This window comes from Papaver somniferum, chromosome 4 (assembly GCF_003573695.1).
Source record: "Papaver somniferum cultivar HN1 chromosome 4, ASM357369v1, whole genome shotgun sequence".
Classification (NCBI taxonomy): Eukaryota; Viridiplantae; Streptophyta; class Magnoliopsida; order Ranunculales; family Papaveraceae; genus Papaver; species Papaver somniferum.
Genome location: NC_039361.1, coordinates 38,185,729 through 38,257,817, shown reverse-complemented (window position 1 = coordinate 38,257,817; position 72,089 = coordinate 38,185,729). Strand labels below are relative to the sequence as shown.

At 36.7% G+C, this 72,089-nt stretch overlaps 3 protein-coding genes and 2 long non-coding RNA genes across 5 annotated transcripts; 2 read left to right on the top strand and 3 right to left on the bottom strand.

Annotated features, from left to right (window-relative positions):
* Positions 1 to 15,033: 15,033 nt before the first annotated feature.
* LOC113272368 lies at positions 15,034 to 15,927 on the bottom strand. The gene has a single exon (XM_026522213.1). It carries the CDS (start codon positions 15,925 to 15,927, stop codon positions 15,034 to 15,036), a length of 894 nt encoding a protein of 297 aa, XP_026377998.1.
* Positions 15,928 to 33,107: 17,180 nt separating this feature from the next.
* Positions 33,108 to 33,813, top strand: LOC113273752. The gene is made up of 2 exons (XR_003322587.1): positions 33,108 to 33,346; positions 33,433 to 33,813. It is a non-coding gene; the product is annotated as an uncharacterized LOC113273752 (long non-coding RNA).
* A 9,155-nt stretch (positions 33,814 to 42,968) lies between these two features.
* Positions 42,969 to 43,669, top strand: LOC113273751. Its single transcript, XR_003322586.1, has 2 exons — positions 42,969 to 43,196; positions 43,283 to 43,669. It is a non-coding gene; the product is annotated as an uncharacterized LOC113273751 (long non-coding RNA).
* Positions 43,670 to 44,731: 1,062 nt separating this feature from the next.
* LOC113273750 lies at positions 44,732 to 46,038 on the bottom strand. Its single transcript, XM_026523373.1, has 2 exons — positions 45,661 to 46,038; positions 44,732 to 45,550 (listed from the first exon to the last, which is right to left on the bottom strand). The coding sequence occupies exons 1-2, from the start codon at positions 45,718 to 45,720 to the stop codon at positions 44,933 to 44,935; spliced, it is 678 nt and encodes a 225-aa protein (XP_026379158.1). The 5' UTR covers positions 45,721 to 46,038; the 3' UTR covers positions 44,732 to 44,932.
* A 4,187-nt stretch (positions 46,039 to 50,225) lies between these two features.
* LOC113275174 (keratin, type I cytoskeletal 10-like) lies at positions 50,226 to 53,828 on the bottom strand. The gene is made up of 7 exons (XM_026524617.1): positions 53,582 to 53,828; positions 52,648 to 53,201; positions 52,384 to 52,547; positions 52,208 to 52,288; positions 51,035 to 51,110; positions 50,836 to 50,931; positions 50,226 to 50,630 (listed from the first exon to the last, which is right to left on the bottom strand). The coding sequence occupies exons 2-7, from the start codon at positions 53,189 to 53,191 to the stop codon at positions 50,497 to 50,499; spliced, it is 1,095 nt and encodes a 364-aa protein (XP_026380402.1). The 5' UTR covers positions 53,192 to 53,201; positions 53,582 to 53,828; the 3' UTR covers positions 50,226 to 50,496.
* Positions 53,829 to 72,089: the final 18,261 nt, after the last annotated feature.

The window sequence follows — 72,089 nt, the reverse complement described above, 5'->3', positions numbered from 1 at the left end:
AATTGGAGTGTAATATGATAACAAAAAGCTTGGTTAATGAATTCCATGAAAACATCAAAGGAAGAATACATAAACGAAATTTTGAAGGAAAGAAAATTATGGCGGTAGAAAAAACTTCACCCTTGAAAGATTGGGAAAAGCAAAGAATTGCATTCATGGCGGAAGAAATACCAAAAGAAAATTTGAACCATACATCTTGTTGGTCATCACAGTGCCTATTACACGAAAAGAGAAGGAGACAGCAATAAAATCCACAGGAGAATGGATGTTGAACAGAACTTTAATCGATACAGGAAGTTCAGTTGATATAATATTTTCATGCATTCCGGGGAATGGGATTTAAAGAGAAGAAATGTCCAGTTCAACATATTTTGTTCACGGCTTTGGAAAATCCACAACAAAACCTAAAGGAGAAATAGTGGTACGAATTCCACTTGGAGAAATCGAAACACATGTGACATTGTGCGTGGTGGATATGGAATCGCCATATAATATGTTATTAGGAAGATCATGGATACATGCGATAAAAGTGTGGTATCAACGTTGCATCAATGTATTAAATTCCCCACTCCAAGTGGAATAGGTGAAATCAGAGGAGATGTTGACAATGCGAAATTATGTCATCAAATTGAAGTAAGATTATGAAGAACAAGCAAAAAAGAAACAATTTCGCAGAAAATTGGTAAAGGAAGCAAAGAAGGAAGAAGAATTTAGAGTATATATGATAAGGGCAAAAGAAGGCAAAGGAATACCCAGCGAAATTTCGGAAGAAGGGGAAGGACCCAAAAAGCAATTAAAGAACCACACCAATGGGAGAACCTAAACCCAGTTACACTGCCGCAGAACCAACAAAAGAAATAAATGTTGGGACTGTAGAGGAGCCTCTAATGTTGAGAATTGGAACCAAAATGGATATGAAGAAGAAGAAAGAACTGTCAACTTACTGTTGAGAATATAAAGATATTTTCGCAGGAAACATGGATGAGATACCAGGAATAGATCCATCAATTGCTTGCCACAAATTGGAGATTAACAAAAATGTGAGACCATTTAAACAGAGAATAAGAAAAATCGCAACAACTTACCATTCCCAAATAGAAGAAGAATTACAGAAAATGCTGAGGCAGGAATTATAAGAGAAGCTAAATACCCAGAATGGATAGCGAATATGGTCATTGTCCCAAAGAAAAACAAGGAATCAGGATTTGCATAGATTTCACTGATTTGAAAAAGCTTGCCCCAAAGATAGTTTTCCGTTACCAGATTTCCTCAAATGGTGGAATCCGCAGCGGGAAATGATAGGGTATCATCTTTAGATGGGTACAAAGGGTATAACCAAATCCTCTCGCTGAAGAAGATCAAGAACATACTGCTTTCTTTGCCCCTAGAGGTTTATATTGTTACACGAAAATGCCATTTGGTTTGCGAAATGCGGGAGCACATATCAAAGAATGGTAGAGAAGGTGTTCGCAAAATGGATACACAAAACATTAGAAGTATACGTGGACGACATGTTAGTAAAGAGTAAAGAGCTAAAGACCATGTACAAGACTTGAGGGAGATTTTTGAACAAATGCGGCAGTATAACATTAAATTGAATCCGAGAAGTGTACTATTGGAGTTGCATCGGGAAAATTTTTAGGCTACATTGTATCAAAGGAAGGAATACAGGTTGATCCAGAAAAAGTGCAAGCAGTTCGTGACATGCCAACACCAGCAACAATAAAAGATGTACAGAAGTTGAATGGGCTTCTAGCTTCGCTGGGGAGATTCATTTCGCGATCATCAGACAAATGCAAATATTTTTTCGATATACTCAAGAAGGGTGCAAAATTTAAATGGAGTGATGAATGTGAAAAGGCTTTTCAAGGAATCAAAGAACATCTTATGAATACAACTATTTTACAAAAGGCAGAACCAGGAGAAGAATTATTGATTTACCTTGCGACAACGTCGCATGCATTAAGTGTTGTTATTGCGAGTAGACGCAGGAGTGGAGAAACCCATTTATTACATTAGCAAAACTTTTAATACCGCAGAGAAGAATTACTCAAAGATTGAAAAGTTAATCTTAGCATTAGTTTATGCATCATTTAAGCTCCGCATATACTTTCAAGCACACAAGATAAAGGTATTAACAAAAGTACCAATTGAATCAGTGATGAAGAATTCTAAAAGATCAGGAAGGGTGAGAGATGGAATGCACAAGTAGGCCATTTTGATATTAAATATGAAGTTTTGTCTTCACCAAAATCACAAGTTGTTGCGGATTTCTTGGCAGAATTTCCTTTAGAAGAAGATGAAGCAGTAGAAGAAATGATGTAGAAGAAGAACATGGAGATCCAAAAGATTTATTAACAGAACCAAATAGATGGGAAATATTGGTAGATGGATCATCAAATGGAGAAGGAAATGGAGTTGGAATTGTTTTAATTTCGCCAGAAGGAATAAAGATGGCTTTTTCATTCAGATTGGAATTTGCATCCACTAATAATGAAACAGAATATGAAGCTGTGATACATGCATTAAAATTCGCAATAGAAATGAAACTAGAAAACGCCAGGATCACTAGTGATTCGCAGCTAGTTATTCGCCAAATAAAAGGAGAGTATACTACAAATGAACCATCCTGAAGAAATACAAGAAGCTGGTTGAAGAATTGTCAGCGAAAATCCCAAAAATAAAATGGAGGCACATTTCAAGAAAGGATAATAGACTCGCAGACGCTTTTGCTTTCATCTCAAGCATGATGACAGATCCAACTGCGAGATGCATAAAAATACAAACACTTCTGTCACCATCAATCAATAAAGAAGAGGAAGATGTGGATGTGATGGTCATAGATAATGAAAAAGAAGAACAAATATAATGTCGCAGACTGGAGAATGGAACTTCATGCATATTTGGCGAAAGGAGAAACACCAAGAAATAGATTGGAAACACACAAGTTAAAAAGCCGAGCAACGAATTATGAATTAAGAGATGGGTTGCTATACCGAAAATCCTTTAGTGGACCATCACTCAGATGTTTGACACGAGAGGAAGGAGAAAAGGTGCTGAAAATGTTACATAGTGGAGATGCTGGCAATCATAGTGAAGGGAAAGATCTTTGGCACATAGGGCAACAATGCAAGGTTATTACTGGCCGTACATGCATGAAGATGCAAAACAAATATCAAGACGTTGCGAAGATTGTCAGCGGCATGGAAAGAAGATACATGCACCAGGAGCACCATTGTCATCTTCAACCAGTGTGGCCCTTTGGAAAATGGGGCTTAGATATTGTGGGGCCATTTTTACCAGGAACTGGACAAAGAAGATACTTAATAGTCGCAACAGATTATTTCACAAAATGGACAGAAGTGAAGGCAGTACAACATATTCGCGACAAAGATATCTTTACATTCATATTCGAAAATATCATTTGCAGATTGGAATTCCTGCACAGTTGGTATCTGATAATGGGAAACAGTTTGAGGGGCAGAACATAGAAATGTTACTTAATGCATTCAAGATAAATGTGAAAGAAAGTCCACTCCTTTGTATCCACAAGCTAATGGGCAAGTAGAAGCAACAAATAAAACTTGCAGATATATTAAAGAAGAAATTGGAAGGACATCACAGATCATGGTGCGAACAAGTACATAATGCAGTATGGGCTTATAATACAACTAGAAGAGAAGCTACTGGAATGTCACCTTTTTGTTTAACATACGGAGTTGAAGCGGTGTTACCAACAGAAGTTGTTATTCCGACAAAAAAAGAGAAGCTTGGGAGAAAATCTTAGTGCGGGTTTAATTTTAAACAAACTTGATGAATTAGAAGAAAAAAGAGAAAAAGCTTTACAACATATGGAGAATTATCAGCGAAGATTAGCTCGAGAATATAATAAACGTGTCAAAATACGTGAATTTCAACCAGGAGATTTAGTTCTGCGAGAAACACCAATATATCAGCGAGAAAATGGTGGAAAATTAGCGAAAAAATGGGATGGACCTTACATCATTAAGGAGATAGTTGGAACAGGAGCTTATAGATTAATGGATCCAGAAGGAAGAGATGTTGGTCATAGATTAGACGACCATGGAACAGATTGTACTTGAAAAGATATTATCGTAAGAAGCTTTGAGAAGTTATGAATTCTGAAAGAATAATTGCAGATTATTCATACAAAAAAGATCATGATGTGCGAAATTTAGAACAGTGACATAAAAGAAAGGGGCGAACCTTTATGGCGTACACCCTAGTTCGCGAATAAAATTTCGCAAGAGGCAAATGTAAGACCTAAAGTACGTCATATTAGGGGGGTACCTGTTACATGCTCAGGGAAGGCTATACCGCCACCGGAACCTAGTCATGGAGATTTTGGGGTCAATAAACCCATCCGGAGAGGCACCTTGGATTCTCAACTTGAGCATATGACTTGGGTTAGGCGACTAAGGTAATAAGGACTCTCCCAAGGAGTGCAGATCTGATCAAGGCGCCGAGGTACACGGTTGAGTCAAGAGTGCCGAGGGAGTTTGAAGCGTCCTTGCCATTCTTGACAAGTCTTGGCTTATACTGCACTCGGCCTGAAGAAAACCCCACTTAGGGTGCAGTCTCGTAACCATAATCCCTATAGGTAAAAGGGATAAGAGGCTGCGAAAACAACTGGTTGTTGTTAAGACTGGATGGGAGTAGCTAACCTTGTATGGTAGAAGTACGCATCCTTGAAGGGGCAACTAGGGGGAAGATAAGGGCGGCACCCTCCATTAGGGAGCTGATAAGTGTCTTAAGACGCAAATTTCATGAGGCTTATTATTCGCAAGGATAATTAAGGCTTGTCATATTTGTGCAACAATCCTGAAGAGGCAATAATACAAAAGAAAAAGATAAGATGAGATCAATGGGTTTTCGCATGAAAGTGCGAAGACATCCTGCGATTTCATCGCAAGACGGCAATGTCATGGGGATTTATTTTCGCAAGAATATTTAGGCCTGTCATATTGTCGCAACATTCCTGAAGAGGCCATAATACAAAAGAAAAAGTTAAGACAAGATCAATGGGTTTTTGTATGAAAGTGCAAGGACGTCCTGCGATTTTGTCGCAATGACAAGAGATGGCATAATAAGACCTTTAATTAGGAAGGCAAAATAAGACCATATGATAAAACAAATTGATGATAAACATTTACAACAGATTATTTTGTGCAAGAAAGATAATGAAAGGCAAATATGGGAATCGATATATAAGAAGCATTATCTTTCTTATCAACAAAATATTAAAAGGAAAAGTTGACTTCAAAGTTGTTGAAAAGTGTAGCTCTCAAAAGTGATAAAAATAAGACAGCTCAAGAAAACAAAGCTAGAAAATAAACTCAAGCTTCAATATTAATATCAGTAGCAGGAGATGAAAAAAATTCTTCGCCAACATTCTCGCAAGCTTCTCCTTCATTTCGGCTTTGATCTTCGCCATGACTAGCATCTTGATTATCGCCAGCAACCACTTCTCCAGGAGAAATTTCTTTCTTATTCTGATTAACACCAGCAGATACTTCTTTAGAAGGAACTTCTTCTTCATCTTCCGGGAAATTATCCTCTGCACCGCTTTCATAATCATAATCACTATCAGCAGGACGAGGAACTTCATCATCATCTACTTCTAAAGGATCAATTGATGTAGGAGGAAGGGAGTTGGACAATAAAATGTCATTTACAAGGACTTCAGCTCGGAGATGAACTTGGCGAAGAAGTGCTCTTTGATGATTCCTATCTTGAATATCCTTAAAATAAGCAAGATAATCAAGTCTTCTTTCTGCCCGGTCGCGAGAACCAGTAAGGGTAGATACGAGTAATGCATTCTCTTTGCGAATTTTAGCATATTTAGCCTCCAGATCATAAATAGAAGAATGAAGATTCTTCTCAGACTCTGCGAAAAATAGAATACAAAATTTTATTAAGATAAGGAATTCAGACAAAGGAAAGATAATTAAGGCAGTCAAATTATTATGACTACCTTCCTTTTGCGAAATAAGGTGTTGAATTAAGGATAGACAACTATTCTCCCAATGATCCATTGCGTCATCAAATTTATCTCCAACTAAACCTTTAAGTCGAGACTGAAGATTTTTCTCTTTAGAAACAAGGAAGGCATTTTTCTTCGCAAGAGAAGAATAAGATTCTTCTAATTTGGAATATTGTTCTTTAAGCTGATTTGCCTTCACACTTAAAGCTATTCTACCTTGAATGAGTGTATCTCTTTCAGCGATAGATAATTCTATTACTTCTTTAAGTTCATTTCTTAAAGAGCGAAGAGATTTCTCTTGGTCAGCACATACTTTTTGAAGAATATTAAGTTGTTGCGAAGATATCGCCATCTTGTTTAAATAAACTCGCTTCTCTTGAGATAAGGTTTTATTCTCATCTGATAAAGTTTTCATCCCTAAATTAGCTTTGGTTAAAGAATAAGAAAGACGAGATACTTCATTACTTAATAGATCTTGTCTTTGAACTAATTGGGTATTTTCATTGGTAAGATTATTTATTTGATCAAGAAAATATGAATATAGGTTATCTAATTGGTTATATTGATCCATTAAGACTTTTTTATCAACACGGCCTTCTTCAACAGCAGATTCAAATTGATATCTCTCCATTACTCGTTTCTGATTTAAAGCTTAACATGCGAAAGAGGGATTCAAAGGATAATTAAACATGGGAAGGATAAAACCATTGAAAAGGAAAATTAAAGACATAGATGGGGAAATCATACCTCTTAATTCATCATTCTTCTTGCGAAGATTGTCACGATCCACCAAAACATTCTGAAGTTTCTGATTTTCAAGACGAAGAGCATTACATTCTTTTTCTAAAGCTGTCTGCGAAGCAGCTTTGTCAGAACCCAAATGTTTGCTCAGAATTTCGCAAACATTAGACTTGATGGGATCAGTAGAAGACTTTTTTTCCATCATCCAGAATCTCAGATAAAACCTTGAAAGCAATATCTATCCCTTCCACGGTCTCTTTCGATAAATGAAGAGACTTAGGTAGAGAACTAGTAGAGATAGAAGGTTGAGAAACATTCTCAATGGGAAGAGAAGAGGTTTCATTCACAGAAGGAACCACAAAGGGAATTTCAATCATAGAAATATCAACTGGAGAAATGAAATCAGAGGCAGCGTTTTCGCGAGTTGGAGATAAAGGTTTATCTTGCGAATATGTCGCAGGAGATTTGGAAGAAATGAAGTCAGAGGCAGCGTCTTCACGAATTGGAGATAAAGGTTTATCTTGCGAAGATGTCGCAGGAGATTTGGAAGAAATGAGTAGGTGGAAGGGAACAGAAGTTGGAACAGCCTTGAGATGGCGAGATTTCTTGTGATGTTTATGAAGATCTTTATCACCCTGCGAATTACAATCTAGATAAGAAACAGAGGCAACAATATTGTTATTAGAAAAAGATAGTGTTTCTTACTACCTTCTCATTCGCAGACTTTCTTTTGTGTGCGATAACTTTGTGCTGTGATTTGGGATTGTTAGGGTTTTGAACTGTAAATTTAGTGTTGGAGCCGCTTTTGCTGAAATAACAAGAGTATGGGAATCACATAAACAACATCACATAAGGCAATAAACAAGATTAATTTCAAACATATCAATTTCAGCAAAACTCATAAGGAAGAAAAGAGAAGACTAACCTTGATGAATCCATGAAAAATGATAGCAGGAAAATTATCTCGAAGAAGATCACGAACTATGAAGATCTAGTTTGAAGATGAAGAAGAATTTAAAAAGATTGAAGAGGAAAGAATAAAAGTTGCAACAATGGAATTTGCAGAAGAACGATGAAGTTGTAGAGAGAATAAAAAGAAAGAAGAAGAGGGTGAAAAGAAATATATATAGAGGGAATTTTTCCTCGAGAAAATGAATATGGTTAATAAGGAAAGCTTTAAGTGGTTAAAAAGTAACGGTTACAAAAGACGTGTCGAGAAATAAATGGAAGAAAGAATACGTGTGATAAATGCAGAATATGATAAGGTAAGCGGTTGCGGCATTTCTCACATCATTATCTACTTTGCAGAGAAGATATGAGAAGAGGAAAGATGTAGGATCAGAATCTCGCAACAATTATGTCTCAGCGAAGTTATCAATGGTATTGCACAATAGCGTCGCAGAACAATTTCAGAAACGACGTCAGCAAGGATCATGAGAAAGATGTGATAGTCTTGCGAAAATTAGAGAGCTCGCGAAGTTAATATTTGTAAGGTTGCGAGAATGTCGCAAACCATATTCGAAAATAAAGGACAGATTAGCTGTCATCCACTATGTATTTCCTTATAAATAGTCATTCGAGTTGTAAAGGAAAGAGAGATCTTTTTTGGAGTAAGAGACAAGTAAATAGGAGAGAGAAAATTCAGAACAGAGATCATTCTTGATTTATTTATTTTCCTTATAAGAATATTCAGAATTTAATCAATAAAATTAAGAGTGTAAACCTAAGAATGAGTTGATCAACAATGAAATTATACGAAGGGTGTATTGTAGGATTTCCTGCAACTACAAACTCATCAATTGAGCAACTACTCTCAATTGAGCAATTTCAATCACTCAGAGCTTATCGTATTCGGAATTCACACACCGACAATCTTTGATTACCATTGATTCCACAGATTTCTTAGCTTCCCTCCTACAGATCAACCCATCCTCTCTTGTGACCGAATTTACTCTAGAACGGTCATTGTCTTGATTTAGGCCAGAGTACTACAGATTGATCTCTCGAATCTAAAGCACCCCCTTGCAGCGGTATATCTGTGTGAGGTTTAACATTTTGCTCGGTTCGAGGAGTCTCCTCCGTACGGTCGTCTCCTCAATTCCTTAAAAACCACCAAATCGTTTTTCCCCATCTACAAAAAAAATAGTCAATCCAATTCTCTTCCTAGAAATCTTGAAGAGAGTAATGGGAAGAAGGTTCCGGTTGTTCCTAAACGCACTTAGAAGTGGGTACCAAAGAAAGTCAATGATGTTTTGAGTGTGAAAAGGAATGATCTCCCAGAAAGTTCCATGACTATGGAGAAACCAGTATCAATGATTCTGGAACTTAAAGAGTTCTTTGGGAAAATGGATTTGGATGTGAAAGGTTCTAAAAGCGATCTCTTTCATGATAATACAAAAGTCACTTGTGGTGAGCAAGACATTGTTCACCTCAACACAACTTGAGTGTGTTGAAAGTGTATCCTCACCAAGGAATGCCCTGTTATGTATACGGTGAGGGAAGCACAAAAATTGGGGCACACAGATTATGTTTGGTAAGGCTGTAGAATTCAACTGGATTCATCTAAAAAGGTATATATGTAAACTTGAGCAAGATTTGTGCTTTTATTTGCTTAGAGAACTTATAATGATTCACATACCTTTCTTATCGTTCTTTTCTACCTAACTTGATCTGTGTTTAAGGTTCTTAAATGTTTAGGTTTGAAAATAATAGCTCGGGATGTTTGGACTCCATGGTACACTTACCAAGTATGCATAACATCATTTAAAACCAAAATCCAGGGGTTTAAGTTCGCAAACCCCGTCTGCATACTGCGAAAATTCGTTTGCAAACCCGTATGCATACTTGACGTCGATATTCGGTGAACTTGTTTTGGACGTAATTTCTTCATCCGAACTCGGAATGAACTCATTCTTTTTGCATTATCTTCCTCTTTGATTTCTATTCAAAATGGAGATGAGAATTTCTGAATTTGGATGAGTTAAGATTGGTATTTGTCCTGACTCTTGTTTTTGAGTATTTTGCTCTGTTTCGTTGCACTTGTTCCACTTCTCTTGAACTTGGGAATTTGGATTCTTGGAGTACTACTTTTTTAAGATAATTTATAGCTTTTATAAGAATGTTGTTGGTGAATCACAAAGAAGGAATTTCAAGAATGGAAAGTAGTACGCAGTGCTATGAAATTCTTGAATGTTCACAATCATCCTATGTGAACTATGGTGCATGGTCGTTATTGACTTTGTATGTTCTTCTTTGTTAAGAAAATATTTTTATACGCCTTTGGTAGCTATTCTTGATATAAATCCGGCGAAAAAGATTGATTCAACCTCTAAGGACAAATCATCTTATATGTGCATTACGAGTTTGTCTTGATGCCTAGGAAACTTCTTATGAGAATTTATTCTTGTTTTTGAGAAGGATTACTAGAGTTTGGAATAGCAATTATTGTGATTACACATAGCTATGTCCAACGTTTTCATCTTCATGTTTTTAGTTTTTTTTTTGGTTTTAAATTCTAAAAATATTTGGAGGATGATGTTATTGCAGTATTAATCTTTATGATTTTGTGATATTACAATATTTTTATGGGATATGTATTGTTTGCGTCCGTGAACTTGAAGGTCCCATATGTTGTCAAAAGTAAAGTCGTTCATGAATTGGTTTTCGTATTGATGAAAGGACGAATGGACTTTAGAAAAATACAAAAGTTATGCCTATGTAGTCATTTATTTGATGGAAAATAGGATAATATCTTTTGTGTGAAAAGGATAAAGTCTATTATGTCACTATGCATATAGTGATGGAAAGATAAAATAGATCCTTGTATGTATTCCACGCTATTGATTTTCATTGATCCATTCTTTTTGTATTACCGTGAAGGCTTCATTGTGTGTCTTATGTTGAGAAAGATACAACTAAGTCGATTATTCTTATTGGATTTGTTGGTTGTTCCATAAGATGCTATATGTTGAGCATTATGAACTAAATTAATCATCTTGGTTGGTTATTTAGTTATTTTCTCCGAAAGTCTTCTTTTGTCGAGCAAAACTTTTGACAATTAAATTGATTACCTTCGTGATTAGTTTGGTTGTTTATATTCCAATTAGATTAATTATGGGTTCTCTTGTAATTAGTCTAGTTGAGTTTTCATATATTCCACAAGTTCTTGTGTTGAGTATATGAACGGCTATACTAACTATGTTCAATTGGTTGATGTAGTCGTATATTCTGTAAGGTTTTCCTTATGTTGAGTATGTGAACGATTAAGTCAGTCATCTCCGTATGATTAACTTAGTCGTTGCTCCGTAAGTTTACTTATGTTGAGCACAATCAATTAAATTGATCACTTTTGTGGTTTGATTTAGTTGCATATTCCAATTAAATTAATCATGGGTTTACTTGTGATTAATTTGATTGAGTTTTGGATATAGAAAATCATTTTCCTATGGTTTTTGGTGTCCAATTAAAAATCCTTCTTTTCTTTCGAAATTAAGGTCGCTCTTGTTGTTCTCTCAGGAACGACATCAAATGGAGAGAGTTCTTTTGAACTTGTGCTTAATGGTAATATCTTGCGGGGTGTGCGGTTGTGGAATTTTATAAGGGTTATCTTGTATCTTAAAACTCCTTGATGAATGCATTTAGCTTCGGCTTTATGATTGCATCTAAATTAAGTTGGTATGCATTTCTTCTTTTAGTCTATGAAACGTCTCTTCTCGGATATTTCATTAGGAACCCGTTCTTGTAACTTTGCCAATTTTATTGACAAAAAGGGGGAGAATTAATGTGTAGTTCTACTACATATACATATGGTTTTCGGATCATTGTGTAAGGGGGAGTGGTTTCCATGTAAGATGGAGAATTGACTAAGGGGGAGTGATACATATCACCGTAGTATTATTGTTAAAGTCGTGATGCAATTGGACTTTGATGTTACATAATAATACTATGTCACTGTATAATAATGATCGAGAATCTCGATTTCTCTCATTGTTATAGTTAAGGATCTTCAACAACGGTGATGCTAAACTTACAACCTTTGGTATCATTGGAGTACTTGGAAGGACGAAGATTTCAGGGAACGTTGAAGATTAGACTATGGAATAGGAGCCACTAAAGTTTATCTTTTTTGTATTCCATATGTATTAATAGTTTTGTCACTAAAATTGACAAAGGGGGAGATTGTTAGAGCATAGCTCGGTCGACCTCGCATGCGTTGATATCTCAAGCATGTTTTTCAATGTTAGTGATCAAAACTATGAGTCTTGATTTCTAGTCTACATAGCTAAGTCTCGGACTAGGATAGAAAAGTGTAGTTGAGCTCAAGGACTTCATGGCGATTAATCATGCAACGACGAAGATCTACTCAAGGAACCGTGGAACTTCATCAACAAAAAGGTATGTGGAGACTTGAACTTATCTATCACTCAAAAGTCTATCTCTTCTATCTCCTACTTCTTATGAGACAAAAGTCGTATGCTATACAGACTGGATCATACACATTTGATATTTCGAGCCGAGTATATCTCGCCTATCTATATCTAGAAATCATGTGTTGGTAAAGCGTTTCGCTTTAATCGGGTTTATCTTCACCTAATGACGAAAGTCATAATGTTTCAATCACTTTGAAAATCGCTTTGACGAGAAATAGTGTAACAACTATATAACGTCCTCTAAGAATGTTTCAGTGGTTGGAATGAGAGTTTAGGTCTATATAACCAATGATGGATATAAGCATTGTGCGGAAACACATATGTGCATAAGTCATATTCCTTAATCCGAAGTTTGCGAACTTTGTTGATTGAGAGAAACCGGAGGAATTGGCTTTGCCAATTCCGCGAACTCAGTCCGCGAACTGACGGAAGCTCTCTTGCAAAAATTTCTGCTGGGATTTTCCAAAAACTCAGTTTGCGAACCTAGTCTGCGAACTGGCGGAAGTCTCCTTGCCGAGATTTTCTGCTGAGTTTGGAAAACTCTGTCGGTTGTCTTAAGTCCGCGAACTTGTTTGCGTACTTGAGTAGGTTATGATCTAAAGATGTGCTCTGAACATGAAACTTAAATTACTAAGGAATGCAGTATGAAAACTGTGGCTATAAAGTTCATGAGCCGATTCAATCGAATCGAATCATCTTTGTTTCAATTGTCTTGTGTAGTTACATAAGATCTCATAGCAATTGAACAACTCTCTAACTAGTTCATTTGAGTCAATTGAACTAGTTATGGTGAAGAAGAACAAGGTTAATATGAAATGCTCATATGGTTGATCTTTTGGGTTACTATGTTGAACCAACATACACGTACACTTTTGGGCATGGTTTTCACAAACCCAGTAAACATATATCTCAAGTGTGTGTGACAAGCTAAGTTTTCGATCTAATGGTTGAGAAATATTAGATTGAATCTAAATCAGGTTTTCATCTAACGTTGAATATTGATTGCTTTGTAACTAAGGAAAAACCCTGATTTGAAGACTAAATATATGAGACATCTAGCATTGGGCAAAACTAATCCCCACACGTATGTGTGATACTAGTGCGCTCGCTAGAGTCGATTCTCCTCTAACCTTTGGTTTTCTTCTATAAAACCAGGTTAACGACTTAAAGACTTCATTGGGATTGTAAAGCCAGACCGATAATACTTTTATCGTAGTTGTATGATATGATCTTGTATCTTCTATCGTACGACTATAATCTTTGATTGGCTTGAGATCGTGAGAGTTCTCCAATAGGCAAGATAAAGAAGTCACAAACATCTTCGTATCACTGTTTGTGATTCATCGATGTCCTCTTGTGTATTCAAGTAAGACTGTTGAGAGGTAATTGATTAATCTAGGCTGTTTTTCGGGAATATAAGACCGGATTATCAATTGGTTCCTGTTCACCTTGATTTCATATCTTAAGACGGAACAAAAACCTAGGGTTTTTCTGTGGGAGACAGATTTATCCTTTGATAGACTTTTCTGTGTGAGAAAGATTTGTTTATTATCAAGTCTGCGATTTTGGGTTGCAGCAACTCTTGGTTGTGGGTGAGATCAACTAAGGGAATCAAGTGCGCAGTATCCTGCTGGGATCAGAGGCGTAGGAGTACAATTGTACCTTGAATTAGTGGGAGACTGATTGGGGTTCAACTATAGTCCAGTCCGAAGTTAGCTTTGAGTAGGCTAGTGTCTGTAGCGGCTTAATACAGTGTGTATTCAATCTGGACTAGGTCCCGGGGTTTTTCTGCATTTTCGGTTTCCTCGTTAACAAAATTTCTGGTGTCTGTGTTATTTCAGTTTCCGCATTATATTGTTTTATTCTTTATAATTGAAATAATACAGGTTGTGTGTTAGATCATCAATTATCATAATCCAACCTTTGGTTGTTGATTGTCATTGATTGATCCTTGGACATTGGTCTTTGGTACCGTCCAAGTTATTTCTTGTGTTTGATTAAAAACTCGTTGATTTCTATTAGCTTGAGTAACTCAAAACAAGAGAGAGATTTTAACTCCTTGAGATACTTTTACCTAGATTGAGTCTGACTGTTTAGTTGATTCTCTGGAAAGTGTTTCGGAGTTAGTCCATACAGATTGCTAAGAGAAATATTGGGTGGTGTTGCTAGACCCACGCTTTTTTCACAATGGATCTGTATGCATGCCCCCTCCTATAGGAACATCTTCTGTTACGAATGAAATCTGCCGCTTCTTCCATTCTTCTAGTGGTAGGTTTTTCATTAGATGCACTTCCTTACCATCGCAATCTCTTTTATGTACTCAGATTAATACATTGTCATGAAAATCAACTATATTCTTGGCGGAATGGATGATTGAATTTATTTGCCTTACACCCTTCCCTATTTCAACGCGGTGTACTATTGCTGGTGTTGTGGTTGGTTTTGATGGGATGACTGAAGTGGTGGTGCATGTGGTAACTCATTCGTCACCAAAAATTGGTTTAACTTCCCCTTTTCAATCAGTTGTAACAAGAGCCTTCACAAATTCCTGCAATGCGTGGTGCTATGACCATGAAATCTATGGTACAAGCAATATTCACCATTCCCCCTTCCTGGTAAAGGTTCTCTCCCCATATTCCATGGTAACGGTATTTCTTCAGTCAATACAATTGTTTCCCAATTTTTTTCTATCAAAATGTTAAGTCTGGGGAGTTTTATATCTTCAAAAGGCGGGTTGTACGGTCTTCTTTCAAACCTTTGATTGTTGTGGTATCTTGTTCTTCTATCATTGTTGAACCTTCCTCCTTGATTATTATATCTCATTGCTGGGTAATTGTAGGAATGAAGTCAATCTCCGTATTATCTCCCGAACCATTTTTTATCGTGTCCAGACAAAGCTACTTCTCTCACAGTGTTTTCTTTCACCAGTCTTCCCTGTCCAGTGCACTCTACACTTCCTGCCATTCGCGGTATCAATCTCGCTCTTCTCTCTTTCGCAGCTGTGATGACGGTCGTGTTGATTTCCATTTCCCACTTCTTTTCTTCCAATGCAATGTATTCCTCATGGTATTCCCTCAGTTCTTGCATTGTGAGCTTATCTTTGAGTCGGAATATTTCTATGTATAAGAGGTCGGTTGCGTACATAGAATTGATGAAGACGAGGATCAAATATCGTTCTGACACTCGTCCTGCTAATTCGCCGCATTTGGTTCTCCAGCACGCAGTTAAACTTCGCAAACTTTCTCCATGTGCCTTCTTCAAATCGAATGCAGTTTCAATTCCCGCCCTTAACAGGTTGTTGCTTATGTAATTTTCCAGGAACAACCTTTGTAATTGTGCGAATGAGGTTATAGATCCTTCGTGTAGATTGTCAAACCATGATAGGGCCTCTCTCGTTAAACTCATAGGAAAGTATTTACACATTACCGCTTTATACTGGAGCCATTGCAGTAATGTAAGGTTATAGGACTTCATGTGTTGTATCGCGTTCCTTGTCCCATCAAAGATGCTGGAGAATATGGGTAAGGTAAACTTAGTGGGAAAAGGTGCTTGTAATATCTCATGCGAAAATGGTGATCGCTCTGCTTCTTCAGTTGCCTCCACCAACTTCATTCTTCCTCCTCCTCTTCTATTACTGTCATTCATCGTTGCTCTAAGTTCTTCAAGCTGTCTTAGTATGGCTTGGTTTGTATCAGTCTGTTTTATCTCCCTCTGCCTTGGTTCTACTTCCTCCTCCAATCCTTCTTGTTCCATCATGCTCTTTTTGAAAAAGAAGGGGTCTAACAACCACACCCAATATTTCTCTTAACAATCTTTATGGACAAACTCCAATATACTTTCAAGAGAATCAAATAGACATTCAGACTCAATCTTTAGAAAAGTATATCAAAGAGTAGTATCTCAATTTCTCAATTCAATCCGCAATCAAACAAATAGGAATTTGCGACCCCGATTGAATAAGAAAATAACTTGGACGGTATGACAAACCAATATCCAAGTGTCAATCAATTCAATCAACAACCCAAAGGCCGGATTCAAGAACTGATTGAACTTAACACACAACCTATGATATTTCAATTATATAAACAAATATAATGCAGAAAAGAAATAACACAGACACCAGAAATTTTGTTAACGAGGAAACCGCAAATGCATAAAAAACCCCGGGACCTAGTTCAGCTTTGAACACCACATTGCATTAAGCCGCTACAGACACTAGCCTACTACCAATGAACTTCGGACTGGAATGTAGTTGAACCCTAACCAATATCATACTGATCAAGGTACAGTTGCGCTCCTTACGTCTCTGAACCCCAGCAGGATTCTGCGCACTTGATTCCCTTAGTTGATCTCACCCACAACTAAGAGTTGCTACGATCCAAAGTCGAAGACTTGATAAACCAATCTGTCTCACACAGAAAAGTCTATTGAGATAGATAAATTTGTCTCCCACATAAATACCTATGAGTTCTGTTCTGTCTTATGATAAATCAAGGTGCACAGGACCAATTGATAAACCAGACTTATATTCCCGAAGAACAGCCTAGTATTATCAATCACCTCACAATAATCTTAATCGTATGGTAGCGAAACAAGATATTGTGGAATCACAAACGATGAGATGGAGATGTTTGTGACTACTTTTGTTATCTTGCCTATCGGAGATTAAATCTCGAGCAAACATTAGAGAAGATAGTACTCAATCACGATAGAAAACAACAGCATCAGAACAGAAACTACAGAGAAAATAGTTGGTCTGGCTTCACAATCCCAATGAAGTCTTCAAGTTGTTAACCTACAGGGTTTTGGAATAAACCTAAGGTTAAAAGAGAATCGACTCTAGTCGCAACTAGAATCACACAAGAGGTGTGGGGATTAGGTTTCCCAGTTGCTAGAGTTCGCCCTTATATAGTCTTCAAATCAGGGTTTACAATCAATGCTACCTTGATAACAAAGCATTAACTATTCATCGTTAGATGAAAACCAGATTAGACTCAAGCTAATATCTTTCAAACGTTAGATCGAACTTAGCTTGTTACATAAAAAATGAAATGTACATTCATTTAGATATGGGTAACCGTACTTAAATGTGTACACTAGGTTAGCTCGCCAATAGTTAACCGAAGTCAGCCACATGAACACTTTCATATCAACCTAATTCATCTTAACCACAACTAGTTCAAAAGACTCAAATGAAACTAGTTCTAGAGTTTCTCAATTGTTTATATTCTCATAGAAGTATACAAGAAACAATTGAAGCAAAATCGGTTTGATTCACTCAAATCGATTCATGAACATTATAGCCTCGGCTTGCAAAAGATAGCGTTCCTTATTACATTAATGTATTGGTTCATGGCATAACCGATTTTAGAACATAACTCACTCAAGTATGCAAACGGGTATGCATACCTAAGTAGTCGGACTTGGACTGTGTTCGACATTACACAAATGGGTACGCATACTGTCACACATCCAAACAACAGTTGAAATCAGTACGCGTACGAGTACGCATACCAAAGTTCCCGGACTTTAATTGAGTTCTCCAGTACGCATACGAGTATGCATACTCTAGCTCCCAGACTTCACCTGACCTTGCCAGTACGCATACGGGTATGCATACTGCACCGGTCTTGGATCAACATATATGCAAGTATGCATACTATGTCTATAATCCAATTAAGGTTAAGTGTTCTAAACTCCATTTCAATCATTGAAACATTCTTTGAAGACGACAATAGCTATCTCACACAAACTATTAGCTTCAAAATAATTTTCAAGTGATTGAATGATCAATACGAAACATTCTGAGTCTACATCAAATGATTGTATCACACAAATCATGTAAGATGTTACCAGGCGATTTTCACATGATCATCTTTTGACTTTCTTGAAATATGTAAGCGAGTTAAACTCAGCTCGAAATATCAAATATGTATAATCGATACCTATATAGCTATACGACTTTTGTCTCAAATAGGAGATAGAATAGAAATAGACTTTCCGAGTGATAGATGAGTTTCAGTTTCCATATACCTTTTTGTTGGTGAAGTTCCCAAAGCTCTTCATAGTAGTTATTCGTCTTTAATTGATGAACGCCGTGAAGTCTAATGCTCAACTACACAATCTATCCTAGTCCGAGACATAGTTATAAGTAGACTAGAAATGAAGAATTATAGTTTTGATCACTAAACTTGACAAACAAGATTGAGATAGCAATGCTTGCGAGTTCGACCGAGTAGTGCTCTAACAATCTCCCCCTTCGTTAATTTTAGTGATAAAACTATCAATACATATGGATTACAAAATAAATAAAACTTTGTAGCTTCTCATCCAAATGCTTGATCTCCTTGGTTCTTCAACATTACTCGAAATCTTCGTCACTTCCAAGTACTCCAGTGATTCTGAACGTGTTCAACTCAATGTCATAGTTGTTGAAGATCCATAGCTAGACATCATCTCCATTCAGCTGTCTCTTACTCCCTTCCGGATCGACTTGCCCTGGAACTGTATAACAATGAGAAACCAGTAGCTCTCAGTCATTGTTATACAACGTCATAATATTATTACACAACATCAAAGTTTAATTGTATCACAACTTTGACAACAATACTATGGTGATATGTATCACCCCTCCTTAGTCAATACTTCATCTCACAATGAAAACCACTCCCCCTTCATAATGATCCGTAAACCACATGTATTTGTAGTATGAACTACACATTAATTCTCCCCCTTTTTGTCAATATAAATTGGAAAAGGTACGAAAACTAGTGGGATCATAATGAAATTTCCATAAAGATACTTCATGACCAAAAGAGAACATATCAACTTTGTTTAGATGCAATCATATAGTCGAAGTTAAATGCATTCATCAATGAGTTTATAAAGATACAAGAAAACTCCTACAATATTCCACAACCGCACTCCCCACAAAGATTTGGAAATTAAGAACAAGTTCAATTAAGAACTCTCCCCATAAATTGGCATTCCCGAAATAATAACAAGAGCGACCTTACTTTTACAAGAAAAGAAGGATTTCTTTGGACATAATCAAATCACATGAAACATGAATTTGTATCCAAAAAACTCAATAGAATTAACCACAAAGGAAATGATTAATACAATTGGCCATGCTCAACATAAGAAAAATTACGGAGCAACACAAAACTTCACAAAGATGTGGATCATGGAAAGACCAATACTGCGGAATAATCAAAGATTCATTATATTTTTCATCACTATATAATAGACTTAATCTTTGGTGCCAAAAGTTCATTCTATCTTTCATCAGTATTTGCATAAAGACATATGATAGACTTAACTTTTGAGCATATATGGGACAATCATAGTTCACAGACGTAAACACACATATCCCATAACAATTTGCAATATATAAAACCAATAAAGATTAATACTGCAAAATCATCTTCCAAATAAACTTTAGAATTTAAATTTATTAAATCTAAAAACATTGCAAGATGAAAAACATTGGCAATAGCTATGTGTACTCATAATAATTGATATTCCAAACCCTAGTTATCCTTCTTAAAGCACAAGAATAAGTTCTCATAAGAAGTTTCCGACACAAAATAGATAATAAAAAAAGATTAATCATCATCATCAAAGTTGCTTGAATCTTATCCATATCCTCCTTGATTTCGGGAAACTTGGTAGCAACCACACAAAGTTGCTCTTGCACACATTTTACCTTGGAATTTATCTTACACACACACTTGGGAATTTGATGAAGAAGACTCAAGGTGGTAGGATTACAAGAACCATAAAGGGAAACACATTTTTGTATTTTGCAAGCATTCTCCTTTATACGTTTAAAGGTACAAGGTCGAACAAGCTTGGGAGTTCCAATAGAGTTGCCAATAGGAGCAATGGAATAAGTGCCACAAATTCGCTCAATCAAATAAGGATAACCTAACTTCTTGTTGGAAGACGTCATCGAAACCATTTGAAGAAAGATAAATCCACAAATGTCGAGACTTGGAGTACCCAACTCAAGGAAATAAACCAACTTCGTAAACTCACGACTCCACCGAGAATTATCAATTGTGGAGGGACAAAGATACCAAGTTTTCCAAAAGATATCAAGGAAAGACCAAGATTGTTAGAGCACTGCTCGGTCGAACTCGCATGCGTTGCTATCTCAAGCATGTTTGTCAATGTTAGTGACCAAAACTATAAGTCTTGATTTCTAGTCTATTACAGCTAAGTCTCGGACTAGGATAGAAAGTGTAGTTGAGCTCAAGAACTTCATAGCGATCATCATACAAGACGAAGAACTACTAGAGGAACTGGTGGAACTTCATCGACTAAAAGGTATGTGGAGACTTGAACTTATCTATCACTCAAAAGTCTATCTACTCTATCTTCTATCTTGAGACAAAAGTCGTTTTGCTATATAGACTTTGATTATACACATTTGCTATTTCGAGCCGAGTTTATCTCGCTTATCTATTTCTCAAAATATGTGTTGGTAAGCTTTCGCTTTGGCCAATTTCATCTTTACCTAGTGACGAAAGTCATGTTATGTTTCAATCACTTGAAAATGGATTTGACGAAAAATGGTTTGTGAATAACAACTATATAACGTCCTCTAAGAATGTTTCAATGATTGAAATGGGAGTTTAGATTATATAACAAATGTTGAATATAAGAATTGTGTGGTAACACATACATGTATAAGTCCTTATTTCTTGAACCAAAGTATGTGTACTTTGCTGCTCAGGAAACCGGAACAGAGTCCGTGAACAGAGTCCGCGTACTGTAGGAGGTTCTCTTCCTGAGAAAATCTGCTGGAGTTTGTGAACTATTTACAAACTTATTCCGGGTACTTAAGTCTGCGTACTTAGGTTGGTTATATTAACAAAAACGATTATTCGTGAACTTATACTTATATTATCTAAGGAATGCAAGTTTGCAAACCGTGGCAATAAAGTTCATGAATCAATTCGAGTGAATCAAATCGTTTTTGCTTCGATTTTTTCTTGTATACTTCTATAAGATCTAAGCAATTGACCAACTCTCTAACTAGTTCATTTGAGTCATTTGAACTAGTTATGGTGAAGAAGAATATGGTTGATATGAAAGTGCTCATATGGCTAACCATTTGGTAAACTACTGTTGAACCAACAAATGTACATGTTTGGGTATGGTTACACAAACCTAAAACGTGCATTTCATTTATGTGTAACAAGCTAAGTTTTCGATCTAACGGTTGAAAGATATTATCTTGAATCTAATTAGGTTTTCATTTAACGGTGAATATTGAATGCTTTGTTACTAAGCTAACATTGATTGCAAAACCTGATTTGAAAGATTATATAAAGGAGACTCTAGCAACTGGGAAACCTAATCCCCACACCTCCTGTGTGATACTAGTTGTATAAGCTAGAGTCTATTATCCTTTAACCTTAGGTTTCTACCGAGACCCTATAGGTTAATGACTTAGAGACTTCATTGGGATTGTGAAGCCAGACCGATACTACTTTCTTGTAGTTCTGTGATCTGATCTTGTTGTTTCTATCGTATTGAATACAATCGTAACGATTGGCTTGAGATTGATATCTCCGATAGGCAAGATATAAAAGTAATCAGAAACATCTTCGTCTCATCGTTTGTGATTCCACAATATCTTCTTTCGCCGCTTCAATTAAGATTATTGTAAGGTGATTGATAATACTAGGTTGTTCTTCGGGAATATAATTCCGGGTTATCAATTGGTTCTTGTTCACCTTGATTTATCAAAAGAAGGAACAAAACTCGTAGGTATTTCTGTGGGAGACAAGTTTATCTATTACCGTAGACCTTTCTGTGTGATACAAATTTGTTTATTAAATTCTTTGACTTTGGGTTGTAGCAACTCTTAGTTGTGGGTGGGATCAGCTAAGGGAATCAAGTGCGTAGTATCCTGCTGGGATCAGAGACGTAAGAGCATAGTTATACCTTGGATCAGTGTGAGATTGATTGGGGTTCAACTACAGTCCAGACCGAAGTTAGTTTGTAGTAGGCTAGTGTCTGTAGCGGCTTAATACAGTGTGTGTTCAATCTGGACTAAGTCCCGGGGTTTTTCTGCATTTGCGATTTCCTCGTTAACAAAACTTCTGGTGTCTGTGTTATTTCTTTTCTGTATTATATTGTTTATCTTTATAATTGAAATATCACAGGTTGTGCGTTTGAATCAATCAATTGGGAAAGCCAACCTTTGGTTGTTGATTGGAATTGATTGATACTTGAACATTGGTCTTTGGTACCGTTCAAGTGATTTCTCTTGTATTCAATTAGACTCGCAGATTTCTATTTGCTTGAGTAAGTATTGAATCGAGAAAGAGAGATATAACTCTTTGATATACTTTATTAAGATTGAGTCTAGTTGATTCTCTTGAAAGTATATTGGAGTTAGTCCATACAGATTGGTAATCGAAATATCGGGTGTGGTTGTTGTACCCTCCCTTTTTCAAAGATAATTAATAGGAAATTTTCCTTCAATCCAATCAACACTTTTACCGCAAATACCATTAGAAATTGTTTCATATGATGGTCTTTCTCTACTTGGACCCAGAAGGCGAAAATTGTCCAATGGGATTTTGGTAATCCTTGAAATCAACTCTCTATTAACAAGAATTCTTTCTCTATTTATTATAGTCTTGAATTCCATGTCATCAAGATCAACATCATGGATGTTAGCATAGAAGATTCTTGTTAGAGTGTCAAAAACTTCACCAAGACCATTAAAGATGTTCACAATATTAAATTTTCCAAAACAAACCAAATCTTCTTTATGACCACTAACCATATCCAATTTCTTTTCTACAATGAAACCACTAGAAGAAATCCTTTCAAAGATCTTATTACTAGAATCATTGACAAATCTAATTCTAATAGAATCTTGATTTTGAGGTATAGTCATGCTAGAAGATGATGAATCTAAGTTTTTTGAAACCTTCTTTGAAACCTTGAAATTTCTCATGAGACCTAGAAATTGAGAGTACAAGGAGAAGGAAGAAGTCACTTGATTTGCTCCTTGAAGAAGAATAAAACCTTAGTCACTTTTGAGTCTCCAAAGATGAATTTTGATGGAGATGATACATGAACCCTAGAAAAGTTCACGTACGCGGACTAGACAAGGAAGAACAAGGGTACACATACCATACTTCTTATATAACCAAAAATGGTCTTGGACCCTGTTTGTGGGTGAAAACTGTTTCTGCTGATTTAAGTAATTTAGGGTGTGTGGATGAGAAACGAATCTAAACCCTAAACAATGCACTGCACGTGAGTACTTTTGATTCGAGAGATAAATCTGTACAATCCTGGCCTAAACCAAGAAATGGCCGTTCCAGGCTTCCTTCAGTCACAAAGTGAAGGAGAAGGGTTGGTCTTAGGGAGAGAAGCGAAGAGAGTGTTGAGACCAGAATAGTTGATTCTGAAGGTGTGGTTGTTTATGACTTGTATCTGAAAGTAGAGCTGGCTAGCAGAATGGAAAGCTACCAGATGATTTCTAGATACTGTGTTGTTTCCGACCAAAAAACTTGTTCTTTGGTGAAAATAGGTCAAGCCTATTTATACAAGTCATATTGAAACATACCCTAGTCTCGTAGGAAGTGGAAACGATTGAGTGGTGAAAGAAAAGAGTAACGTGTAACCGGTAGTCATTATGCTTCCATGATGAAGGAAGTGAATTCGTTTACACCGTTACTTTTTTACCACCACTAATTATCCTGATTCATGACACTTTCTTGTAATGGGCGCATTGCACGCCGCACGCTGTAAACCGCCAGACCAATACCCTGATGAGCATCCCCCAGTTTGTGACATGTTTGATGTCTCGAGTATTTTCGTGGAAAAAATGTAGCACTTTGCTACGTGTGGCAAGTCAAAGTCAAGAGACTTACCGCAGGAAAATATCATGCAATGCTATTAGGCTCGTTTTGGCTGGTCGCCTAAAAATTGCCACAGGTTTGTCGGTTCGGTGGTGAACTTCGATGGCTGAGATCGCATCTCATGAAGGAGGGTAGCCGTTGATTATGGCTTCCGTGTGTTGGCGCCTGATAATGGCGCGGTGGTGTTTTGGTGTACGCCAGTGGCAATGTGGCATGGATGGCATGGCTCGTGCATGCCAGTGGCACGGTGATGCAAGTGGCAGCTGGCGTAGCCATGTCCACTAGATTTAGGCAGCTGGTCGTCTGAAACTTGCCACAAGTCTATCAGTTCGGTGGCGAACTTGGATGCCTGAGATTGCATCTCATGAGGAAGGATGGCCGCTGATTATGGCCGTGTCTTGTTGTATAGAGAAGTGGCGTCATTGGCATAGTAACGCCTGGCGGATCCATGACATAGCGGCATGCCAGTGGCGTAGCCGTGGCGGCTGTTTTTTGGCATATTGGTGTTAGACGCAAATATGGCTTCTGGCAACATTGGCCTTGTTACTAAGTTAATCTTGAGGCCTTAGGAGAGTCACTGGGCTCAGTTGTCATGGAAAATTTTAGCCAAATTAGGGTTTGGCGCATCGCAACTCTATTTAGCACGTGCGGCATGACTGCGGCATGGCGGTGTGGCTGGCATAGTTAGCACATGTCGGTGGCACGAAGTAGCGTCTGGCATAGACATGGCCGCTAGACTTTGGCACCTCGGTGTTGGACCCACATGTGGCGTGGCAACATCGGCCCTGTTGCCACATCAATCCCAACGTTCTGGGAAACGTTACTTGGCTTGGTTGGCGTAGCAACTTTGCCTAAATTAGGGTTCGGCATGTCGAAACCCTAATTGGTGTGTGTGGCATGCGTCCGCGGAATGGCGACACTTTTTTGTGCAAACGGTGCCATAGCTATGCCAAAGGAACTATGGAGAGGTCGTAGTGTGGAAACGACCACAAGAGTAAGGATTGTCGTGGGTGGCTATGATATAGCGCCATTCCTAGGGCTTCCTGGGCCCCACACGGCTCGTGGAATGTTGTGGGGCCGAAGTGGCATAACTTGTGTTGCAAAAATTAGGGTTTTGGTCAATGTACGGTCGTGCTTCTGACTAGAAAACCCGAACAGGAAGTAGGTTAGCACGTAGGGCGCTATTTATGGCAGGTTGCCACGAAGTGGCATGTTTGGCATGTTGGTGCGGCTTTTTGGAAAGCCAGTCAATATGTTGTTGTGTCAGGGGCGCAGGGCGAGTTTGGCTTGCCAATTAGTATAGTGGCGCGACAGGGTGTGTTTGACCTTTAATGTATGGTGACGAGTTTAGAGCGACTTGATTGGTCAAGAAAAGGGGCCGGACAAACATAAGGCGCGGTCACACCTCTAGTGCTCGTGGCGCGTTTTAAAGTGACCTGATTGGACGGTAGGAAGGAGAGGGGCCGACCAAGCATGGGCGTGGCTACACTTCTGGTATGAGTGCGGCGGCTTTAGAGCGACCTGATTGGTCAATGGGAAGTGGGGTCGGCAAGTAAAGGCCCAACCATAACTTATGTGCGTGTGGCGAGTTTAAGGCGACCTGATTGGTCGAGGGAAATAGGGCCGGTTTAGGATAGGGCGTGGCGAATGGCAAGTGGCGCCAGCTGGCCTAAGGCATGGCCACGCCTCCTTTTGCTGCTACGACTCCCTGTTTTCTGATTCTGGGCAGGGTTTTGCACCTACTAATCCATGGCGGATTAATTACCTAGTTTTCCTAGGCTTACTTTCGACAAGCAAGGTCTGGTATACTGCGCAAGGCGCAAAAGTAATTGATTGAATTCTATGTGTTGACACAGAGTTCTTTAAGTTCATAACCAGAGAGCAGCATGCTTTATGATTGAATATTTTATGCAAAGACCTTATCCTTGATATTTGGAAATTCGTGCTACTCTGCTGCGAGTGAACACGAATTGTCATGCCATATCAACATTAAGGGTTTAGCCGGGGAACATAGCATACGAAGCATTCAAAGAAACTTATATTAAGTTAATATAGGCAAGGTGCCGAAATTTACAGAACATGGGATGGTTTCTACATGCGCCAGTCTGGATAAATTTCATGTAAATATATTGAATGGTTCAATAAATATGCCAGCGAAGAGGTTAACACTCATGGCTCTGTTTCCTTACAGAGTAACTTCACATCAGATGCAAGGTTTTTACAATTTTAACCCTAAGCTAAAAACCACCATCAACAGACCCGTTCATGAACCGCGACCCGTAAAAGGAAGGCAGGATTTCTTAAAGCGTTCAACATCCAAGGTTCGCACACTGAAAGGACTCATACAATGCAGTAAAAGGATAGTAGCAAAACTACATCACTTTAATTAACCTTGGGTAGAAAAAAACTTGTCAAGAAAATTTTTTCTCAGAGAAAAAAAATTAACCCAAACACAAACAATAATCAAAACATTACTTGCCCCATCTCAAGTTATATACAAATGGGGTAGAGCCAAGCTTGTTACCAAGAGGCTAGATGTGCAAAGAGATCCTCATGCAATTTTTCCGGTTGATATTTGTGAAATGTACCAGAAGTATAATCATAGTAATGGTGATACTCATGGTTAATAGAATTTTTAAATCCTTTTTCTTATGACCAAGGAATGACATTTTCCGAAAATTGGAACCTACACCTAACTCACCAGAAATATTTTTATCAATTTCACGTGAGTTGGTAGTAAGCATAGTTCGTACATCATGAATACATGATTTGACAAGTACATAACTTTTATCTGAACGATTCTTTCCTCAATCGGATTAATTTTTAAGAATTTAAAAACGATTTCAAAAGCTCTAAATAGATCTTTGTCAATTGATCCATCACGATAGTATTCCTCAAAAATATTAAGAGTTAATCTAGTGAGATTACATACCTTTGAGCGTTGACCACGTTTTCTCGAACGATTTTTCTTAGAAGAAGTTTTAATTTTTCCTTTAATCTGTTTCTCATCATTTAAGTTTTCCAAAGTCTTAGATGGAACGAGATTATCATGAGATACCAGAAGTCTAATGGATAATAAGCTCTGAACTGTCTTTAAAGAAATCTTGTGTGCGTTACAGATGCCTAGAGCGAGTTTCCCAAAGAAATTTTCCATAGAGACAGACTTTAGGGATCAGTCAAACACAAACTTATCAGGTTTATAGTGTTTTCCCGCTATGATACCAATTGAAAAAGCGGGGGTCTATCAACCAAGCCCAATATTTCGCTTAGCAATCTGTATGGAAAAAAACCAATATACTTTCAAGAGAATCAACTAGACAATCAGACTCAATCTTTAGAAAAGTATATCAAAGAGTAATAACTCAATTTCTCAATTCAATCCGCAATCAAACAAATAGGAATTTGCGAGCCCAATTGAATAAGAGAAATAACTTGGACGGTATCACAAACCAATATCCAAGTGTCAATCAATTCAATCAACAACCAAAGGCCGGATTCAAGAACTGATTGAACTTAACGCACAACCTCTGATATATTTAAGTTATAACACAGACACCAGAAATTTTGTTAACGAGGAAACCGCAAATGCACAAAAACCCCGGGTTATATTTAAGTTTGTCCATACAGTTTACCTAAGAAAAAGTTGGTGGTGTAATTTGGTACCCTCGCGTTTTCAAATTTGTCCATATAGGTAAAATGAACAAAAAGTTGGTGGCACACATGGTACCCTCTCCTTTTGAGATACAACAATGTATAAGCACTATAACTATTTTTATATTCTTTAGTAGCTTTTTATGTAATGTATTTGCTCCACAAAAAGGTTTGAGATAAGGATACCCCTTGTCTCCTTATATCTTCATCTTCTGCGTGGATGCTATCTCTAAAGCTTTGATTAAAGCTGAACAAAAGAATAGTATCCATGGTATGAAGGCTACATAAAATTGTCCAGTTTTTTTTTCTTTCCAGATGACTGTTTACTTTTCAGTTGAGTTACTGTAAGGAGGCTAGGAATCTTGCTAATATAATACATCAGTCCAGTTTGTTTTCTGGTCAAACTGTTTGTTAGAGCACTGCTCGGTCGAACTCGCATGCGTTGCTATCTCAAGCATGTTTGTCAATGTTAGTGATCAAAACTATAAGTCTTGATTTCTAGTCTACTTATAGCTAAGTCTCGGACTAGGATAGAAAGTGTAGTTGAGCTTAAGATTCCATGGCGATCATCATACAAAGAAGAAGAACTACTCAAGGAACTGGTGGAACTTCATCTACTAAAAGGTATGTGGAGACTTGAAATTATCTATCACTCAAAAGTCTATCTACTCTATATCCTATCTTGAGACAAAAGTCGTTTTGTTATATAGACTTTGATTATACACATTTGTTATTTCGAGCCGAGTTTATCTCGCTTATCTATTTCTCGAAATATGTGTTGGTAAGCTTTCTCTTTGGCCAAGTTCATCTTTATTAGTAATGAAAGTCATATTAAGTTTCAATTACTTGAAAATTGCTTTGACAAAAAATAGTGTGTGAACAACAACTATATGACGTCCGCTAAGAATGTTTCAATGATTGAAATGAGAGTTTAGATTATATAACCATGGTTGGATATAAGTATTGTGTGGTAACTCATACATGTATAAGTCCTTATTCCTTGAACCAAAGTATGCGTACTTTGCTGCTCAGGAAAACCAGAACTAGAGTTCGCGTACCCAGTCCGCGTACTGTCGGAGGTTCTAATCCCGAGAATTTCTGCTGGAGTTTGTGAATTAAAAACAAACTTATTCCGGTTACTTAAGTCCGCGTACCAGTCCGCGAACTTAAGTCGGTTATTTTCTAAAAACGATGATTCGTGAACTTAAACTTATATAAACTAAGGAATGCAAGTTTGCAAACCGTGGCTATAAAGTTCATGAATCGATTCGAGTGAATCAAATCATTTTTGCTTCAATTGTGTCTATTATAAAGATCTAAGAAATTGAACAACTCTCTAACTAGTTCATTTGAGTCATTTGAACTAGTTATGGTAAAGAAGAATATGGTTGATATGAAAGTGCTCATATGGCTAACCATTTGGTTAACTACTGTTGAACCAACTAGATGTACATGTTTGGGTACGGTTACATGAACCTAGATAAACGTGCATTTCATTTGTGTGTAACAAGTTAAGTTTCAATCTAATGGTTGAAAGATATGAGCTTGAATCTAATCAGGTTTTCATCTAACGGTGAATATTGAATGCTTTGTTACTAAGCTAACGTTGATTGCAAACCCTGATTTGAAAGACTATATAAGGGATAACTCTAGCAACTGGGAAACCTAATCCCTACACCTCATGTGTGATACTAGTTGTATTAGCTAGAGTCGATTCTCCTTTAACCTTAGGTTTCTACCGAGACTCTGTAGGTTAACGACTTGAAGACTTCATTGGGATTGTGAATCCATACCGATACTACTTTTCTTTTAGTTGTGTGATCTGATCTTGTTGTTTCTATCGTACTAAGTACAATCGTAATATTGTCTTGAGATTGATTTCTTCGATAGGCAAGATATAAAAGAAGTCACAAACATCTTCGTCTCATCGTTTGTTGTTCCGCAATATCTTCTTTAGCTAGTCGATTAAAATTATTATGAGGTGATTGATAATACTAGGCTGTTCTTCGGGAATATAAGTCCGGGTTATCAATTGGTTCCTGTTCACCTTGATTTATCAAAAGACAGAACAAAAACTCGTTGGTATTTCTATGAGAGACAGCTTTATCTATTACCGTAGACTTTTATGTGTGATACAGATGTGTTTATTAAAGTCTTCGACTTTGGGTCGTAACAACTCTTAGTTGTGGGTGAGATCAGCTAAGGGAATCAAGTGTGTAGTATCATGTTGGGATCAGAGACGTAAGGAGCACGATTGTACCTTGGATTAGTGTGAGATTGATTGGGGTTCAACTACAGTCCAGACCGAAGTTAGTTTGTAGTATGCTAGTGTCTGTAGCGGCTTAATACAGTGTATGTTCAATCTGGACTAGGTCTCGGGGTTTTTCTGCATTTGCGGTTTCCTCGTTAAAAAAACTTCTGGTGTCTGTGTTATTTCTTTTCCGCATTATACTTCATTTTAATCAAAAGGGAAGTAGCCTCTTATGTTGCATTGATAATGCAAGCCAAAAGAACAGGCAAGGAGAGTGGTCAGAACGATGTTGATTTTGAAAGACAGGTTCGTTTAGATTGGCAGCGAAAACATGGTAAACAGTTCGCTTTCGAAAGTTGTTATCATATTTTGAAGGTGTTGACCAAATATAATCCATATTTCTTAATAACTAATCAACAAGTACCTGAAAGGTCACCATATAATTCTTCTCCCTCAACACCAAATTCAAATTCTTCACCGGATACTGGAAGAAACCCAAAAGGTAACTTAATTTTTAATAATTATGATGATGGTAAGAGAAAATTTCCAAGGAGTAACAATGCAAGACTAGCTAGAAAAATTATCTCAAGAAGGAGGGAGTTCTGGTGGATTTACCATGGAGGACTTTATGGAACATCAAAAGACCATCGAGAAGCAAAGAGCAGTTGATAGGAAATTTCAAAACAGGGAGAGTAAAAAAAGTCGTCTTTCTCAAGAAAAATTTGGGTTTGACTATGATAAGCATAACATCCTTCAAGCTAACACTTTAATTATGAACGCCCAACAAAAACATGTGTAGCAAATTGAATTTGACAGAATTCAAGCATAGATTGAACAACAAGCTTGATTTACTAACAATGATGATGATGATGATGATGATGATGATGGAACATATGATGAGTTTGATGTAGTAGTTCCTCTAAATGATTGATGTATTAAATTAAGTTTTAATTTGAAGTATTGCATTTTAATTTGATATGTTGTTGTTGCATTCTACTTAATATTAGTTTGAAATGAAAAGTTGATTAATTTGAAATGCTATTACTCATTAGTTTTAAATAAGTCTATTGCTCATTAACTTAAATAAAATACATAAAACTTAAATTAAAATACATAACTTAAATAAAAATACATAAAACTTAAATTAAATTACATAACTCATTGTCTTCCATGCTCTGCCCAAAGATTCAATCTCAGATCTTCTCTTAAACTGTCATACAAATTTCGGTTCTGAATGTAATTAGTCATTTGAGCATAATTCCTTGCAGGGACGATTCTTTGTGGTTGAATCTCCGGCCTCAAATCTTCATCTTCATAGTTAGTCCACTCTGGATTACAACGGGTTTCCTGAATTACCATGTTATGAAGAATTATGCAAGTGAGCATAGTCTTGTGCATTTCACGAGGACTCAACCCACAATATGGGGCCACAAGTGATAGCGAACTTCCTCTTCAAAATTCCAAAAGCGCGTTCCACATCCTTCTATGCTTCAAATCTTCAAACAGAGGTGACTTATGCAAAACATTGATATCATTTTGTGAACCCGGAAGACCAAAAAAAGCGTGTCATATCCAACAATCGTAAAAAGTAGAAGCTTCAAGGATAATTGTTGGTTTTGGATAATGAACTTTATATTGATCGGCCAAATAAATAGGGCATCCTTGACATACCCAATGCATACAATCGAGACTACCTAGCATTCCTGGGAATCCCCTTTCCTCATTCTCCCTCAATATTTGTCTAACATCTTCCTCGGTTGGTTTTCGTAAATATGTTGGACCAAAATTATTAATAATTACTTCACAAAACAATTAAAGGTAAGTGAATGAAGTTTTTTACCCATACGAAGATACTCATCGTTCGCATCTGCTAGTCTTCCATAACCTAGAATCCTTAAAGCCGAAGTAACTTTTTGTTCAGGACTATGACCTCTAATATTCAGTGCATCAAACTGATAATTAAATTGAGATTCTACCCGACAAAGCTCTTCAATAATATTTATCACCAGATGTCGAGGCATACGAAATCGACCTTGGAAATCTCGATCAGAGTACACACAATTGGGAAGAAAACAATCGTGCATCAGCTTCTGATGGTAAAATTCATTCCCTCGATACGTATACCTTCTTGAGAATACTTCTTTTGGCTCTGGAACTCTAGGTATTTGGCCCGTATGTACTAGCATCAAAATGTCGATGAGTTTATTATCTTCAGCTTCCTCATCGTCAAGTTCTTGCAACCTCCTTCGATGCATTTCTTGTTGTAATCTAAATCGATTCATAATAATATTCCTCTCTTCATTGGATCTCGCCATTGAAATTTAAAATGAGAATAGAGATAGAGAAATTGGTGAAATATAGGTTGAAGTAGGTGTGAATACCTTTGAGAAATACGAGGACGTATATATAGGAACCAGTAGGGGGGAAATAGTCGTTGCAAAAAATCCAGTGGTCGATATAATCAATATCGCTCGATATAATGTATAACGCCAGCGATAATCTCATTATCGCCAGCGTTATTCATAATATTGTTCGCTAGAATGTCTATCACTTATTGGTTTTCCCATAGTGGCGCAATTGGTTTGTCATGCCACTGATATGCCAAACAACAATCTTTTGTCGTACCCATAGGAATAGGCCTAACTGTATAATGAATTCTCTTAAGAGGAAACTATGACTTTTTCTAAAAAGAATCGAATGTATAAATGTATCCATGTTCTCGTCTTTGACTCTTCCAATGTGTCCTAATCAATTTCCACTAAGAAAAGGATTTAATTTTTGATTTGGTTTTCAGTTGAAATTTGAAACCATGCGCTGTGAATGATCAAGCACAAACTAACTAAACCCTCTATCTAAATTGTCATCAAGAAAATTCAAGTCAGAATTTATAAACTAAACACTTCTAAAACTAGCTTTTGGATACATTTATTAATGGATAAAATCTCAAATAATGTACAACTTAGCCGCTTAATGTCGCAACTTCTTTTTTTATGGACATATATACTCAATTGAGTTGACTAATAATAAAAATACATTCAAACTTCGATTTCAAATCTCCAACTTGTATCTATCTACAATCATCGTCATCAACTACTCATAAGAAGCTTAAAATGCAAGAAAATGCAGGGATGAGCACCTTACATTAGCGATTAAATCAGCAACATAACTAAGAATAATAATATACCGGAGTATCTTTTTTCTAAGTATTCAAAAGTCTTCGATTGAAGATAATCAATGCACTGTCTGAACGCAAGATTGCATTTGGAAATGTGATAAACTTGAAAGCTATTTAAACCCAAGAGATAATCAACACACCACACACCAAATTCAAACTCATAAATCAGATCAGTCGAGATGTCAAACGGATGTGAAGCAGGTTAGTAATTTTCAATTTATGAATTTCATACTCACGGTAATGTACAGTTTGTATTATCTGATATACATTGAACCTTAATGTTACAGGTAAGAATTCATGGCCAGAGTTAGTTGGGTGCAGTGGAAAGACTGCTGAAAAGACGATCGAATCTGAGAATCGCAACGTAAATGCAATTGTGATACTAGAGGGTAGTCCTGTAACCATGGACTTAAGGTGCGACAGGGTTCGGGTCTTCGTCGATAAAACTGGAAAAGTTGTTCAAACACCTGTAATTGGGTAATACATGCACTATATGCATGATATGAATTTCCGGCCTGCCTTATCTAAAGTTTTAATTTGATATATGTACGAATTAAGTCGTTTCTCCATGTATACTTAACGATATATAAGTTGTTGTATTATTATTATAGATGTCCCTAATGTTATTGAATAAAAGTTGGCCGGATCGATTGTGTCATTTTATCAAAGCTCCATACATATAGATACAGCATTGCGCTTATAGAAGAAACAAAGAAACAGATCGACGAAAACTACTGCAACAAATACATATAGATATAGCATTGAAGCAAAGAAGCAAAGAAGGCTTTAGAACTTAAGAAATTCTAGAATTGTTACAAGTAGAGACACCAAAAACAAAATTTCATCCACCTTGGCCTTCGCTTGCCATGTTAAGTGACAGATGGCACTTGGTTGACAGATGTGTCTAGCCACAAACGTAGTTTTGTAGAACTAGGTGGCTTCACGTTTGACACCATGCCGTACGGCATATCATTTTCCTCGGATTACGATTACGTGCATGGGCGCAATACTATATATCCTAATCAGTATTCTTTTATACTGTATGACAACATCATACGGCACATCATTTTCTCACCGAGGAAGTTTCAATTGAATCAAAGTTTCTAAATTATTTTGCTCGCGAATGCCATAGCAATGATCCTCTGAGATGCTCATATCACGTGGATTATGAGAAAAATAGTAGTCACGGTCTTTTAATTTGTAGGTAAATACAATTAGTTCCTTTTATGCTGACTGGGTCAACTTCGTTCAGGCTTCTTCTGCCTACAAAAATGCAACCTTCTGTTGTGGTGCAAAGAATAGTTTAAAAACCACCTTGTCAGGACTATTAACTTTGATGCACATTTATTTTGTTAAAGTAAAAATGCAGGTTTTGGCCTAATATTTCCACATATTTTTCAGGCAATCGACACAGGATTAGATGCCTGCCAGCTTAAACACTAGTGCAGAACAGGCAGAAGCACTTGCAGTTTAAGAGGGAGTCAAATGGACGCGAGAGACGGGAATTAAAAATCTACACCTTGAAAAAGACTATCATTACGTAATCGCAACAGTCGATGGAAATAAAACAGCCGTTAAATGGACTACAAATAGTCTAATTTTAGACACTTTAGGTGTTCTAAATAGTAGTTACATTAATTAGATTGTACCTATGAATAGATACCAATGATGTAGCACATTCTTTAGCTAAATATTCGATTAATCTAAATGAGATGGAAGAATGGAGCCGTTCACTTCAAACCAAATACCAACTTGGATTGGTTAAAAAATCCACTATGAACAAAACAATGCACTTCTTATTTCTTATTCAGAAATGATTTGTAGTCATAGAAAATCCCACGGCTACATCCTTATAATGATTACAACACAAAGTTTAAGTCATATTGATGAACCTAAACATTAATGATATTACTCGCCACTTTGACGCTTAATTATAAGATCTTTCTGAATTCTTTATAAAGAATGTATATTGCTCTTGCAGTAGATTCAAGCTAAGCTTTAATCACAACAATGGAGAAATACAAAGGTGTAAACTAAGTTCTGAGATGGAACATGTTTCTCCTTTTACTGAAAACTTTCTTAGCTTATCTCTCTACATTCATCCCTCTCTTCATCAGTTGTCAGTCCTTATATAGGAAAATTTATTAATAGAAGACAATCATGCTTCACGTGCAAGATCATAGTTGACTCATTCTGTTTCAGTTTGTCTTACACGCCAGGCTTTTGGGAGTTGTCTCTGTCTATCACACTGTTGCTTGATTCTTCGCGCTTCTTCTGATGAAGTTTTTCTTTATCGCGTAATTGTTATTCGCACTCTTTTCTTATTATCGCGTGACTACTCTTCGTCTTTTTTTTCTAAACATTGTTGTGTCTTCGTGCTTAAGGATGTTTTGTCCAAAGCGAAGTTACATATTTGTATTGTGTGATATTTCACCCCTGTATTTTGCCTCTTCTCGTGATGTTCTTCTGAAAGTGGAATAATGCGAGAATTCTGGTCAAACTTCGCGTCAACCCTATCTTTTCATCTTCTCTGTCTTACCCAATACACTTCTGTATTTTCCGCGTAACGTTTTGACGATTTTTTCCTTTTCAAGCGGCACGTCTTTACTGATTTCTTCAGATAAATACCCAGGAGAGAGGTAAATCTTTTTATTTTATTTTTCTACTGTCTTCTTCTCCTATTCAACTTCTTCTTTTTCTTCCAAGTTCTGCAATTTTTCTTCGGTTCCCATGGCAGATCAAGATGTGTCCGTTCCCGCTGCTGCTACATCATCTTCACGGTGAGTTGAACAGTTGCCTCAGCTCTTTACATTTTACGTCTCTATGTCGTAATTATAGTTTCTATAATTTTATTTCTGCCATTGTTACTATTTTCCAAGCTTCTGTTTTCCTTTTTCATTTAGTATTCTCATACTTATTCCCATACTAACCATGCAGCTCCAAACCTAAGCCGACCAAAAAACCGGTAGAGAAATTTGAAAGTTTTCACACTCTCAGTTCCAGAGGATTCATCTTCTACTACTCTGTTGGATGAGTAGAAGATTCTTTGAGAACAATGGAGCGCGAATCATATGCATATCGCGCTTGGACAACTGAGGGAGAGTCTTCCTCTTCTGTTCTTCAATCCCGGGGTTCCTTTATTTTATCAAATCCTTGCTAAAATGGATCCTCCTCGCGCAGCCTATCAACTGAGTGGCGATGCAATTCGTATTGTTCTTGAATTTTCCCTTCGCGCTTTTGATGTGGGGAAGTCTCTTTGTCCGGAAAGGCGATGCCTAATAATCTTGCTGACTGCATCGTCGAGTCTTTCTTTAAACAATATGTCGTTCATTATGTTACGAAGAATGATTCACGTTGGGTGTTCGCTTGAATAGAGCCAAGTTAGCGAAGCGCGAGAAAAAACTCATGGGCGATGTTGATCAGCATAGTAAGAGCAATGACTTTATTCGCCTTTTGAGCGATCCTAATTGGATGAAGTATCATCTTATTGTTGAAGGTCCTCTTCTGTGGGGTCTTGATTCTAATGGAGATCGTCATGCTGGTCCTGATGAGTCGTTCATTGGGCCTGGTAAATTACCTTCCTTTCTTGAATATCGCCCTTGGGAATTTAACTGGCCTGAAAGGGTGAAAGAGGTATCTGTTCTTTTTCATCCATTGTTTTTGTAGTTGAATTGTTATCACTTTATGACCTACCTTTAATCTTATATATATGAATTTATCGCCAGATGGAGAAGGAGGCTACTTCTCTTAAAAGGAAGGCAGACAAGAAAAGGAAAAAATCCATCAAGGCGAAGTCTAAGAAGAAATCTTCGCGCTCCAAAGAAGTGAGACACATTTCTCGCCCTTTGGTCAATGTTATTATTTTATTTTTCTTATCGTATTTGGTTCCCGCAGGTTGATTCGGAAGATTAGGATGCTTATGATGATGAAGAAGATGAGGAAGATGAAGATGAAGAAGTCGGAGGTGACGAGGAAGATGAGGAGGCCAGTAAGGATAATGATCATGAGAAAGATGTTGAGGGTAGAAGTTCTCCTATTTCGCCGAAACCAAAAAGGGCGAAGACTACCAAACATTACCAGAGTTAGCCTAAAGGCAGATCTAGAGGCAAGCCGCAAGATAAGTCTTTAGTCAATGTGTTGAATCCCTTGGTCTCTAGCTCTTCGCGCTCTTCAAAACTCCCCTCTGCCAATGAGTCTGTCTTAGTTGTGGGAGCTTCTGGTTCTGGTGGTGATAAGAGAAAGAATTCTCGCGTTGATAATACACAAGATGTAATTGGTTCGCCTGTATTTTTATCCTTAGCTGATGGTGATTGGAGATTCGTCTTCCCTTGAGAATGTTGATGCGATTTTTACTTCTAAAATTGCTTCTATCGCTCAATTATATGTGTCAGATCCTAGTCTTTCTCAACTTCGCGGGATGATGTTGAACCTTGCTCCTCAATCTTCTGCTGCCGCTACTCAATCTGAGTGGAAGTTTGCCTCAGATCTCAGCCCGAACCAGCACATCGCGCTTGATTACCTAGTGAGTTTGTATTTTCGCACTCGTCTTTTCGGTTAGTTTCATCGCCTCATCTAATATTCTTCTTTTGAATTTTTATAACATTTATCGCAATATTACTTAGGTTGAGAATTATGGCAAGGCAGTTGGTTTGCTCCGTACTCAGGCCGCACAGATTTCTTCTCTTCAGGCTGATGTTTCAAGTTTGCAAGGTAATGTCTCTCTGCTCCAGAAAAATCGTGACAGACTTGAAGAAGAATCAATTTCCAATGCGAACTTGGCGAATAATCTTCGCGCTCAGAATGCTCTGCTCCTTGGTGAATTTTCGCACTTCTCTCGTTCCCTATTTTTCGCGTTGTTTCGGCCTTAGTATTTTAGGGATAATTTTCTTAGTCGAAGAGCATGGGTTTCTTTGCAGAAGTTTTCAATCTATCAGACCTTGCGGTTGCTGCAAATTTAAATAGGGAGGCCCTCCTAGAACACTCCAATCTCCTTAGAGAAGAATTTGAATTTGAGGTGGATGATAGTGAAGATCTTAGGCAAAAATATGAAAGTTTTAAGTCCGAATTTTGGAAATCAATTGCGATTAATGAAACTCTTAAGCTTCGTGTTTGCACTCTAAAGGAGAATGTCAAAAAGTTGAAGGAAGATAAAGAGACTTTGTCGGCCGACAAGAATAAGATTGTTGAGGATGGGGAAAAAGCCCTTCAAGATTGTCGGACGAGAATCTTGAGGTTCACGTGATTATTGAGAAAATTCGCGATCGCCTTAAGATTTAGGGCTATGATGACCTTAAGAAAGCCTTAAGAGAGATTAAGGAAAATAGGGTCAAGGCTGTTAAATATGCCAGCTGGCAGGAGCAGCACGAAAAAGCACTAGATTCTGTACTCGCTCAAAAAGAAAGTTTCTTAAATAGTCTGCATTAATCTTTGTTTTTTGCCTTGGGTTTAACTGTCTTTGCCTATTCTTATTTGTTTTTGTTTTTCGCAGAAACTGAGAAAAATCTCAAGGACGAGCTGAGTGAGCTTAGGGAGAAGTTTGAAAAGTCTCAACAAGAGTTAGAGGCGATCAGGGGCGGTGGTGGATCTTCCTCGCAACAAGTGGATGAACTTAATAACAAGCTTGCTTTGGTTAGTGACGATCTTGTTCAGACCAAAGATGGTGCTGAAGAGTATAAGAAGCGTATGGAGGCTAGGTACGCGTTGCTGAAGCTTCGCAAGAAGGTTCTTCTGATTAATGTTGGTCGTCAAGCGAAGAGGAAGTGTAACCAGGTTTCTCGAGAAGTTGTTGATTTGATTACCAAAGAAAACAGGCTTCATATTAAAGAGTTTCCTCCTATTCCCATGCCTGAATATGAACCTGTTGAACTTGGGTTAAGTGATGAGGAAGACGCTATTGAGGGCGAAGCACAGGAGGATCTCGTTTCTGAGGGCGAGTCAGATCAAGAACCTCAGGTTGCTGAAGGAGTGGAGACTAATCAAGAAGGAGGCCCGCGAACAGAAGCTGAACATATTCAAGAAATTGGTCATCAAGAACCTAGTTCGTCTCTTAAGGGCGACATTCCTGATATTTCGCGATCCGAAGTTGGAGATTCCTCTCGAGTTGCTTATTCTTCGCATGATTAGGTTCATCTTTAGTTGTATTCTTTTAAACATATCCCTCTTTTATTGTCTGAATAGTTTCTGGACGCTCCCAAGCTTGGGGGGCATAACATGACTTTCAATTGCATTTTCTTTTATGCGCTCAAAAGTTTGAAAATATGACAAGTAACCAATGCTATTTACTCTTAATATAATGTCAGTAATCTTATGTCGACCTCTTATAATATGCCCTGGTTATATGAAAGTATGCTCTAAGGAATTTAAGGTATCTGACTGAGGAGGTGGGAAGTATGTAAAATTTAGTATTCCGATACTTGCCTATGCTTTCCACCTTCGAGGGAGGGTTAATTCCTTAAATAATATGCTTGGCATAATACGAAATATGTCATATGGAGGGTGTGAACTAAATGGTATTGCAAAAGGTGGTATAGTATGTGGGATGTGCGGATAATTATTCATAGCTCATGCGAATAACAGATTCATGTTTACGCGAACATCAAAATTATGCAAATATTAAATCTGAGCGAAAGTTAAATATATACTTGCCCATTATTTGGTTGTTAAGTTGTTAATAATATTTCGCCCTCTGTGTCTCGTTGTACTATAATGTTGTAAATCAATTGGACATAGCATGTATCGTCTAGCAGTAGCATGAACATAATGATATGGATATTTATTCAAGTATTACTAACATGTTAGATTGAGCAAATGATGTAAATATTTCTCATGCGATAGGAATTCTATGAAAATTTAATAATACTTAGCTTGGCGAGAGTATGTCTCTTTATTGCTCCATCGTGCCTCAGCGCGATCCTTCATTGCCTCACTTTCTTTTGCGCTCCTTTGAGGTTTGTATTCGCGAAGCTTTTTGATGAAGTTTCTTAAAGGACTTATTTTGCCTCCTAAGTAAGGTCTTATTGCCTTCCCCCAAATATATAGAACTTAAAGGACTTATGGTCGCCTTGGGCAGGGGCTTCGATATTTTGGGCGACGAAATCTCAGTTTCATGTTCTCTTGCGAGTCCTTGGACTTTGATCTCGCCTTATCTTTGTTATCGTATTGTTACCTCCTCAGGTTGTATTTGCGAAAATGTGGCAGGCCTTAAATACTCCCGTGAGTATAAGCCCCAATACATTGTCGTCTTTGACACATTCAGATCCCTAGTGGAGGGTGTTGTCCCTTTACTTCCCCCTGAGTTTCCCTTTCAAGGAGGTCACCCCTAACTATTTTAGTTGGGTTCCTCCCATCCAATTATGCGACAATGAGCTGTTTTCGTGACCTCATTCCCTCTGCGGATATGGCTTTTGGGTACAAGATCACACCCTAGGTGGGTTTACTCGAGACCGAGTGTATCAAATCCAGGAACTCCTTCTACTCCACTGGTCATGTTTCTACACCCCTTGCCAGAGAACTTATTCGCTTAGTTGTTCGTTCTCGGTGGCCTTGAGCGAATAGGCTTTTGTTTATCCCCAATTAATATTAGTAACTTCTCCAGGATTTTACCATTATGACTCGCGTTAGGGATTATGGTCGCCTCTTACATGATCGTGCTTAAATTGTCATTCGCATAATCATGCGAACTAAGTTGACACGTCAAAATTGGGTTCCCAGCCTCCCTAAATATAGGTTTTAATATGTAACTTTGCTGCCCCCTAATGAGGTCTTACTTTTTCATCATAGAGGATTTGTTTCTCCTTAGGATTATTCGCACATAGAAGGAACTTTACTTATCATTAATATTTCTTTGACTTGTACATAGCTTAGTTTCTTCATTACATCATTTTAGGGCAGTATATGTCGTTTCTTCATGTGTGCCTTTCAAATGCGACACGTGATCTTCTTTTTGAGTTCAGCTGGTATACTTGCTGTTGTAACACTATCTCTTCAGAATCCTTTCGCGGGACTCTGAGGTAATGATTCCCCACTCTCTTGTCCCAAGGAACTCCATCACTTTTTTCTGCTTTTCTTCCAAAATGACATGTTCGTCCTGATACTCCCTCAACTTCTTCACTCTTAAGGTGCTCTTAATTTTGAATAACTGTGCATATAGGTGGTCTATCGCATTCAGAGCATTCACGAATGCGAGAATTAAGTCGTCTTCCGATATTCGATCGACGAGTTCGTCATATAAAACTTCTCATCGTGCTATCACTACTCTTAGACTTTCTCCCTGCTTTCTCTTCAGATTAAAAAAATTCGACTTGCGATGTTATTAAGTGGTTTGGTGTCACACAACTCATGCATTTTTCTCTTGTCAGTTCGGTCTGTTTCTTCTCTTCCTCCAGATGATCCTGCCTTATCACCATTTGCCAATCTTTGTGTTCATGCATACTTTGTTCTATGGCTCTTTGCAGGTCTCTTTCTTTGTTGTTCTCCCTACAACATCTTTGTTGATTTCTGCGTTCTCTCTGGTTCCTTTTTCTTCGTGAATACCTCTCTTGGTATTAATGCCTGATCGCCAAAAGGGACCACGCCTTCTTCCCGCTATAGAGGTTTCACCGATATGAAACCTTAGTCCTCTCTTTTCCTTTATTTTCCTATCCCCCAGAGTAGTCGGCGAGCGATTCGTCCTTTTTGGTGCTCTTGCCATTACGATACGTATAACACTACTATTTACTACGTTGAAAATTGACAAATTTTCTAGCGTTGAAATTGATAAATAGTGATGTTTGGTATTTCAGAATATGTTCATTTTTTATAGGTGCGTAGAGTTTTGTAAGAAGAACACATCCACAAAATATTAACTTCAAATTTGTTAAGGTTTAAATTTTATTAGTAAAAATGTTATCAAAAATGTGAATAGTGTGAAAATAACCACGAGAGTGGATCTTCTCTCTACAACTCTTTGCACATAAATCAATACTCTGTGGCCTAACTAAATAATGAATTCTCTTATGCGGAAACTTTGAAAGAAAATCGAATGTACTCCCTCCATCCCAAATTAATTGAGCTAGTTGTAGTTTGCACAATTTTTAAGGCAAGGAGGAAAGAGGAGCATATTTAAGTATTTTTTACAATTATACCCTTATGGATAATAACTACTAAAACTTAGAAATTATTTATCTCTTAGACTATACCACGGTTTTTCGTAAACTTTATACCGTTGAAAAACAATTTAAAACATCAATGTAACGTATATAAACATGATTATCAGATTATACATATATCTTATAGTAACAGTAATCAATTAAAATGGTAGTTTTAGAGATATCCCCTTGATTAGTGAAATAGCTCAATTATTTATGGGACAAAATTTAAAACCAAACAACTCAATTAATTTGGGAGGGAGGGAGTATAATGCATCCGTGTTCTTGTCTTTGACTCGTGACTATATATTGTACTCTTCTAATGTGTCCTAATCAATTTCCACTAAAATAAAGGATTTTGTGATTTGGTTTTCAGTTGAAATTCGAAACCATGATTAAGTACAAGCTAACTATTATCAAGAAAATTCAAGTCAGCATTTATAAACTATAAACACTTCTAAAACTAGCTTTTGAACACATTTATTAATGGATAAAATCTCAAATAATGTACAACTTAGCTGCTTAATGTCGCAACTTCTTTTTTTATGGACATATATGCTCAATTGACTAATAATAAAAATACATTCAAACTTTGATTTCAAATCTCCAACCTGTATCTATCTATAATCATCGTCATCAACTACTCATAAGAAGCTTAAAATGCAAGAAAATGCAGGGGTGAGCACCTTACATTAGCGATTAAATCAGCAACATAACTAAGAATAATAATATACCGGAGTATCTTTTTTCTAAGTATTCAAAAGTCTTCGATTGAAGATAATCATTGCACTGTCTGAACGCAAGATTGCATTTGGAAATGTGATAAACTTGAAAGCTATTTAAACCCAAGAGATAATCAACACACCACACACCAAATTCAAACTCATAAATCAGATCAGTCGAGATGTCAAACGGATGTGAAGCAGGTTAGTAATTTTCAATTTATGAATTTCATACTAACGGTAATGTACAGTTTGTATTATCTGATATACATTGAACCTTAATGTTACAGGTAAGAATTCATGGCCAGAGTTAGTCGGGTGCCTTGGAAAGACTGCAGAAAAGAAGATCGAATATCAGAATCGCAACGTAAATGCAATTTTGATACCAGAGGGCAGTGCTGTAACCTTGGACTTCAGGTGCGACAGGGTTTGGGTCTGGATCAATGAAGCTGGAAAAGTTGTTCGAACACCTGTAATTGGGTAATACATGCATGCACTATATGCATGATATGAATTTCCGGCCTGCCTCATCTAAAGTTTTACTTTGATATATGTATGAATTAAGTCGTTACTCCATGTATACTTATCGATGTAAGTTGCTGTATTACTATTATAGATGTCCCTGATTTTATTCATTAAATAAAAATTGGCCGGATCGATTGTGTCATTTTCTTAAAGCTCCATACTTATAGATCGATGAAAACTACTGCAACAGAAATACATATAGATATAGCATTGAAGCAATTCATGAACAAAGGCTAGAACTCAAGAAATTCTAAAGTTGTTTCAAGAAGAGACACCAAAAAATAAAATTTCATCAACCTTGGCCTTTGCTTGCCATGTTAAGTGACAGATGGCACTTGGTTGACAGATGTGTCTAGCCACAAACGTAGTTTTGTAGAACTAGGTGGCTTCACGTGGACACCATGCGGTAGGTACGACATATCATTTTCCCTGAGATTACATACATGGGTGCAATACTATCCTGATCAGTTTTCTTTTATACTGTATGTTTCTTTATGCACTGAAGGATTTAAGTGGAGATCCGGATAAAGCTTGACAACATTGTACGGCACATCAGTTTCTCTCTGAGGAAGTTTAATTGAACCATAGCTTTGGAAAAATTGTTTCTCATCCCCTGTTACCACTCATTTCGCGTGCCCATAAGCAAAACAAAGCTTTTCCTTCTCAAACCACTACCTGGTACAAGCTTTTCCAACTGCTTGTACCAGGTAATAGAAGTTGAGAAACCAAAGTGTAAGACATGATTATTAGTTCTAGGTGCTGGGGGACAAAGCAGCAATCCATCTTGCCAAAATTTTGTATTTTTACCATTATTCACTTCCATAAAGAAATTTTGCTTCACAACTTGAATTCCATCCTCAAACACTGAACTTCATGCATCGACCAGTGCATGTGTCTGAATCCATTTGCACAATGGATTGCATTCTATTCATTTTGGACAAACCAAAGCCCATTCATTTTACTAATGAATTAATTTTTTTCTTTTTTCTTAAATGACCAGTTTAGCACCAAATCAACTGGATTCTCATTCAAGCAGTCATCTAGAAACTAGCATATTACAGATCTCATGATTCTCATCACATTTTTATGACCCAAACACAAAAGTAAATACTCAAAGAAACTAAGAATTAATCTTCATTTAATGAATACAATATCAAATTACATCAAGACTAATACATAATTCAGAAAATATTGAAACGACTGCACCTCTAGCTCAAAGCTAATAGAGAGAGCAAGAGATATATATATTACAAGGTCAACATATAGTTATGTACAATCGATCAATGACTCTTTCAAGGAATTTAAATTACAACATTACTAGTTCATGTTATAAACCTAACTACTTTGTGTAACCTTACTAACTAAAATGTTGAAAAGCCCACAAATAATAACTAATTACTCATGTTCAACTGTATTTAAGCTTTTATCACTTTGCTTTGATGATGAAGCGAAGATGATTTTAAAACCCTGAAAACATGTTCTTCACCTGTGCATTTGTCTATTCTAACAACCCAATGACTCTTATTCTTTGCTGCCATTAAATCTGCTTTCTTATTACTTGCAGGTATTCTACACACCAACAAGCCTTCTCCTATAGGTAACAGTTGGGTCTTAAACCCACTCTTATTCCACCAGGATCCCTTGCTAAATGCATTATAACCCACCACAACAGCGCCTTTATTAACTGCACCTTCTTGAACGGCTCGAAGAATACCTTCATGATCATCCAAATTGCAATCGATAAGAACAAAGTCGGCTCCTTTGTAGCAGTTCAATAAAAGCCTGCGTGCATATCCGACAACAAAATCAACAAACTTCGCATTTGGGCCTAGAGCATTTCGTGAAGATTCGAGCTCTTCATGTCCACGAAGTATACAAACTACACGACCACCGGTTTGGTGAGCTGCCACTACTAATGCTAGTGTGGTTGCTCCTGCAATGCCTGAACAGGCTTCAACCATGAAGTGTCCGCTGTTACCGGCTGCAAGAGCCGATACAAATTCAGCTACAGCTGGTTCCTTAGCTAATTTTCCCTGCAAACATAAGCAACAGAATCAATATCAAAACTAAAACCTACGAGAAAGCAATAAAAATTCTAACTCATGAAACAAAAATACATGATTAAGTGTTTATGATTTCTTACCATTTTTAAGGTTTTAAGGTAAGCTTTAGTAGCATTTTCAGCAGACCAATTGCAAGCCATTTTTGTTTTTGCTTCTATAATTTTAAGTGATGAACAATCTTGTAGTATTCAAGTTGATATTGAAATGATGAAATGATATCTCAAAAGATTTCTTTTTATAAGTTCCAGAGTTACCTTGAAAGCATCAAGGATGCGTAGGATACAACCACTTAGGGTAGGCTGTAACTGTTGGGTACTTTCTTACTCCAACTGGCAAAAAAAAGCTTAAAAATGTACGAATTCATTAATTAATCTAATCAATTGGCAAACCTCCATATGATTAGATTATCATAACTTAAGATTCAATCTTAAGTGTTTAAAGACGAAAAACAGGATACTGAGGAGGAATTATCTAGCTAGCTAAGAATAGTTCTACAAGTACCAACACCCTGTATATATCATGTGACTATACCTCCCGCCACATGCATGGTTCGTGCATGGAATGTATCGTTTAACGAACAATTCAACCGATGGATGTGAAATTCCGATGTCCAAATAAAAACACTTTAAGACTTGGTACTGAGAAAGGAAAAAAAGGACTTGATCACAAAAGTGACCTTCCTGGAACCTGGTTAGCTTCATTAATCATGATTAAATAATTTCTAATTAGTCGTAGATTCTAATTGTAATGTTTAAGCAAATCTCATAATAATGTTCTCCACTTCCCGAAATATTCATGAATTAGCTGTCATGTCCTTTGAAGCACAGACCGGTACTATCAAAACTTCAAAACCGAGGATGGAGAAAATTAAATGTTGGTACTACTATTTCTCTCGGACAAACCTAACATATATCACGTTCATATAGACAGCAAACCGACAGTTTTGTAGATGATGGCCTGTATTTTATCCATGCCATGTATCTAGGTTTGTCTTTTGGTTCCAATACAGTTGTGTATACATACACTACTGAATTACTAGTACAAATTTTGGCCATGCCCAACCCATGCCGAACTATTGGAACTGACACCAATTTTATCTATTAATGTCTAGTGCAAAACCTGCAACTCCTAGTTGCATACCTGCAACCTTACCAGATCTTCAAAACCGAATTCATTAGACAGTAAACAAGCGAAAGGACAGAACGGAGTGTATGCCGGTTAAATCAACCAACTATACGAACATCCAAATCAAGTCTGCCTTCAAGGCTTTAACTGTGTATATATTTCGTGTCCCCAGTTTTTGTTGTCCCACTTGGATCTACGAAACAACTGCTTAACAGCGGTTTTCTGTTTTTGTTTTTGTGGGAGCAGGGGAGATGTATTATTTTGTAACATGAAAAGATATCTGTCTGCTGGTATAATTGCATGTGTATATTAGGCTAGTTCATACAGATATGGGTTGGCAAAGAATCTCTACAGAAGGTGGTGCGAAAGAGGTACAGAATCTACAGATTTATTACTACGTGCACATTCAACAAATTATTCTCAGTTATTCAGAAAAGAGGATATAAATGAGACACACGATTGGGCATCACTATTTCTTCGTGTATGTATTTATTTAATTGTATTTTGATGGTTGTGCGACATACGCTTACGTACATATGAACTTTGTACTCTGTATGTGCAATTGTGCATATCTGGATACACGTATGAGTTGGCTTTTGGAGTGGCTGTAAGTTCATGTTGAACGTACTTGATGCAATCTATGGCTTCTTAGCAACAGCAAAAGGGTCAAGAGAACCTTTTTCGTAGATTGCATTGCGATCTAGAGACGCTAAAACCAAGCCAGATAAATTTAACAATTCCGAGCATGTACGTACTTTCTTCAACACTCGATAAGCCAATAATTTAACAATTTCTATTCTTTCATCCAAAAACTAAGATTTGTGTGATCGAGGTAAGTTAAAGGAGACAATATATTAAAGGTTTAACCAAGCACGGGAAACCATGAACTTGGACTCAAGGAGGTTTGTAGCTGGTGAACGTTGGGAGTAAAACACGGTAGGACGATGGATTTGTATGCTTTTGGAACCGGTACATGACATTGGCTGAACCAAAACACAAGGCTGACATCAGATTTTTTTTTTTTTTTTGAACAGAACCCAAATTTATATTACAAAGAATGACAGTTTACATCATAGGCTAAGTGAGGAGTTAGCAACTCAGGTGGATGTAACCACCATTCCTCACAAAGTTGAAACCTGCGAACTGCTTTAGCTAGAGCATCAGCAGATTTATTTGCACTCTTATTTACATACACACAGGACCACCCAGACTTACATTGTTGATTAAACAAACTGGCACACCTATTTAACATAGAACTAGATTGCCAAGGAGGCAGAGGTAAACCAGCATTTACATACTGAACTAAATTTTTACAATCAGACTCAAAAATAACCTTGTTCCATCTGTTATTTAGAGCCCAAAGCATAGCTTCAAGAAGAGCCCAAGTTTCTGCCTGATTAGGATGTATAGCTCGCTTTAAGAGTCCTCTTCCTGCGATATAAGACCCTGTAGAATTTCTCAGTATCATAGCAATTCCAGCTAAATGAAAACTTTTCTCAAATGAAGCATCAATATTCATCTTTAACATGTCTGGTGGTGGAAAGACCCAATGATGCATATGACTTACATGATGTCTAGACTGCCTAATATGATGAGATGCTGAAACAGTAGTAGTAGTAATATCTGCTAAGTATTTGAACAGAGGATATAACACAGAATTCACATTTACTGTTGCTTGTTGAAAAATAACTTGGCATATAAACTTCCTTATGTGCCAAAATATAGCTGTTATTCCATGAATAGAAGGAGCTTCAGAGGAAAAGTTAATTTCTGCATCAAGAGAGGTCCAAGAAGCAAACCAGTCATTCAGAGTTTGAAATTGATAAATATAATGACAATGCTGAGGTAGACAAATTCTCCATATAACTTTTGCAAAATCACAGTCAAAGAACAAATGGTTGATATCTTCAATATGAGACGTGTTACAGAGAATGCAACTTCTTTCAACTATATCAGTATGATGTAAATTAGCTCTAACAGGTAAAGCATTGTGAATGAGTTTCCATAGGAAAATCTGCAGTTTATATGGAATGTGTAATTTCCAGAACTTGAGCCAGAAATTGGTATTGAAAGAATAAGCTGAAGGTGTTGAATGAACATTACACAAATGGTTATAAGTAGATCTTGTTGTAAATTTACCAGTTGATGTGAGTGGCCATACTAAAGTATCTTCAAACTGCAGATCTATCGGAATGGTTAAAATAGAGTTTACCTGAGTAGTTGTAAAGAGTTTATGCAAACGAGGAATATCCCACTGAGAAGTACCTGAAATCATTAACTGAGACACCCATTGAATATCATTAGTATTTAACTCATCCCAATTATATAAAGCCCCTGATTCACTTGGAATCCAGTTATGTTGCCAGATGTTAATGGTATCACCTCTACCAACCTGCCATTTACTTAAATTGTTGAACAATTCGAACTCCATGAGCAATACTCTGCCATATTCAACTAGAGTTATTATGAAGCAGAGGAGGTTCATACTTCAGATCATGGTACGGGAGTTGTTAAGGGTTCTGTTGAGTTAAGGGTGACATCAGATTGGTGTTTCTATTCATTGTCGTATATTGATGCAACGACCCTCTGATGCAAAGTCGTCGTGCGCAAACAGGACGGTAGAGAAAATTTAGCGGTGGTCGTTTTCCTTGGGGGGAGCCCCTTCGCTGTACTGTTTTTGCCACGAATTGTCACTAGGGTTGTTACTCCTCAAGTTCCGATACAAGTCCCGAGAGTAAGCTTGTCCCCACGTAGGATTAGAAGCTACGCAAGAACAATCGCAATCTGCTAGCCAAAAGCAGTATCACTAGGGCATAAACTGGGTGCTTATTTTCAACCACAGGCATCAAGCAACAAATGAAGCGCAGCAAGCGCCTCACTAACCGGAAGCAAGCCACACGCCGATAGGAACACGGTAGAGACACCGCTATCAGAGAACACGCTAAGGAAGGAAGGCAACCCAGAAGTAATAGCTTCAGATCAAATGTTAAATCAAGAGGCTAGCTCAGTTCTCTGAAAAATGGCGCCCTGATCACTATTACCTATTCAAGTGACTCAAAATTTACCACTGTGATCCTAAATCTGCCACTTGACCAAGTTTTATCTTATGACCCAAGATCCAACCAAGCGGGAAGAGCTCCCATAACTATTAACCAGGAATAGCATGGACAATTTTCCAGTTTCCAACCAGGAACATCTTATTTCATGCACATGTAAACAAAACCACTTCAGACTCATGCTATTATCCACAGTTCAAGAAATCAATTTCTGATTTTCTTTTTGCCTTAACAAGGCAGACCACTAATATTTCTCCCTGCAGAAGAATAAAAGTGAGGCAGGATTGATGGAGTCGGCCTTCGCACCAAAATTCACAATCCCATCAAACCCTTAAAAAGCAGTGCAACTTCAACAAGGAAGCCCACCTGCTTTTTTTTCTTCTACCGTTTCCTAAATTCACAAACATGACATACAGCAGATTTGCTTTGGACAAAAAGAACAGGAAAAAGGTAAATACTAAGAAGAGATAAAAACAACACATACTCATTAAGAAGATCCGACTTGTTCGAGGTTCTCATAGCCGAGTACTCTTTCCATAACATAGTCCAATACCGATACCTACATACTAAGATACTGATAAGGGGTACAACACCCACTACCGAGTAACCAGCTAAACCTACACATACATCTTTGTATAATGTCAATAATACATCCTCGTATATGGGATGCTGACCTTAACAAAATGGAACACTGTCATATAATTGTAAATCTGCACCTCTCATGAGAGAGACTGCTTAGTTCTGGCCCCTTGAAGAACTCCCTCTTGCACGTGATTCTGTCTCCTCAGGGTTGTTCCTCTGTGGCTGCTCTGTTGAAGGAAGGGCCCAACCTTGACTGGGTGCGGCTTGCCCACGGTTAGTTCTTTGTCCTGCAAGTAAGAGAAAAGCTTAGAAAATGACCAAGGAACATAGAAGAACACAGCGTCAAAGCCGCACCCCAGAATTAGAGATAATATGTTACTTATCCAGTGCTATTGCTAGAGAAACAATGAACCAGAAAGATCACGAGTAAAACATATATGTCAAGACGAGAAAAGAGAAGCCGTCGTAAATTCTTTATCCTAGCATGCTTACCATTATATCCCTGCATGTTGAACCCCTGCTCATCCCAGCCAGGCAAATGCCTCCTGGCACTCCCATTCCAAGCTTCTTCGAAGACGGGAAGCTCACCTGGCAAATTGAAATTCATCAGTTCCTGGTGAATATTCTACATCGTGTAAGCATGATAGTCAATTAGTAATGAAACATTCTAATGCATGTTTCAGGAGCATACCTTCGTCTAGATTGTGTAACGTTTGCAAAGTGTCCACCTTACCATCTGGGTTGAGCTTCCTAGTGACAGAATGACCCTACAGGGGGGTGACAAAAGATGAGATCGGCGCTCTTTAAGTTCTAAAACATTTAGAGAACATAATGCAACGAGAAAGAAAAGAAAAAACTCATAAATCAACAACCCATCACAGATGCAGGCACACTATCTACCAAATGTGACACAGCTTGGGGAAGCCATGGGGGACCCCACAACATAACGGCAGAACCCAGATAGCAAAATGCATTACTGTTGTAGTGGGAAATTACTCTCCCTCATTGCACTTTCTCGCAAGTTAAAGGATGTATTAACTCAGCATTGGGCAAGGGCAAGAAAACGGAATTCAGAGTTCTACGAAATTACGCTTTGGTCTCCACATTTTACTAACCTATGGCGTTCACGTTTCTTCATAAATTTCTCCTCTTTTCTGTGTTTTCATTATATATATTCTGTGACTTATGAATTTTTTTTAAAAGATACATAAAAAATAGCCCAATGTCACATACTGATACAAACGAGAAGAACAGCAAAAGTTAAGGACAATGCAAGCCACCAACAAGGACATTTCTGAACACTTGTAAAAGGATTAGTTGGTCACATTTTTGGTTCGAAGAAATCTAAGACCTTGTTTGTTTGCAGCTGACTCGGCGTCTGAATCTGAGTCGACCCCTGACTCGGACCGAGTCAGCAGTCAGACCGTTTGTTTTCCATTTTGAGTCAGATCTGACTCGACCTCTGATTCAGACATAACCCCTGACTCGGACTCATTTGAGTCAGGTAACAAAATACCCCTGACTCATGAGACCAAACCACTGACTCACTTATTTCCGAGTCAGATGAGTCAGATCTGACTCAAAACAAACATCGACTCAGATCCAGATGAGTCAGGTGATTTCACTCAGATCCAGATGATTCAGATCCGGACGACTCAGATGAGTCAGGAGTAAACAAACATGGTGTAAGCCTTCATCATCTGGCGTCAGACAGTTAGAAAGAGAACAGGTAAGGAAACATTTGCAGAATTTGCAAAGGCGAGGATTCCCCAATAGAAGGGGCAAGGCAAGTCTTAAACTGGGGTTCAGGAATAAGCCCACCACGTTTTCTAAAAAAATTTGTAATAGCACATCGAAAAAGTACCTTATTGTGAATTCCTCTAGAGAGCCTGTGAGAAGCTTTACCGGTAGTTGTATCAGCCTCCTTACTCTCTTCTACCACCACCTGATTCGCACTCAAAGAGTATTAGAACCTGACAAACTTGAAACAGAACCACGAAGAATGATACCACAAAACATTAAATGCTCAAATAAACTAACCCCATCACCGCCCATCTTCCTCGAAGAGGAGGAAGTATAGTATGCGCCGTTTACACCACCATAAGTTACAGTTGAACTCTGGTACGAGAAACTTTTTGTCTGAGGCTGTGTTCTTTCCACGCTGCTATGTCCATTCCTATATTGCAAAAGCTTGTTTTTCCTCTCTGAAAAATCATACCAATTCATCAATTCACAAGACAAAAAAGGAAACAGAAAACTTACAATTCCAAAATTAACACAACAAGCACAAGCAGATATTTGCACCTTCGGCTGCATCATCCGGGTCTTCAACAAACGCTTCTTTACTTGACCTAGAATGCTTTCTCGGATTTTCTTTCTGTTCATCAACCTCTTGTTTCGCCTCTTCCTCTTCAGCATCTGAATTTATCTCCTGAATAACCAATCCTCCTCCCTGTTTATTTTCTTGCACAGGCACATTCTGAATAAAGCCCGAAGCAGGCGCATCTCTAGACAAACCTCCACCGTTTGAACCAAACATGCTTGGACCAATCATGCTTTCACCAAACATGCTTTGCCCAAACATACTAGGACCGAACATGCTGTTACCACCACCGCCACCACTGAATGGACGATTGAAGAAAGGACTATCAAAAGGATCTCTTCCTCCAAAGAAACTAGACATTAAACTCTGATGCCTTCCAAAACCACCAAAACCTCCCATTCCAGCAAATGGATCACCTCCAAAACCTCCCATTCCAGCAAACGGATCACTTCCAAAACCTCCACCAAACCCTCCTCCAAAGAAATCATCTCTACCACCTCCTCTTCCTCCTCTACCTCTATCCATTTTTTAAACCCTAATCCAAAACAATATAAAAAAATTCAAATCAAAAAAGCCATCAAAAGCTAAGCAAGAAGAAATCACCACCACCCACAAACACAGAACACAACTTAATATCAAAATTCAACGTTCCTTCCCTAAAAAAAATCATTTGCAAATATTTAAAACAAGCAGAATTAATCTTCAAATTTTAAACCACGAACATGATCAACAGGATTCTCTAAACTTCAAAGTTTACCATCTTCAAAAATTGGAAACTAATTTTCCACATATTAAAAAACTGATCCTATGCAATATAACTGATCAAACCAATGAATACATAGCAATCTAGATCTATTGACGAAAGCAAACCCTAAAAATTCGTAAAAATTGATAAAATGATGAGTAAGAAATTACCTTAGATGAACTATACGATGAAAATAGTTGCAGCAGAGACGTCTAAACGGAAGAAGAAACCCTAGGATATAACTTTCGTTGTCCAAAAGGTTTTGTAGGTTTCTTAAATGTAAAACAAAGAGGAATAATCTAGATAACTGAATTTGCAGCTTCAGGTTTTAAGTAGGATTGAATGGAAAATTAATTAAGAAAAGAATGTTCTAGTAAAAGGAGAGGTATTTACAATATCAGAGGTTCGCAGAATACGTGTCGCTTTGTCTCCTCATATGTGTTTGGTTGAGGATGACCGACTATGTCCCTGTGGACTTGTGTTGTTAAATGGGCCAGCCCGGGTATTATGGGCTTTTAAGTGTACGCCGGAGTGACTAACGTTGGGTTTGGTAATTTTTTTTTTTTTTGTGAAAACTACAGGGAGATCCATTCTCCCAGATTTTTCCACTGTCAAACCCACGGACATAAAAGTTCAGATGCGCACCCATTTTCCCGTCAAAAATTCGTAGCAGACCCATAATTTATGAAATTCTGCTTCTCAGTTTTTAAAAGGCCAAACTACCCTTTTCTTCGAGCGACGAACAGAGAGAAGCGAGAAGAAAACAATGGTGAACTCCGATTCTTCGTTTTTAACATTTGGATTTTTCCCTTTGTCAAATCTTTTTCCAAATCCTTTTCTGAATAATCTTCTCAATAAAACTAGGGTTTCTGTTTCAAAATCTGCGGTTTAAATCTGGGGATTTTGGGTTTCTGTTGTCTTTGATTATTCGAGAAGTAAAAATAAATTAAAATTGAAGTTCAAAAGGGTAAGAAGTGTGTTGTAGTATTTCGATATCAACTAAATTGGAAATTTTCATACCTTATTTGTCTCCATGTTTTTGATCTCAATCGGAAATTTATGATTAGATTTAAATTAAAGATGTTATGCATAATGTTTTATTTAGAGTATCTGCGTGACCTGTTATGCATTGTTTAGAGTATCTGCATAACTTGTTATGCATATAAGAAGTGTTATTGTTTTTGTTAAGCATTCCCTGCGTCGCTTATTGTTTTAATGCATAACATCTTATGCAGATCCAACATTGACAGCATGACAAGTTATGCATTGTTTAGGTTATCTGCATAAGTAGTTATGCATATAAAAATGTTTTTACGCCTTCCCTGCGTTACTTATTGTTTTAATGCATAACATCTTATGCAAATCCAACATTGACAGTATGACAAGTTATGCATTGTTTAGGTTATCTGCATAAGTAGTTATGCATATAAAAAAAAATTTATGCCTTCCCTGCGTCACTTATTGTTTTAATGCATAACATCTTATGCAGATCCAACATTGACAGCATGACAAGTTATGCATTGTTTAGGTTATCTGCATAAGTAGTTATGCATATAAAAAGGTTTTTACGCCTTCCCTGCGTCACTTATTGTTTTAATGCATAACATCTTATGCAGATCCAGCATTGACAGCATGACAAGTTATGCATTGTTTAGGTTATCTGCATAAGTAGTTATGCATATAAAAAAAATTTACGCCTTCCCTGCGTCACTTATTGTTTTAATGCATAACATCTTATGCAGATCCAACATTGACAGCATGACAAGTTATGCATTGTTTAGGTTATCTGCATAAGTAGTTATGCATATAAAAGGTTTTTACGCCTTCCCTGCGTCACTTATTGTTTTAATGCATAACATCTTATGCAGATCCAACATTGACATCATGACCTGTTATGCATTGTTTAGGTTATCTGCATAAGTAGTTATGCATATAAAAAAAAATTTACGCCTTCCCTGCGTCACTTATTGTTTAACTGCATAACATCTTATGCAGATCCAACATTGACAGCATGACCTGTTATGCATTGTTTAGGTTATCTGCATAAGTAGTTATGCGTATAAAAAAAAATTTACGCCTTCCCTGCGTCACTTATTGTTTAACTGCATAACATCTTATGCAGATCCAACATTGACAGCATGACAAGTTATGCATTGTTTAGGTTATCTGCATAAGTAGTTATGCGTATAAAAAGGTTTTTACGCCTTCCCTGCGTCACTTATTGTTTTAATGCATAACATCTTATGCAGATCCAACATTGATAGCATGACCTGTTATGCATTGTTTAGGTTATCTGCATAAGTAGTTATGCATATAAAAGGTTTTTTACGCCTTCAATGCGTCACTTATTGTTTAACTGCATAACATCTTATGCGGATCCAAAATTAACTGAATGACCTGTTATGCATTGTTTAGGTTATCTGCATAAGTAGTTATGCGTATAAAAATTTATGCATTTGTTGATGATTGTTATTAAATCATGTTGCAGTTTCAAGAGAACTTTAGAGATGAGTACAGTGCAATGGAGTTGGAACTCTGTGAACCAAGAGAACCAAGAAAAAGGTCAGCTATATTGGAACTCGTTGCAATGAATCTTGAAGAGAACAGGGACAAGTATGAAGAAGCATTTCAAGATGCGTTACAAATCATTGAAGAAGAGAAGTGTCCTGATAGTATTGAAGCAAGGTTTAAGATTATTCAGGCAAAGCTGAAAGACATGAAGAAGACTCAGGAGACATATAGACGGACTGGAGGAGACTTCAATTCTCAGATGTATGAATATGTGAAGATTTTGCTCATTGATTCAGGCATAAATGAGGTGCAGGAAGAGTCGTCAGGTGGCCCTAGCTTAAATCCATCATCAGCTGATACTATTGTCCCACTTTGTGAAAATTTTCCAAGGAATCAGACACATGTTGAAGTAGTATCTTCAACTGAACCACCTACTCAAGAAGCATTTCCAGAAGTTACCAGACTTGATAGCCAAGAGCAAACTGCTAGTCAAGGACTCCAGTCTTCACCTTTCAAGTTCATGGACATGGAAAAAGCTGTTGATCTCTCCAGCTACAAGGAAATTGACACACCAGAGGAATTGGAGACAACACCAAATCTTGCAACAACTCAGGAAAGAATTGAAGCGCAAGAGAAAGATTTTTTGGATGGTGATGATGATGATGACATTCTTTCAGAAACTGAGAAGAAAGCTGAAGAAAATGAACAACCCACATTTGATCTCCATATTTCACAAGGAGATGATGCTGGTGGACAACAACAGCAAGCTGTTGAGATGCCAGAAGAGACAGTCGCAGAAAAGCCGGAACAACTCGCTGTTGAGATGCCAGAAGATTGGAGAAGAAAAAAAATTATGCCCAAAAACGATGAAGGGTAATAGAGTCTTTCAATACGTTTTAAATATTTTTAAATAATTATGGGTGCGACTGTATCAGAAATTAATTGTGGGCCTGGCGGTAAGAATTTTTTTTTTTGGGCCTGCGCCTAAGTTCCCCTTTTCTTTTCCAAAAGCACTTTCAAAAGGGAAAATTAGGGGGAGACCAAAAAAAAAATATTCTCATTGTCAGGTTCACAATTAATTTTGGATACCGTGACACCCATAAATATTTCTGTGACACCCATAATTATCCGAAATTATTAAAATCTGTCTGCATGACGGTTTATGCATCCGCATGACCTGTTATGCATAATGCATCTTAATTTTTCAGGGGTATAATTGACAACGCAACTTGGATATAACATATCTAAAAATCCGTGCTTTGGAATTTTATAAATTTTATATCGTTGGAAATCTTTTTAAGAGAGTTACGCAACGAGTACAAACAACAATATCAAATTTTTGTTTTTCACGAAAAAATCGGAGGTGATCATCGTTTTAGGAAAAATATTCGAAAACTGAGTGCATATTCATTATGCAGCCTCCAAAAAAGATGCATAACACATTTTGCAGATGCATAATGAATTATGCAACCATTTTTTCGACTGCATAACAAAGTTATGCATCTATAACAAGTTATGTAGCCATTGTTTTGGTTGATTTTAGTTCGTACAGAAAAATTGGTGCATAATGCGTTATGCAGCCATATTTAAATGATGCATATCAGGTTATGCATCCATTTTCTCGATGCATAAAAAATTATGCAACAATTTTCTCGATGCATAACTTGTTATGTAGATATTATTGTAGGTGCATAACAAGTTATGCAACCTTGTTTTTTGTTGGTTTCGATACTAAGAAAAAAGTATCTGCATAACGTATATATTATTTCCTTCATCAAACCACTCATCTCTACTCTTTTAATAGTTTGTAAGCATTCATCCTTAAAAGTGTGTGGCAACCATAACGTAGATATTATATTGTGTCCGTCTCCAAACCCTGAATTCTCTTCTGAATTATAACTCTTATTCACAGCAGCACAACAGCTAAGAAGAAGATAAGGAAACGAATTGATAAGCAATGACATACGAGAACACTTTCTTCACATACGAGATTCAACTATCTTTTTCTACAACCCTAATCGTCTATTTTTTTCGTATGCAGCCTAATATACTTTGATTGTTTAAACATCGGTGATGTTTAGTTTGTTACTATGACTTAGAGAAACGATGGAGCAATCAGTGGGTGTGATTTCAAATCTGAAATTGGGTGAAGATTGGTGCGAATTTGTGTGGGTTTGAGCATAATTGAAAAGGGAATTTTTGTGTCGCTGCTCAACAGATGGGATTAAGGAATTGAAGTTAGGGTTTCGGTGTTCTTGAGAGATAGAGATGACATTGTTGATAAGGGGTCGGTGGTTTGAATATGAAGATGATTATGGGTTTCCTGTTAAACTCAAAAGAAGAAGATAGATCTGCTCTGAAGATCAATGGTTGAATCTGTGAATAGGTGGAGGTTAACAAGATGAATGGGTTGCTGAGTGTTGAATCGAATTGATCCAAAATTAGAAGATGGATGATGGGTTGGTGGCGTTGTTGAAGAAAATGAATTGAAGATGAAGAAGAAGAAAAAAAAAGAACGAAACAGAATTTTATAAAATATGGGTTTTAGAATAATTTTTTCCTAAAAAATGGGTGCGCGCCTTCAGATTTCTAGGCGTAGGTTTCATAGTGGGAAAGATCCGAAGAATGGGTCTCCCTGTAGTTTTCACCTTTCAAAACCTATATATGTCGATAACTTTTGAAACTAGTGTTTGGTAAAAAGTTGCTTTTTTTCCAAAGCACTTTCCAAATTCCTCAATTTTTAAAAGATGGGGAGGAGCTTTTAAAAGCTACAAAAGCATAAGCTTTGGTCCCACCTAAACTTAATGTTTGATTTGTCTTTTTTATCCCTATTTTATTTTATAAATGACAAAAGTTAACCTTAAATTTATATACAATCAATTTTTTATTTTATTCTTTAAATAATATTATTTTTTATTTTCAAACTATTTTATATACTCTTTCATTTAATTTGTCAATAATAAAAAAAAATTATTAAATAACTACTTAATTTTAGTTCGATTTTTTATTTAAATCTTTTTTATATATATTAAAAAGTGGTTAAGTAAAATAATTTTTTTAACAATAATAATAATGGTCACAATTGGTAAATTTAATATTATATATTTATATTTAATAGTAAAAAATTGGTTATTTTTAAACTCAATACAATTGAATAAAACTATTCTTAGAGATATGTCTGTTTTTGTCATTTGCTATAATAACAATGGATGAACCTGATATTTTAACAAACACACTTTGATTGCTTTTTTAATCAGCTTTAACTTTAATTAATATTTTACCTAACGTCTAACTGCTTTTTTCTCACAGCACAACACAGTAATGCACAGCAGAAAAGTTCTTTTGCAAAAGTCGCAGCAATACCAAACTAAGCCTAAGAGCAGTTTTTATGGACTTAACAAATCAAAGATTTATTCATTTTTACCCACTACGGACTCAGAGCATCTCCAATAGAGGGTGAAATTATTTATTTTTCATGACATATAGGATTTTACACCCCCATTTTCCATAAATCCATCTCCAATAAGGTCCTACGAAAAAGGAGGGGTGTGAAAATAAATAAGAAGGTCTTATAGAAAGTCCTATTTAGACCTTGTGAATGACCTCCATGTCATCAATTTAACAACTTTTTTAATTATTATTTCCAAATAAATTTTTCTAAACCAATAGGAAAAAACACTTTTATTCTTTATCCAAAAAACTAATCTTAAAAATAAGACCTTGCACCATTGGAGATGTACATGAGCAAAACATTGTTATTTTTTCCACATATATAAAACCCCATAAATAATGATCTAAATAAAAGCTCCACGTAGAATTTTTAGCACCCACTGTTGGAGATGCTCTCAACAAGCATGAAAAACGGATGAACAAAATAACAAATTTTTTGGTTTATTGAGTGAGATGGAAGAACACGCGCGTGCTGGATCGAAGACCGGGCGATGGAAGAAACAACACGGAGTTGGAAGGAAAAACGCCCCTTGGTTTTCTCTCTCCAAAACTCGGTTGTTATATTTAGGTTTTATTTTTTATTATTTGTTTTATTAGTTAAATAATCAGTGGGACCAAATTATTATTAGTTTATATTAATAAAATCACTAGTAGGTCCCTAAAATATCAAATTTATTCATTCTGTCTTGGTTTTCCATAGTGCAAAAACGTGTTTGTTCATCCACATGGCTCAACAAAACAAAGTTTTTATTGATTGCCATAGGAATTGCCCTAAAATGGACTAGCGTTTCTTTCGGGTGGACACACTACCCCATCGGATTACAAACCGGCGGACATCAAATCGGGCGATGTTACTGAGTTAAGTCAAATTTGAAAAGTATCTTCCCTCTTTTCCACATGATCAGTAAATCCTAATTCATTCTCAAATTTGTTTCTTTGATTTATGTTTTTAAATAAAAGCTAGCATTAATCTTTGGTTTTATTTTAGATAAAAAGTTATCTGATTACACCAGATTCGTTTCAAATTTTTTTATTCAAATTTGATTTTTTGAGTACAGTAAGTGTCCAACGAAGTTACTATTATCCCTTTGTGTTTACGTATTGTTTTGCCCAAAAATGACGTTGGCTAGCTATCATGTATTGGTTATAGCCTTCGTTGTTGTTGTTGTAATGGTTGTTGAAGCTACAGTCTCCCCTGATAAATTCATTGTTCTTTGCATCGCGATGGAAAAACTCTGGTTGTTTGCAGATCCAAACAAGAGAAGATCCACTCATCCTGGTCACACGTGCACCAAGCACAAAGTCTGTTGTAAATTCGAATTTCTTTTATCCCTCCTCTTGATCTGGTAAATAACCAAACATACTCTTTCCTTTTCAGTTTCAATCAATCCCAAAATTATCTTTAAAATGCCAAATCTTCTGGGATATTATGTTAATCCTAATTGCAATAAACCCAATTTGAATAGTATTTATCTAAACCCTAAATATCATATTACTATCAAACATTGACATCTCTGTACTACCTATCAAAACATGGAAGCAATTAATGAGAAGGATGACAACAATCCTATCATAAATAGTGAAGTTACAGATTTTGCTTTAAAATTCGGAAAAACTACTTTGGAATTTTTGGCTGATGAAGAAATGATGTTGTAGAGGAAGAAGATGAAGAAGGTGAATAGCATTATTGTCTGATAGGAAAGATTATTATTGAAGGAAAAATATCTTATGGAGTTGTGGAGCAGAATATTCTGTGCACCTGGAATTTTATTCCTCCAGAAGGGGTGAAAATCATTGAAGTAGACTCTAATGTTCTGATTTTCATATTCAAAGATAATGATGTTGTAGACAAAGTTATTAGAGAAGGTCCCTGGAACATAAACGGGCAGTTGGTTATTTTATTTGATTACTATTCTGGAGTTATCCATCAAAACACGTACAACTGGAACACTGTTAAATCAGTTGAAGAAATAGGAAAGTTAATGGGATAAGTTTTAGACATTGAATCACCTAATGTCATTCCAGTCGAAGGAGTACCAGTCAAAGTTTGTGTGATAATCAATCTCATGAATCTATTACGAAGAGGAGTGTTGGCAAACACGGCTGCAAGAGTGACAAAATAGTTCAGATTCTTCTATGAGATGCACAAATTATGTCTAGATTGTTTTATCATAAATCAATTCAAAGATGCATGTAAAGTTGTTGTTGAACACCTGGAAGTTTTGCACAAAAAACCATTACCATTTGAAGGTGTAGGGAGATTGAGAAAGGATATTATTGTTCTCATGAATAACATTACCATTCTTAAGCAGACTACGAGGAGGAACAACAAAACTAATCCATTTGTGCCTCTACAAGATAGGATAACAATCAAAATTCAAGCAGTAACCGAGTTAGATGAAGATTATGCTAGGCTAGGAAAATGTCAAAGACAAGATGAGATGGTCAGGTCATGAATAGCCAGTTACTTGATGCAACTGACACAAATAACAATGAAAAAATATCAGAGCGCCAAGCAATAGCTAAAACCATACAAAAGGGCAATCAATCTGGTAACACTGGTGTGGAGAATGAGGTAATTACTAGACTTTCTAACCTTTCCTTTTGCAATCAAAATTTTGCTTTAAGTCATTGCATTTTTATTTGCAGTAATCTTTCAAATTCTAGAAATTTGATAAATTTTGACAAAATGAAAATTTTATCCTGGAGTGTTTGTGGATTTGGTAACAAAAACACTAGATACCATCTTAGAGACCTCATTATCTTATGATCCTGATTTAATTTTATTGATTGAAACCAAAAATACCAATAGGAAAATGAAAAGCTATATCTCAAATTTAAACTATCCAAAATGTTTGTCTTGTTGATCCTATTGGCCTTTTATGGTGGAATTTGTTTGATGTGAAAAGATGGGTTAGATGTGCAAATCATAGATGCTAAACTCAATGTGATAGAATGCAAAAACAGAAATGATGCTAGGACAAATTTCTCCCTTGTGTCTCTCATTTATGATGCCATGAATGTTACTTGCAGAAATATTCAGTGGGACTATATGAATAGCAGTGCCTCCTAAATCAAGGGTGATCTTAAATTTATTCTCACTCAAGATGAAAAAAGTGGAAACATAGTTAGTGAGAATGATTTTGATAAAGCCAACAAATTACGTGATAACAATGTTCTCCATAGCATGAATTTTAAAGGAATCCTTTCACATGGACCAATAGAAGGTCTGAAAATGAGATTATATATAAAAAAAAAGGACTGACAGAGTTTTATCAAATATAGACTGGTAAAAAAAAACTACCCAAATGGTATTTCTCATCATCTCATCCCCCTGGCTAATAACTACTGTTTTATTTTACTAATAACTGATAGAACCCAAAACAGAACTTATAAGCCATTCAGGTTAAAGAGAAATTAGATTACTGATCCATATTACAAATAATTGTACTATTACGGAACTTGGATCTGATACTTTTAGGGTCACTAGAAGCTAATACAACACTAAAATAGCGAGACATTAGAAACATAATAGTTTTGGTAACATCAATACCCAAGTTGATAAAACTAGAGCTCAGATTGGAACATTGACTAATAATGGTAACTTAGCAACCAACTATAATGAACTTAGAGAGTTTGAAAGGAACTTAGTTACTGGCTTGATACTCGGGCTGAGTTCTGGAGGCAAAGGAATAAAGACGAAAATCTTAGGAATGGTGATAGGAACACTGTCTATTTTTACAATATGGTCAATTTTTGGAAAAAAAAACAACATTGATACTCTGTAAAATTCCATGAGAATTTGGATGACTGAGAGGAATGAGATTGTTGCAAATCTCAAAGATCATTTCTTTAGTACGAGAAGAACTACTTCTCCTGAGAATCCTACTATTATTTTTCTTATGTTGTGCCTTGTATTTTTGATGATGATGATAACATTCTTACCTTTATTTCTTCTAGTGAGGAGATTAAAAATGTAATGTTTAGCATGCGACCATGGACTACTCCTGGTCCAGATGGTTATCCACCTATCTTTTATCAACAGATGTGGTCCACTGTTGGTGAGGACATCATAAGAATGGTGTAATCTTTATTTCATTCTAAACATTTGCTTAAACAAATCAATCTTAATTTTACTGCCTTGATTCCTAAGAAGACTTGTCCCATTAGTTTTGTGGACTTTAGGACAACAAGTCTGTATAATGTCACCTATAAGGTAATATATAAGATTTTGACTTCTAGACTCAAGTCTTTACTTAACAAGATAATCTCTCCATCTCAAGTTGCTTTTCTTTGGTAGGATAATTACAAATAATATTGTAATGACTCGTGACCTTATTTCCACCATAAAAAAAAACAAAAATAAAGACGGTTGGATGGATGTAAAGCTCGATATATCCAAGGATTTTGACAGAGTATAATAGAGCTTCTTGATTGTTTCCCTAAAAATCTTAGAATTCTCTAGTGATTTTTGTGATTTGATTGAACAATGTATTACAACTGTAACCACTCCTATCATTTTAAATAGTTCGCAAGGTGAAATTTATAAACCTCAAAGAGGTTTAAGATAAGGTGATCCCTTATCCCCTATTTTTTTATTCTTTGCATGGAATGAATGTCCATAGCCCTTGCTACTGCCGAGAAAAATGGTCAAATTCATGGTATTACTGTCATTAAGAATAGTTCTAGCATCTATCATCTTTTCTTTGCAGATGACTACTTAGTCTTTACTAAAGAAAAAACTAATGAAGCTAGAGTTTAGCTAAGGTTTTAGATCAATTCAGTAAATTCTCTGGGAAATCTTATATTTTATTGTTTAAAGATGTTCCTTGATACTCAAGATGAGATCCCAAACCGAAATGTTTGAGAATCTTTTTGAGATTTACAAATTTATACGTTTTTGTTTTACTAGGAAGCAAAAATATCTCTGGAGAGATGTATTAGTTAAGTGACGAGGTGTCGAACTCGCAAAAATAAATTCCTTACTTCTCTTACACTAACTAGTAGTACAATGACAAGCAGGTTCATTCCTAAGGGAGAGTTGAGCTATAGTTGTCAATCCAATTTCTGAATAAGAATAATGCAAATATGAGTATGAGAAGATCAAAGACTCTTTCTAAGCCACAAAACGTGAATCTTATTGATATAGCTAGTTTCGGCAAAGTATCTTGTTACTAACAACCCTAGAATAATTAGTACGCTCAACTATTCTGTTATTATCTCCTAAGCTCACCGGATACGAAAGCGCTCGTCTATCGGGTTCTACTTGCCAAGTTTCCTGGAAGTACGCTCTCTAGGTGTGACTTAAACAAGTGCATTCAGTTCTGTGAGATAGGTTATTCCTAGTGACAAATACATATGCTTGACTCATCTACTAGTGGCAATCTCTACACATGGATATTTAACAAAATCCAATCGTCAATACCCATATAGTGCTACTTGTATTCAGAATTTTTAGACAATTACGGGTCGAAGAATTCCCAAATTAGCATTAGAATCATCAATCAACCATTCAATTCGCGACTTAAACGGTTTAGAAACAATTCACACAAACAATATTGGCACGGTAAAGAATGAACAATAACAAGATGATTTGCAAGAAAACGGGCACTTTAAATATCAATTTGAATTCAAGTTTTGGACGTTGAAGTTATCCCTAATCAGGATGCTTAGCTACTGGAGTTCATGGTGATAAATATGAAACTGTAACAGCAAACCAAAACAGCAACTGCAGCAGGTGGTGGTGGAATGGTATTGTGGACTGGATGTACAATGGCGGCGTATGGACTGGAGGTATGGCCTGCAACTGTGGAGGTGGTACGTACTGCCGTAGGTGCGAGTCGGAGTTGCTGCGAACAGGTGGAGTGCTGGTGATGGCTGGAAGTTGTTGTGGTGAATGGAGGATGGATCTGAACTCCAGCTGCTACTGTTGATGGTGGTATAGATATATGCAGATGGTGGTGAATATGCAGGTGGAGATACAGACTGATGGTAATGGAGATGATGGGTGTATGCAAGAGATGATGCTGGTGTATGCAGTGGATGGATATGCAGGTGAGATGGTGGTTGTTCAGCGAGAAAAAGCTCGCTGAAACAAGGGTTGTTGGCAGCTGGTAAAGGGGGTATGTGATGATCTGTTTCCTGGCAGTAGGGTTCTTCTTTTATAACTCAGTTCTTCCTTGCTACTCAATCTAACTCTTTCTCCTGCAAATTCACATTGGATTGAGACCCAATAATTCGATTCAATCACAAACTCTAAAAGCCCAACTGATCTTCACCACACATCACACAAAACTGACGGCACAGCTTCACTTGTCAGCTGTCTTCTTGGCAAGAAATTCACCTGAATCAGCTCATAATTGACCCCAAACTCCTAGCCAGTTCCTTTACGGGTTCTCACCCATTGTGCCGTGTCTTTTTAAGCCCTCTGCCTCTAAATTATGTCCCATTCAATCCCCACAGAGTCACAGACCCAATGGTAACAGCTTGTCTTCAGACCTAACTTTCCGGTCACAATAAAACCCAAAACTGTATATATTACTCGCACCAATAATTCTGTGTTGTTTTCAAACTCAAAACCCTGTCCTGACCATTCACGGAAACTCACAGAAGTCCAGGGAAAACCTGGTCGCAGGTGAATCTGAAATGTAAAGAACTACTCGGTCAGACATTTTCTCGAACATGTAAGGTGCGTCTTGCAACTGGCAATGGAGACAATTCTGTTAAGTTTGGTTGTGTGCCTATTAGTTATCCTTCCCTGCACATGTGAATTACACAGACAATCACAAACCATTCCCATAGTTCATAAGCTCTGGAACATCTTAATTTCTGTCATTCAACATCAATTCAACAACAATAGTCCACTGTTCTTCTTCTCTATATTTTCTTTGCTCCAGCTTAAGTTCTTGTTAGCAATTGCAAATCTGATATCAACCCATCTCTCCACTTTCGAATACCAACATTCGTTCTCAAATTAATGGCATTGACAACACTTCTTATCCTATCTTCTCTCGGCTTGGAACTGAACTTCAAAACCAAACAAACTGGACCCAAACTCTGAACCCACCTAAGCTTCAACTCCGTGTCTATTCTCTTAAACACGACAACCATAGCCCAAGGCTGACTGGCGTGAACCCTTAACGCAACGTGAAGATATTGGCAGACAACTTGGGTCATGAACTGAGAAGACCTGAACTGTTGTATATAGCTCGACCGAGTTTCTGAAACTTGGTTTTCTAAAGGAAATGAATGCGCCCTGAGTAGGCGAGTGCAGGTGCTCCAATAATTCTGTTATGCACAATTTCTTCCCATTCTTGCTGTGCTTTGAGCCATCTAGGACCAAGGTTACCAAAACGATGAATTAAGCTTCGTTTTCCCTCCTTTCACGTCGCATGACTCCAAAATACCTATAAAATGAAAACCAAGCATAAAATACAATAATATAAAAGAAATAGCTAAGAATAGCATAAGAAATTGATACTCAAAAGATGTATTTTAGGCACTTATCATTAAGTGCTAGCTAATATTGAGTTTCCCATGAGAGATTTCGGTTATACAGTTGGATACTCGGTTAAATTAGACAAAACTAGATTTAGGTGCTTTATTGCATATCTTGAGAATATTTCCGGTTATGGAAATTCCTTAGTGTCCAAACTACCTTGGTATATAAATAGTAAAGTTTTTTCTTCTTAAAAAATTATTCTGAGGAAGGCACTTTGTTTCATAGTCATTGTTGTAGCTTACTAATAGTACTACTTGTAATACTATCTTGGAGAGGAGAGTAACCTAATTAGATGAAATCTCTTATATCCGCTAGTTTAAAGACTTATTTGATTAAGAAGCGTCTAGATAGTACCATCGGTAGGAAACTAGAATTGCATTATTATTCTAGTTCTCGATTGTTGATTTGATTGACTAACGATTGTTAACTCTTGATTGCACCTGGTTTGATTACTCTTGAGAGCCTTTTCTTCTGACATAAGGTCACTCAAACTAAATCAAGAGATTAGCGATAGTTCAGATCTGACGTTGACTTGTGATCATCCATTGTTAACAGATTTCTTTCTGTGTGTGATCGATCATAAGTTGAAATCAAGTTTGTTATTGTGCAGGTATAGAAGAATACTTTAAAATTTTGAAGACAAGAGGATTTTTTCTTATTGGTTTCGTATCTTTGTGATATGCTTCGTGCACAAATTTGATCGGCTGGGATTTGAGTAGATTTTGTTTATCTTTGATAGGTGATTGATTGATTAGTCGTATTTAGATCGACATGCTATCATTTGGTGGTACTCTTCATTATCCGAATATGATAGTTCTGTTTGGCTTGATCTGGTTAACTTGTTAATCCAGATTTTGGAAGATCTAACCAGACAAGGGAGTTTATTGATTTAAACAGAAAAGCCTTTATTAGAAGCTCAATTAGAATATATATGATTAACTTGTTGAGATAAGAAGATTAGTTACCAAATTTATTATTCCTTTACTGTTAGGAAGACGATCCAAAGGAGTTGAGTGCTAGAAGTCTTCACAGCATCTGAAGCAACTTAAGATAGTGGACTTTATCTTAGGATTCACATGCATTGGCCAGATTGGTTGTAGGCGTAGGGATACTGGGGAAACTAGGTAACTATGGGTAGTTTACTTGGTCTCAACTAGACGAAGTTGGTAGTGGTCTTTGTATAGCGGTTTAATTCTGAGAGTATTCAAAACTTGACTAGGTTCTGAGGTTTTTCTACATTTGCTGTTTTCTCGTTAACAAAATCTTGTTTTGTCTTTACTTTTACTTTCTTCAATTATAATCATTGTTTTAGTTATAATTAATATTAAAAGTAAATACATTGTACGTTAATCCAACACTGGGGTTGATCCCTATAGTTTAAGGTTCAGTTTCGGACTTATACTATATATCAAGTGTATAACTTGTTGTTTGCTATCTTTTTGAGAGTTTCTGTCTATATTAGATCATGCAAGGTATCAGACTTATAAGTTGATATCGAAAATATTGTGGTGTACTTGGTACCCTCGTCATTTCAACGTGGAAATTAGGATTGTCATAAATATTGATTTTTAGAATTTCAGTCATTTTATACAAGCTTAATTTTATTTTGATGAACTAGATAACTAGTCTTTGAATCAAAAGTAGAGAGCAGTGTTATCAGTTTCTTCATATTATGCCTATAATTTCCAAGAGACAAGTACAACAAGACTAAGAAACTAATGGACAAGATAGTTGGACGGGGTTAGGCTAGAGATAAAAGTACTGGAGAGCATTGCTTCAATTATAATGGACTGAAAAGTCTATCACAAGTTGGAGAATATTGTAAGGAACTTTCACCGGAGAGAGAGATTAGTTTCATATGCTAGGTTGATACAATACCTTGCAGTATATAAGGGGTTTAAGTTTTTTATTGAAGAACTTTAAAACACCTATCTCTATAAGCAACAAACAATTGTAAAATCTTTACGTAATTGATCATTGTGTTAACTATTATTATACCATTTCATAATTCACTCTTCAATGGAGATATCAGAACAAAAATCACATAACACATGTTGATCAAAAGGTACAGAATACCAATCTGCGCTACAGAATGGACAATAGAGGATAATATACTTAGTTGTTTCTTAGCTATTACGATTACATCAACCTACAAGAATGGTCTTGACTAGAGCTATCAGTGGATAACTTATATTTGGTGGGAAGGATATTTTCAAAACATTTTCAAAAAAAAAGAAATGTACTTTTAGGAAGAACTTTAGCTTGTCATAAAAATTTATATACATAGAATTAGTAGGTTGAGTTATGAGCCTCGTAGTTTTCACATGTAATAAGTTTGTAAAAGGATTTAACAATGAACTGGTCATTGATGGTCTAAGACCAAATAATGCTATCCTCAAAAGTTAAAGGAACTCTAGTGTTGATAATAACGTAGGTATTATCTAAGGTGAAGAAAAGATCCACATGATCAGGTATCCAGTATTTACTATCATGATCTATGAAATCAACAACACAGTGAGGAATTACACAAAAGTTGTGATGCATTTAGTGATAGTGATCGTTATCTAAGAATGCACGAATGTTATTATGACCATTCCTAACTTCCAACAAGAAGTTTTCTTTTATGATATCCAGACCCGTGTAAATGCCTTTACACACCCTAGACGAATCCATATATTCTTAATATAGTAAGTTTTCAATCAGCTTTACAAAAAAAACAATGTTAAACTTCTTTAACGTTTATAAAACTCATCCCTCCTTGAAGCTTACGAGAGCACATTTTGCTACGTTGCTTCAGATGAAGGACACCCAGGATACTCTTTCTTCACCAAAAGTCTCTTTGGGACTGCTTCATCTTATAGATGATGCAATTTGGTATGATGAATGTGTTCAACTGTAAGAGGATTTAAGAACTGCATGTTGAACCAAACTGATCTACCATCTTAAGACACTTGCCTTCCATTTTGCTAAAAAGTTTTTTCATCAAAGTGATCGAAAAATGCAAATGACTCGTTTTTGGATCCGACTTGTATGGATCTAACTAAGACCACCTGATCCATTGTATATTTTTTTTTGAGTCATATCGAACTCAACTGACTCAAAAATATGCAATTCAGTGACGGGGGTTAAATCTGAGTCATGTAGCGAGTCAGATCTGACTCGAACAAAAACACAAACAGTTTGACATATGACAAGGGCCGAGTCAGATCGAGACCCCGGGTCAGCAAAAAAAACACCATTATAATCTTGATTAGTCACACTTTGTTTGAGAATATTCTAATCTGGATCATCTAACTTATTTTTGCTCATTCTCCATGAATCATCTTTTAACGTTTGGGTGTGCTTTTGTTGTCAAAGATCTTTTGAGGATAAATGATCTAACGAATTTATTAGGATTTTGTTTAATTTAAACATGAAGGTTTCTAATGTTGTGTCTAGGGCTGCACATGAACCGTCCTGTCTCATGGAACCGTATCGGAACCGCAGGAACCGTACCGGTACCGTCCCAGAACCGCGGTCAGATGGGACAGGTATAAGTACCAAAAACTGGTACCGTGCCTAGAGTAGGTACGAGTAACGGTTCTATGCTATTCCCGTCCCGTCCCGTCCCGTAATACCGAGGATCTCTATCCGTTGAAATTAGGGTTAAATCCTATTCGTTGATAGTAGGGGTTATATCCTTTCTCTAACGTATTCTCCTCATTTGATGTTCCCTCTCTCAGGTTTTCATTTTCCTCTCAGAGAAGAGAATAGGCCATCGTCGCACCACCGGTTCTAAGTTCTAACCATCATCACCGGTTCTAAGTTCTAACACCATCTTTTAGTCATGGCAACGCTGTTAAGTTATGGGACTGCAAAAAATAGCGCAAGAACTCACACATATCTCTAGCTTCAATTTCAATATCAACTGGAATCCGGAGGTGACAGATCACTGCTAGTTGGAGTCAGGCCATTAAGAGGAGAAAATTACAACGTTTATGCAAAACTTCATTAACGGATCTGATTATGTTTTTTACATTTTTTATCCTATTTTTCTAGTTCTGTTGTACCACCTCAAATCATTCAAAACAATTGTATATATGTTAAGATTTGGGAGGACATGAACAAATGTATAATTCGGATCAACAATCTTTCTCTTTGTTTGCTTGATTGATTTTGATCCTACTACTATCACCGAGCAAAAAAAAAATCCTACTACGGGAACCGGAAAAATGTTATCAAACGGGATGCAGAAGCTAATAACTTGTTTAGGTTAGCCTAGTGTTTCTCATCCAAAGGTCTGTTGTGAACTTGACCTCTCTGAAATGGCCTAGACAACAACCCCAAGTAAAATCTCTGTAATACCCGACCCTCACTTATATGTACTTTTTTTTTTTTTTTTTTGCTACATATGCCACAGGTAAAGAACCGGTCCCGTCCCGTACCGAATTAAATAGGTACAGGTCCCGTCCATACCGTACTGCACAGGTACAAGGTACAGGTACCGACCATAGGGAGGTACATGTACTGAGCTAGGCAAAAACCCATCCCGTCCCGTCCCGTCGCGTCCCATGTGCAGTCCTAGTTGTGTCTTGTAAAACAATTTGTTAGTGTATTCCTTAACCAAAAGATATTTTTATCAAAGATATTTTGTTCTAACTTATATAATGGATTATAAGACTTGAAGAATCTTAAGGTAGGGTAAGTGTAATTTTGTTTTCAAATTTATGGATATATTTTCTTAAAGCTTTCTGGTTTTAATTTTGGATTTTCATGTTTTAAATTTAGATATTTTATTTTAGTTTTGATTCTTTCTTCATTTTGGGAATTATTTTTCTGATTTTTTGGTGATATGAATTTTCTTTTTTTTTTTAAATGTTCTAAAAACAGAAAATGGGAAGAAAAAAATGCGTTTGGTAAAGGTATTTTCAAAAAGCGTTTTCCATTTGTTTCTGTTTTTAAAAACAAGAAAACGACAAATAATCGTTTTATGTGTTTTTTCTTTTTTCTTTCTTTTTTGTTCTTCTTATTTTGAAAACGAATTAATAGCTTGCCGGAAGAGTTGCATGTGCAAGAACTGCTTTTATCATTTTTTCAAAAAAAAAAAGGAATTTTAAAATTTTATTTTAAAAAATTTAGATATCGTGTTTCCTTTCATTTTGGGTAGAATTTAGATTTTTCTTTTCCAGATATTTCTGTAGTGCTAACCTAAAAGTGGGATAATGGAGGTGAGTAAA

Excerpts from the sequence above, each read along its gene's own strand:
- LOC113272368 (XM_026522213.1), bottom strand. The coding sequence starts at position 15,927 with ATGGAACAAGAAGGATTGGAGGAGGAAGTAGAACCAAGGCAGAGGGAG.
- LOC113273750 (XM_026523373.1), bottom strand. The coding sequence starts at position 45,720 with ATGGCTTGCAATTGGTCTGCTGAAAATGCTACTAAAGCTTACCTTAAA. Across the intron at positions 45,551-45,660 it reads ACCTTAAAACCTTAAAAATG|GGAAAATTAGCTAAGGAACC; the intron begins GTAAGAAATCAT and ends TTATGTTTGCAG.
- LOC113275174 (XM_026524617.1), bottom strand. The coding sequence starts at position 53,191 with ATGGATAGAGGTAGAGGAGGAAGAGGAGGTGGTAGAGATGATTTCTTT. Across the intron at positions 52,289-52,383 it reads GGAAGATGGGCGGTGATGGG|GTGGTGGTAGAAGAGAGTAA; the intron begins GTTAGTTTATTT and ends AGTGCGAATCAG. Across the intron at positions 50,932-51,034 it reads GTTACACAATCTAGACGAAG|GTGAGCTTCCCGTCTTCGAA; the intron begins GTATGCTCCTGA and ends TCAATTTGCCAG.